This window comes from Gossypium arboreum, chromosome 1 (assembly GCF_025698485.1).
Source record: "Gossypium arboreum isolate Shixiya-1 chromosome 1, ASM2569848v2, whole genome shotgun sequence".
NCBI classification, from domain to species: Eukaryota; Viridiplantae; Streptophyta; class Magnoliopsida; order Malvales; family Malvaceae; genus Gossypium; species Gossypium arboreum.
The window spans coordinates 118,674,963-118,747,051 of record NC_069070.1 but is presented as its reverse complement, the minus strand read 5'-3'; the positions used below and the strand labels follow the sequence as shown (position 1 = coordinate 118,747,051).

At 32.4% G+C, this 72,089-nt stretch overlaps 4 protein-coding genes and 1 long non-coding RNA gene across 31 annotated transcripts; 2 read left to right on the top strand and 3 right to left on the bottom strand.

The window, feature by feature from the left end:
* Nucleotides 1–25,128: 25,128 nt before the first annotated feature.
* LOC128289379 (uncharacterized) lies at nucleotides 25,129–28,015 on the bottom strand. Its single transcript, XR_008279015.1, has 3 exons — nucleotides 27,910–28,015; nucleotides 27,353–27,438; nucleotides 25,129–25,500 (listed from the first exon to the last, which is right to left on the bottom strand). It is a non-coding gene; the product is annotated as an uncharacterized LOC128289379 (long non-coding RNA).
* A 4,306-nt stretch (nucleotides 28,016–32,321) lies between these two features.
* LOC108481182 (trifunctional UDP-glucose 4,6-dehydratase/UDP-4-keto-6-deoxy-D-glucose 3,5-epimerase/UDP-4-keto-L-rhamnose-reductase RHM1-like) lies at nucleotides 32,322–33,443 on the top strand. Its single transcript, XM_017784343.2, has one exon. It carries the CDS (start codon nucleotides 32,328–32,330, stop codon nucleotides 33,441–33,443), a length of 1,116 nt encoding a protein of 371 aa, XP_017639832.1. The 5' UTR covers nucleotides 32,322–32,327.
* Nucleotides 33,444–37,395: 3,952 nt separating this feature from the next.
* Nucleotides 37,396–40,949, top strand: LOC108483117 (trifunctional UDP-glucose 4,6-dehydratase/UDP-4-keto-6-deoxy-D-glucose 3,5-epimerase/UDP-4-keto-L-rhamnose-reductase RHM1). Its single transcript, XM_017786338.2, has 3 exons — nucleotides 37,396–37,579; nucleotides 38,376–39,948; nucleotides 40,041–40,949. Exons 2-3 carry the CDS (start codon nucleotides 38,389–38,391, stop codon nucleotides 40,482–40,484), a joined length of 2,004 nt encoding a protein of 667 aa, XP_017641827.1. The 5' UTR covers nucleotides 37,396–37,579; nucleotides 38,376–38,388; the 3' UTR covers nucleotides 40,485–40,949.
* An 816-nt stretch (nucleotides 40,950–41,765) lies between these two features.
* On the bottom strand, nucleotides 41,766–44,192 carry LOC108480570 (uncharacterized). 4 transcript variants are annotated; one of them, XM_053031185.1, is made up of 4 exons: nucleotides 44,061–44,192; nucleotides 43,255–43,416; nucleotides 42,423–42,611; nucleotides 41,766–42,180 (listed from the first exon to the last, which is right to left on the bottom strand). In XM_053031185.1, the coding sequence occupies exons 1-4, from the start codon at nucleotides 44,175–44,177 to the stop codon at nucleotides 42,103–42,105; spliced, it is 546 nt and encodes a 181-aa protein (XP_052887145.1). In that variant the 5' UTR covers nucleotides 44,178–44,192; the 3' UTR covers nucleotides 41,766–42,102. The 4 variants fall into 4 exon arrangements, with proteins under 4 accessions (XP_052887145.1, XP_052887147.1, XP_052887144.1 ...); XM_053031187.1 differs by having other exon boundaries at nucleotides 43,255–43,508; nucleotides 44,061–44,184; XM_053031184.1 differs by having other exon boundaries at nucleotides 43,255–43,525; nucleotides 44,061–44,178.
* A 503-nt stretch (nucleotides 44,193–44,695) lies between these two features.
* LOC108482892 (alpha,alpha-trehalose-phosphate synthase [UDP-forming] 1-like) lies at nucleotides 44,696–63,171 on the bottom strand. 24 transcript variants are annotated; one of them, XM_053031171.1, is made up of 19 exons: nucleotides 59,934–60,386; nucleotides 59,766–59,829; nucleotides 54,312–54,711; nucleotides 54,126–54,223; nucleotides 53,647–54,035; nucleotides 52,676–52,790; nucleotides 52,385–52,486; nucleotides 51,560–51,710; nucleotides 50,609–50,697; nucleotides 49,646–49,694; nucleotides 48,777–48,877; nucleotides 48,392–48,579; nucleotides 47,228–47,345; nucleotides 46,749–46,925; nucleotides 46,550–46,672; nucleotides 46,381–46,468; nucleotides 46,151–46,281; nucleotides 45,938–46,036; nucleotides 44,696–45,614 (listed from the first exon to the last, which is right to left on the bottom strand). In XM_053031171.1, the coding sequence occupies exons 3-19, from the start codon at nucleotides 54,700–54,702 to the stop codon at nucleotides 45,216–45,218; spliced, it is 2,808 nt and encodes a 935-aa protein (XP_052887131.1). In that variant the 5' UTR covers nucleotides 54,703–54,711; nucleotides 59,766–59,829; nucleotides 59,934–60,386; the 3' UTR covers nucleotides 44,696–45,215. The 24 variants fall into 24 exon arrangements, with proteins under 24 accessions (XP_052887131.1, XP_052887120.1, XP_017641468.1 ...); XM_053031160.1 differs by having other exon boundaries at nucleotides 54,312–54,765; nucleotides 59,934–60,385; XM_017785979.2 differs by lacking the exons at nucleotides 59,766–59,829; nucleotides 59,934–60,386 and adding an exon at nucleotides 62,842–63,171 and having other exon boundaries at nucleotides 54,312–54,765.
* Between the last annotated feature and the right edge of the window lie 8,918 nt (nucleotides 63,172–72,089).

Here is a 72,089-nt window from a genome sequence, read left to right as displayed (position 1 = left end):
ATTATCCACCTCCAAATTTCTATTATCCCCCTCAAAACCCTTACTACCAAGCACCACCTCCTTCCTATCCCGTTTACTCCACGAACAACCAAAGACCCATCACCTCATTCTCACAAAACACGATACCTGCTCAAAGCCAACCCAGAAATGAACCAAGACCAGCAAGGCCTAATCCCGAGAGACCTCAGTTTACTCCCATCCCTGTGTCGTATGGGGAATTGTACCCAAAACTTTTGGAGAAACAGTTAATATCCCCTCATTACATGGCCCCCTTTAAACCTCCATACCCGAAATGGTACGATCCAAACGCTAGTTGTGCATACCATGCGGGGAACCAGGGGCATTCTACTGAGAACTGTCATGCTTTCAAAAGGAGAGTTCAAGGGCTCATCGATGCGGGCATTTTGCAATTTGATGGTACTGACAGTACGACCGGGAATCCATTCCCATACCACACCGAAGGGAATGTGAGCGCAGTAGAAGAGGAGGATAAACGACAAAGTAGAAGATGGGTTTCTGAAGTAAGAACACTCTGCAGAGAATCTGGGAGGTACTAAGTGAGAAAGGGTTGCTCTGTCATGTTAACGGAGTATCCGAAGGAAAAGATGCAAAAGGTCACAGTTTTTGTGAGTTCCATGGCATTGAAGGGCACGACATTCAGTCCTGCGAGGAATTCAGAAATTTACTGCAAAATATGATGGATAACAGGGAGATTGGGATTTTTTGTAAAGCCAAAGAGGCCGACAGTGGAGAAATATGTGCCTCTGACAATCAATCATCAGGTTTCCTGTATAGCGCCGACCGACCGTTAATAATTTATTATGACACGAAGAAGGAGCCGGTGAAACCAAAAATGATAATCGAAGTACCATCTCCTTTCCCTTATAAGGACAATAAAGCAGTACCGTAGAAGTACAATGTCAATATCATCGCACCTGAAGGGGAAAAGCCCGAAGCCACAACTAAAGACATTGGGGAAGTAGGTTATTTTACCCGCAGTGGGCGTTGTTATTCGAAAGAAGTCGAACCAGTAAAAAAGAATAGCGATTGGAAGCAAAAAGGGAAAGTAGTGATGCACGAAGTCGAAGTCGAGTAAGAAATTTCACCTGTGTAAGAAACCAAAAAGCCTGTGAATGAGGAAGAAGCTCAGGAATTCTTGAAATTTATCAAGCACAGTGAGTATAGTATGGTGGAACAATTGAGTAAGCAGCCAGCACGAATCTCAGTTTTATCTCTACTGTTAAATTCAGAGCCACACCGGAATACTTTACTGAAGGTGTTAAATCAAGCTTATGTGGTCAACAACATATCCGTTGAGAAGCTTGATAGGTGGGTAAATAATCTAAATGCGGACAATTTCATCTCTTTTAGTGATGATGAGATACCGCCAAATAGTAGGGGCTCGATGAAAGCGCTACATATCACGACTCGCTGCAAGGGTTACATAATACCGAACGTACTCATCGATAATGAGTCAGCGTTAAATGTTATGCCATTGGCCACGCTTTCCAGAATACCGATGGATTTGTCCTACTTAAGGCCCTGTCATTCCACGGTAAGGGCATTCAACGGAACGAGGCGCGAAGTCATGGGAAAGATCGAAATCCCTATGGAAGTGGGCCCTTACATTTATGATGTCGAGTTCCAAGTCATGGACATTACACCCTCTTATAACTGCCTTTTGGGAAGACCTTGGATCCATTCTGCTGGAGCAATCCCATCATCCCTCCATCAAAAGTTGAAATTTATCATGGATGGCTGTTTGGTCACAGTCGAGGGCGAAGAAGACATTGTCGCATCTATCTCTGTTGATCGCCATACACGGAAGTAAGCAAGGACGCGATGGAATGTTCCTTCGATCCCTTGAATTCATCAATGCCACTTTCGTCACTGAGGGAAACAGAATTCCGATGCCAAAACTATCGAGAAATACCAGAATGGGTGTCAAGTTGACCGTAGGAAGGGGAGCTCGTGCGAGAAGAGGTTTAGGGAGACATCTGCAAGGAATAGTTAGGGCTTTAAAGCCAGTGCACCACAGGGCCCGATACGGTTTGGGGTTCCACCTTGACATGCATCAAAGAAGAAGACAGTGAAAGAAGGATCAAGAGAGAAGAATTGCAAGAACTTTGGGCCGAGAACCAGAATGGGAACCAATAGAGTACTCTCCTTTGTCAAAAACATTTACATCTGCGGGAATGATGTACCTTGAACAAGATGGTCCACGAAACACGCTATGGTTAATTGAAAAGGGTTTTCAGAATATCAGTATAAATGTCATTGATAAAGGAGCTGACGCGAGTAAAGACGTCTCAAAGATACGCTCTTGTCCCCCAAGTTTCATGTTGAACAATTGGACTGCCGAGGATCTTCTTGTAGTTTATAAGTCTTCAGAGTAATGCTCAAACGTTAACATTCTGTTATGTCCTTAGATATAATAGAATTCTTTTGTAAGAGTTTGCATTCGCTCTTTATCATTTAAATGAATATCAATAAAGATGCATTTTGTCATGATTTTTTTCGCATTATCGCTAATGTCATAATCATTTTCTCATTTCATAGCCTATACTCACATTTGCCTCATTGCCATGACATGACATTTCTTTGTTGATTCCAATACTTGGATGCCCCTCTATAGCTTCCTTTTCCATTCAACTTTCGGTGCTCGGATATTGACGACATGAATAAGCCGATTCTGAATCTTGAAATTGATTTTGAGAAGGTTGTTTGCTTAGGAGAATTTGAAGTCAAGAAAATCTTTGAAGATTATGTCTCGTCTCCTGAATTGTTAAGAATGGTGGAACAAGAGGATAAACAGATTTTGCCTCATGAAGAATGTGTGGAAACAATAAATTTGGGCACTGAAGAGAGAAACAAGAAGTGAAGATTGGGACTTATTTCGAGGAGAGTGTAACGACCTAATTTTTCGATGGTGTCGGAAATGGTGATTTGAGATCACTAAATTCGACAAATAAGATTGAACAAGATAGTAATTTAATATTTATGAGTCAAGTAAGAATTTAGAAGAATTTGTGAAATGGTGAAATTAGTGAATTAAAAGAATTTATTAGGTCAAACGGGTCAAAAATGAGGTATCGAGACCTCAAAGTTGAAAATAGAGCTATAAATATTTTTATAAATATTTATGGAGTGTCATTGAGTTAGTATTAAAGTTTCGTTAGAAAATTTTAACGTTTGGATGGCTAATTAATTAAAAAGGACTAAATTGAAAATAGCACAAAATTTGTTAAATTGTGAGTAAATAGCTTAAGTATTCAAAAAGATGGATTTAAAGAGCAATTAGACCCAAAGGTTAATGGCTGGACGGTTTGGGTATGAAATAAGCAAGAAAACAATGTGAACAAGGGGCAAAATTGGAAATAGATAAAAGTTAATAGTTAAATAATGATGTAATTGAAAAATCTAGACATTTCTTCATATTTTCTCAGCCAAAACGCCATAGAAGGTCTGGAGAAAGCTGGATTTTCATATTTTTACATCATGTGAGTTTAATTCTTGCTTTTTCTTGATAATTTTTATGTTTTTATGACTTTTACAATTAGGTCCACTTGTAGAATTCATTAGTTTTTGATTTTATGGGTGAAATTGGAAGTTACCATGGATGGATAAGGGAATTTTATGATGAATTATTATGAAATTTAAGTTCTAATTCCATATTAAGGTGGTTTTATTAAGTGATTTTGATAGGAAATGATATTTAGGACCTAATTGTGAAAAAGTTGTGAATTGAAGGTTGCTGTTGAAATTCAGAATATAAAAGGTTTTGAAATAGTTTATAATGATAAAATAAAGTGTTAATTGAGAAAAATTAGTTCAATTGATGGGTGAATTGAGCAGGACTAAATTGTGAAAGCTGTAAATTTTGGGGTAAAAGTGCAATTTCGAAATTTGAACAGCATAAATTGTGAAGTGAAATAGAAATCAAATAAATGCTAATGAGTAGAAATATTTTATATTATAGATCAAGAATCCAAAGAAGAACGAGGAAAAGAAAAAGTTGCGGAATAGTCCCTAAATTTCAATATCTTCTACAAATTAGCCGGGTAAGTTCATATGGTTGTATTTAGATGTTTATTTGTGAATGATTGAAGTTTATAATATGTTATTATATACGAATTTGTTGTGGGATTGTGTAGATTTTGTTAATGAAAGAATAAATGTGGAAATGCAAATTAGGAAAACGCAGGATTGAGTGCGTTAAGTATCGTGACGTGTGATGAATTGACGGATAAGACCATGGTTGTTCCATGGCAAAGTGTGAAATGTAGGTATGGTATCATCCATCTTGAGTTGTGAAATGTAGGTATGGTATTATCCATCTTGAGTTGTGAAATGTAGGTATGGTATTATCAAATCCATCTTGAGTTAAGAAATGTAGGTATGGCATTTCCCATACCGAGTTGAAAAATGTAGGTATGGTATTTCAATGAGGAAAACCATACTGAGTTGTGAATCGTGGCATTGAGCAACGACGTACTCAATTTCGTAAGCCGTTTCCTAATTTGATTATGAGAAATAAAGAGAAGTGATCCAAATGAAAGAGATTGAGTAGTTATTCTTGTTGAGCTCAACTATGTGAATTATTATAACAATGGTTGTGAATCGCAGAAACTTTAGTAAAATGTTTTGGTATTGTTTGGAAATATTATGTTTGGTAAGCATTACTTTTAACCTATGAACTTACTAAGCTTTAATAAGCTTACTAGTGTGTGTTTAATATTTTTATGTAGATTGACTTGAAGTGAAGTGGGTAGATCGGATCAACACAACAAAGCACACTATCCAGATCAATTCGGTAGCTTTTGTTTTATGTTTGAAGATTTATATGGCATGTATAGAGTTTGAATGAATTGAAGTAAAGATGTTATAAACTAGTTAACAATATTTGTACTAAAACAGTTTTTGGTAAGTAGCAGTAGTTTGACTTTGAAAAATCACTAAAAATAGTAGAAATGAAATTAAATAATGAATAAATTATGGAATCGAATCTTGATGAGTCTATTTTCATATGGAAGAAGCAAAACAGGTATATGAGCTATATTTTATGAGATGTTTAAATTTTTGTGAAACAGGGCCAGAGCGATTTCTGGATCCCCTGTTCTGACTTTGGAAATTCACCATAAATTTTACAAAGATAATTAGAAGTCATACTTTATATGTACAGATTCCTTATTGAGTCTAGTTTTATTAGAGACAAACGGCATAGTCATTGAAACTCTGTACAGAGAGATATCTGATTCGTAATACACAAAGGTCAGAGCAGCCGAACCCTGAAACAGGGGAGACTTCAACTAATAAACTGTACTAATTGGCCCAACCAAAAATTCTAGAAAAAAATTAGTAAATAGATATATGAGTCTAGTTTAAGGAAAAATTTACGGAATTAGATTTCGAGTTTCAAAACTCGAGATATGAATTTTTAAGCAACTATGACGCAGTTGGACAGCTTGTCCGAATTTGTTTAAGTGCTCAAATAAGTTTAGTAATGCCTCGTGCTCGACTCCGGCGACGGTCTCGGGTAAAGGGGGCGTTACATTTATTGGTATCAGAGCTTCGGTTTAGCCGATTCTCGGAATATGTATGATGTGAAAAGTATCTAGAATTACATGCCATATAAATCTGTGATAGTGTGCTGTGTATGATCCGATCTAATCCTTGTTTTTATTATAGATTATCTTCGATTTGAAAAGATGTCAGATAGACCAGAACAAACTGAGCAAGAAGAAGTTAATAGCAGTACAAATCTCGAACAAGGAACAAGTAGTGAAGCTCGATTTCATTGATGCGAGAACAAGAACTCAAAAATATGATTTATGGATTCATGAATCGGTGGTATAATGAGAATGTGCGAGAAAGAAATCAGACTCATAACCTCCTCCCCTATCTCAACATCTGTAGTACCCCGGTTGCTCCTCCACCTCCTCCAAACAACTGAATCGCAACGTTCTCCATTTGAAAAACTCAGAAAACATGGGGCTGAAGAATTTCGAGGGAGATCGGACGATGATCCGGTTAAAGCAGAGTATTGGTTAAAGAGTTTGGAGAGAGTTTTAAGCAGATGATGTGTTCTCCGGAGGACTATTTGGGATGTCGATTTAGCTATTAAAAGAAGAAGCGTATAATTGGTGGGAAACCATTGAGGCAGTGGTACCTGCAGATAAACTTACTTGGGAATTCTTCCAAAATGAATTTAAGAAGAAGTATGTGGGAAAGAGATATTTAGATAAGAAGAAGAGAGAATTTCTTGATCTTCGACAAGGGAATAAAACAGTGGCGAATATGAAAGAGAATTTGTGTACCTCGGTAGATATGCTCGGGATGTTTGTGCAAGCAGAGGAAGAAATGTGCATTAGATTTGAAGAAGGGCTTAATGATGAAATCGAATGATGATTGGAGGTACAGAGATTCGGGAATTTGTGATTTTGTCTGATCGAGCTCAAAAGATGGAAGAAGTGTATAAGAGAAAGATGCAAAGAGAAAGAAGAGGTAAAGAGGTATACAAAAGAAGTTTCTCTAGACCAACTTCGACTTTTCCGCCAAAAAGTTCGAGATGATTACAGTCGACTGTTATAATCCGAACGATCGAATAAAAGTAAAACGACTCAACAAGATGTCGGAGTAACCAAGAAACCAGCAGCTAGTGCTAGTAGTGTGCAAAATATTCGAGACTTAGATGTAAAAATTGTGGTAGATTTCATATTGGTGAGTGTTGGGGAAGAGCGGAGCTTGCTATAAATGTGGTGGAACTGATCATTTTATTCGGGATTGTCCTCAATTATTAAAGAAGATAGAGAACAAGGGAGAAGCAAGCAAATACTCCTCGGAAAGGTAAGCGTTCGGGTCAAAGTAGTGTTCTTTGGGACTGTTCATTCGGGAACGAGAGATCTGCACTCGATCGAGACAAGAGTACCTGCGTACATATGCTATCCGGGCAAGGGAAGAAGCTTCGCTCCGGATGTGATAGTGGTAATTTCTATCTTTTGATGATTACTGTATGCTTTAATTGATCCACGGATCTACACATTCATATATTTACCTTTGCATTAGTGTCGAAAAGAAAATGATTGTTGAGTCCATCGACCTTGAATTGCAAGTCACTAATCCACTAGGACAAAGTGTGTTGGTTAATTTAATATGTCGGAATTGTCCTTTGAAAATACAAGGTGTGAATTCTCTGCTGATTTAATGTTGTTACCTTTCCGAGAATTTGATATTATTCTTGGAATGGATTGGTTGATTGAACACGATGCCATAGTGAATTGTAGAGAAAAGCGGATTGATTTAAAATGTCGAGACGGAAATAGTTTGGTGAGTTTGGGGATAAAAGAATGATGTCGAATTATTTCACCTTTACATTTCGAAAATTGATTCGGAAGGTAATGAAGCATTTTTAGCTTATATTCTTGATACTCGGGGTTCTGAATTGAAGGTGGAACAATTGTCAGTTGTTAATGAGTTTACGGATGTGTTTCCTGAGGAATTACCTGGTTTACCCCCAGATCGTGAGGTTGAATTCACAATTGATGTAATTAGAATACAGCTCAATATCAATAACACCGTATAGAATGGCACCAGTGAGTTAAAAGAGTTGAAGACGCAGATTGCAAGAGTTATTGGATAAAGGGTTCATCAGACCGAGTACATCACCTTGGGGCGCACCTGTCTTATTTGTGAAAAAGAAAGATGGTTCGTTACGATTGTGTATTGATTATAGGCGGTTGAATAAGGTAACAATTAAAATAAATATCCATTACCTCGTATCGATGATTTGTTTGATCAAGCTGAAAGGTCTTTGCGGTGTTCTCAAAATAGACCTTAGATCCGGGTATTATCATTTGAAGGTTAAAGAGTGTGATGTGCCAAAGGCGCTTTTGAACTCGGTATGGTCACTACGAATTTTTGGTAATGCCTTTTGGTTTAACAAATGCCCTGCTGCATTTATGGATTTAATGAATCGAATTTTTCAGTCTTATTTGGATAGATTTGTGGTGGTATTTATTGATGACATATTGGTCTATTCAAAGACAGAATCCGAACATGCACAAGACTTGAGAATTGTACTACGAGACTTTGAGAGAAAAACAGTTATATCACGAAATTTAGTAAATGTGAGTTTTGGCTTCATGAGGTTGGATTTACGGGTCATATTATATCGGTGAAGGAATTCGTGTGGATCCAAGTAAAGTTTGGCGGTGGTGAATTGGAAAACACCGAAGAATGTAAGCTGAAGTCGCGAAGTTTTCGAGATTAGCGAGGATACTATCGCCGTTTTGTAAAGAATTTTTCCATGATTGCTTCACCAATGACTCGTTTATTACAGAAGAATGTTGAGTTTATGTGGTCGATGAATGTCGTGAGCTTTGATCGATTAAAGAAAATGTTAATGAAGCTCCGGTCTTGACTCAACCGAATCGGTATACCGTATGTTGTGTCTGATGATGCATCTTTAAGTGGTTTGGGTTGTGTGTTAATGCGATCGGGAAAAGTGGTGGCTTATGCTTCACGGCAATTAAAACCACATGAAAAGAATTACCCTACACATGATCTTGAGTTAGCTGCAATTGTTTTTGCCTTAAAATTTGGAGACACTATTTATATGGTGAGAAGTGTTATATGTATACGGATCACAAAAGTTTGAAATACTTAATGACTCGAAGGAACCGAACTTAAGGCAGAGGCGGTGGTTAGAGTTCTTTGAAAGACTATGATTTGGTTATTGACTATCATCCGAGGAAAGCTAATGTAGTTCTTGATGCCTTGAGTCGAAAGTCATCCTTGTTTGCACTTCGACAATGAATGCTCATTTGGCTCTTAATGAAGAAGGTGTTGTATTAGTAGAATTGAAGGTAAAACCAATGTTTCTTCAACAAATTCGAAGCTGCAAAATGAAGATCCAAAATTGGTCTTGAAAGCGGCAAATGGTTCGGGATAATTTAGATTGAGTTCAATATTGATGATGAAGGTATATTGCACTATCATAATAGGATTTGTGTTCCAAATAATTCGATTTAAAGAATGATATTCTTTCGAAGCACATAATAGTATGTATTCTATTCATCCGGTAGTACAAAAATGTATGGTGATTTGAAAAAGACATATTGGTGGCTGGTATGAAAAGAGAAATTTCAAATTTATTGCAAAATGTTTGATTTGCCGACAAGTTAAAGCGAGCATCAAGTGCCAACGGGTTTATTACAACCCATTATGATTCTGAATGGAAGTGGGAGCATATTTCAATGGATTTTGTGTCGGGATTGCTGTGACTCCAAGAAAGAAAGATTCGATATGGGTGATTGTTGATAGATTGACAAAGTCGACACTTTATTCGGTCGAGCAGATTTTTCACTTAATAAGTTAGCGAATTGTATGTGTCGAGATTGTGAGACTACATGGAGTTCCAATATCTATCATTTCGAGGCCGGGATCCGAGGTTTACTTCAAGATTTTGGAATAAATTGCAAGAAGCCTTAGGCACCGGACTAAATTTTAGTCTGACATTTCATCCTCAAAGCAGATGGACAATCGAGAAGCGAGTGATTCAAATTTTAGAAGATATGTTAAGATGTTGTATACTCGGTTTGGTGACAGTTGGGAAAGGTATTTACCGTTGGTGAGTTTGCTTACAACAATAGCTATCAGTCTAGTATAAAAATGACACCATTTGAGGCTCTTTATGGTAGAAAATGCAAGACTCCATTGTGTTGGTGCGAATTGAGTGAATCAAAAATAGTTGGGGTTGATTTGATTCGAGAAACCGAAGAGAAAGTCCGGATTATTCGAGATAGTCTAAAAGTCGCTTGGATCGTCGAAGTCATATGCGGATTTAAAGCGAAGAGACATAGAATATGCGATGGGTGATCGAGTATTTTTAAAAGTTTCACCATGGAAAAGGGTGTTACGATTTGGTAAAAGGAAAATTAAGTCCGAGATTCATAGGGCCATATGAAATTGTGGAAAGGGTTGGTCCTGTGGCTTATCGTTTGGCTTTACCTCCGGAACTTGAGAAGATTCATAATGTGTTTCATGTGTCTATGCTAAGGCGGTATAGGTCGAGATCCTTCACACGTAATTCCCATCTGAAATTGAGCTTCAACCAGATATGACTTATTCGGAAGAACCAGTGAAAATTTTGGCTCGTGAAGTTAAGGAATTGCAGAATAAAAGAGTACCATTGGTTAAAGTATTATGGCATCGACATGGTATGGAGGAGGCAACCTGGGAAACAGAGGAGTCAATGAGATCACAGTATCCAAATCTATTTTGGGTAACAAATTTCGAGGACGAAATTTTTAAAGGGGAGAGTTATAACGGCCTAATTTTTCGGTGGTGTCGGAAATGGTGATTTGAGATCACTAAATTCGACAAATAAGATTGAACAAGATAGTAATTTAATATTTATGAGTCAAGTAAGAATTTAGAAGAATTTGTGAAATGGTGAAATTAGTGAATTAAAAGAATTTATTAGGTCAAGCGGGTCAAAAATGAGGTATCGAGACCTCAAAGTTGAAAATAGAGCTATAAATATTTTTATAAATATTTATGGAGTGTCATTGAGTTAGTATTAAAGTTTAGTTAGAAAATTTTAACGTTTGGATGGCTAATTAATTAAAAGGACTAAATTGAAAATAGCACAAAATTTGTTAAATTGTGAGTAAATAGCTTAAGTATTCAAAAGATGGATTTAAAGAGCAATTAGACCCAAAGGTTAATGGCTGGACGGTTTGGGTATGAAATAAGCAAGAAAACAATGTGAACAAGGGCAAAATTGGAAATAGATAAAAGTTAATAGTTAAATAATGATGTAATTGAAAAATCTAGACATTTCTTCATATTTTCTCAGCCAAAATGCCATAGAAGGTCTGGAGAAAGCTGGATTTTCATATTTTTACATCATGTGAGTTTAATTCTTGCTTTTTCTTGATAATTTTATGTTTTATGACTTTTACAATTAGGTCCACTTGTAGAATTCATTAGTTTTTGATTTTATGGGTGAAATTGGAAGTTACCATGGATGGATAAGGAATTTTATGATGAATTATTATGAAATTTAAGTTCTAATTCCATATTAAGGTGGTTTTATTAAGTGATTTTGATAGGAAATGATATTTAGGACCTAATTGTGAAAAAGTTGTGAATTGAAGGTTGCTGTTGAAATTCAGAATATAAAAGGTTTTGAAATAGTTTATAATGATAAAATAAAGTGTTAATTGAGAAAAATTAGTTCAATTGATGGGTGAATTGAGCGGGGACTAAATTGTGAAAGCTGTAAATTTTGGGGTAAAAGTGCAATTTCGAAATTTGAACAGCATAAATTGTGAAGTGAAATAGAAATCAAATAAATGCTAATGAGTAGAAATATTTTATATTATAGATCAAGAATCCAAGAAGAACGAGGAAAAGAAAAAGTTGCGGAATAGTCCCTAAATTTCAATATCTTCTACAAATTAGCGGGTAAGTTCATATGGTTGTATTTAGATGTTTATTTGTGAATGATTGAAGTTTATAATATGTTATTATATCTGAATTTGTTGTGGGATTGTGTAGATTTTGTTAATGAAAGAATAAATGTGGAAATGCAAATTAGGAAAACGCGAGGATTGAGTACGTTAAGTATCGTGACGTGTGATGAATTGATTGGATAAGACCATGGTTGTTCCATGGCAAAGTGTGAAATGTAGGTATGGTATCATCCATCTTGAGTTGTGAAATGTAGGTATGGTATTATCCATCTTGAGTTGTGAAATGTAGGTATGGTATTATCAAATCCATCTTGAGTTAAGAAATGTAGGTATGGCATTTCCCATACCGAGTTGAAAAATGTAGGTATGGTATTTCAATGAGGAAAACCATACTGAGTTGTGAATCGTGGCATTGAGCAACGACGTACTCAATTTCGTAAGCCGTTTCCTAATTTGATTATGAGAAATAAAAGAGAAGTGATCCAAATGAAAGAGATTGAGTAGTTGTTACTGTTGAGCTCAACTATGTGAATTATTATAACAATGGTTGTGAATCGCAGGAAACTTTAGTAAAATGTTTTGGTATTGTTTGGAAATATTATGTTTGGTAAGCATTACTTTTAACCTATGAACTTACTAAGCTTCAATAAGCTTACTAGTGTGTGTTTAATATTTTTATGTAGATTGACTTGAAGTGAAGTGGGTAGATCGGATCAACACAACAAAGCACACTATCCAGATCAATTCCGGTAGCTTTTGTTTTATGTTTGAAGATTTATATGGCATGTATAGAGTTTGAATGAATTGAAGTAAAGATGTTATAAACTAGTTAACAATATTTGTACTAAAACAGTTTTTGGTAAGTAGCAGTAGTTTGACTTTGAAAAATCACTAAAAATAGTAGAAATGAAATTAAATAATGAATAAATTATGGAATCGAATCTTGATGAGTCTATTTTCATATGGAAGAAGCAAAACAGGTATATGAGCTATATTTTATGAGATGTTTAAATTTTTGTGAAACAGGGCCAGAGCGATTTCTGGATCCCCTGTTCTGACTTTGGAAATTCACCATAAATTTTACAAAGATAATTAGAAGTCATACTTTATATGTACAGATTCCTTATTGAGTCTAGTTTTATTAGAGACAAACGGCATAGTCATTGAAACTCTGTACAGAGAGATATCTGATTCGTAATACACAAAGGTCAGAGCAGCCGAACCCTGAAACAGGGGAGACTTCAACTAATAAACTGTACTAATTGGCCCAACCAAAAATTCTAGAAAAAAATTAGTAAATAGATATATGAGTCTAGTTTAAGGAAAAATTTACGGAATTAGATTTTGAGTTTCAGAACTCGAGATATGAATTTTTAAGCAACTATGACGCAGTTGGACAGCTTGTCCGAATTTGTTTAAGTGCTCAAATAAGTTTAGTAATGCCTCGTGCTCGACTCCGGCGACGGTCTCGGGTAAAGGGGGCGTTACAGAGAGTACCAGACATAGTTTGATCATTTTACTCCGCGAATACAAAGATGTTTTCGCATGGTCATACCAGGACATGCCAGGGCTAGATGAAGATTTAGTGGTCCATAAGCTCCCATTAAAGCCAGAATGCAAGCCCATCTAGCAAAAATTAAGACGGATGAGACCCGAAATGCTGTTGAAAATAAAAGAGGAAGTCAAGAAGCAATTTGATGCTGGCTTCCTACAAGCCTCCAAATATCCAGAATGGGTGGCTAACATAGTCCCGGTACCAAAGAAAGATGGCAAAGTACGAATGTGCGTGGATTACCGTGACCTGAATCGAGCAAGCCCAAAAGATAATTTTCCCTTGCCACATATTGACACATTGGTGGACAACACAGCAAAACATTCATTGTTTTCTTTCATGGATGGATTCTCGGGGTATAATCAGATCAAGATGGCCCCTGAGGATATGGAGAAAACTACATTCATAACAATGTGGAGAACGTTCTGCTACAAGGTGATGCCATTCGGGTTAAAAAATGCTGGGGCAACATATCAGAGGGCTATGGTAACGTTATTCCATGACATGATGCATAAAGAAATAGAGGTCTCGTCGACGACATGATTGCTAAATCAGGGAAGAAGAGCATGTAGTGAACCTCAAGAAGTTGTTCGAAAGGCTGAGAAAGTTTCAGCTAAAGCTTAATCCAGCCAAATGTACATTTGGGGCTACCTCGGGAAAGTTGCTAGGCTTTATTGTCAGTGAAAGAGGTATCAAAGTTGATCCAGATAAAATAAAAGCCATCCAAGAATTACCACCTCCGCGCACACAAAAGGAAGTTAGAGGATTTTTAGGGAGACTAAACTACATCGCCCGATTTATCGCTCAAATTACCAACCAATGCGACCCAATCTTTCGGCTTCTTCGAAAACATAACCCGGGAGAATGGAACGAGGAATGCCAGGTGGCCTTTGATAAGATAAAACAATATTTGTCCAGTCCTCCAGTGCTAGTACCGCCAACTCCTGAAAGACCATTGATATTGTATTTGACTGTGTTCGAAAGTTCAATGGGTTGCGTACTGGGGCAACACGACGAGTCAGGAAAGAAAGAAAAAGCGATCAACTACCTCAGTAAAAAGTTCTCTGAATATGAGGCAAAATATTCATCCATTTAGAAATATTGTTGCGCTCTGGTTTGGGTAGCTCGGAGACTCAGACAATATATGTTGTATCACATGACATGGCTAATTTTAAAGCTGGACCCAATAAAATACATGATGGAATCGCCGACACTATTAGGAAGAATGGCACGATGGCAGATCCTCCTTTCAGAATATGACATTGCCTGTGTAAGTCAGAAGTCGATAAAAGGGAGCGCAATAGCTGACTTCTTAGCAACTCGAACGACAGAGGAATATGAGCCTTTAAGATTCGATTTCCCAGACGAAGACTTAATGTGCATCACAGAAATAGAATCCGAGTCATCAAAAGAGAAGTCATGGAAGATGTGCTTTGATGGTGCGTCAAATGCTTTAGGGCATGGAATTGGAGCAATCCTGGTATCACCAGACGGGAATCATTATCCGTTCACCGCAAGACTGAACTTCTTCTGTACCAATAATATCGCAGAATATGAGGCCTGTATCATGGGGCTTCGTGCAGCTATCGAACGAAACATCAAGATCTTGGAGGTGTACGGGGACTCAGCCCTAGTGATTTACTAAATCCGTGGAGAGTGGGAAGTGAGGAACTCAAAATTGATTAAGTACAGCGATTCAGTGGCTGGATTGATCAAGGAATTCAAAGAAATAACTTTTCATTACTTCCCACGAGAAGAGAACCAACTGGCTGATGCCTTGGCCACTTTGGCTTCAATGTTCAAAGCAAGTAGAGAAGCAGAAATAATGCCCCCCAAAATGAGCATATACGAGGTCCCTGCACACTGTTGTAGCATTGAGAAAGAAGTAGACGGACGGCCTTGGTTCCATGATATCTTAGAATATATCAAGAATCAAAGGTATCCCGAACAAGCGAATGAGAACGATAAAAGAACAATTAGAAGAATGGAAGCGGGATTTGTTCTTGATGGGGATATCCTGTATAAAAGAGGAAAGGATCAGATGCTTTTGAGATGTGTGGATGATGTTGAAGCCAGAAAAATACTTGAAGAGGTCCATGAGGAATTTGCGGAACGCATGCCAATGGTTTCAATATGGCGGAAAGATCATGAGACTTCGGTTATTATTGGTGACAATGGAAAATGACGCATCAATTTTGCGGAAAATGCCACAAATGTCAAATCTATGGCGATAAAATTCATGTAGCCCTTCACCCCTTCATGTCATGACTTCTCCGTGGCCTTTTTCTATGTGGGGCATGGATGTCATAGGGCCAATTTCTCCAAAAGCATCAAATAGACATCGATTCGTTTTGTGGTCATCGATTACTTCACAAAATGGATAAGCCGCCGTTTGCCAATGTGACGAGGACTACGGTTTGCGGGTTTTGAAAAAGGAAATCATTTGCGGTATGGTTTGCTGAAAGAATCATTTGAGATAATGCCACGAATCGAACAATAAGATGATGAAAGAAGTGTGCGGCGTTCCAAATAAAGCATCATAACTCCTCGCCCTATCGCCCAAAGATGAGCAGGGCATTGAAGCGACCAATAAAAATATTAAGAGGATCATTGGGAAAATGGTGAGACATATAAAGATTGGCACGAGAAGCTTCCATTTTCTTTGTTTGCATATCGCACATCATGCGAACATCTACTGAGCAACTCCTTTCTCTCGGCTTACGGAATGGAAGCATGCTACCTATTGAGGTTGAGATCCCCTCCTGCGAGTCTTAATGGAATTAAAGTTAGAAGAAGCGAGAATGGGTTCGAGCTCGATATAATCGATTGAACCTCATCGAAGAAAAACGTCTAAGAGCAATTTGTCACGGCGGATGTACCGAAGAGAATGATCGCGCCCATGACAAGAAAGTATGGCCAAGAGAATTCCACGAAGGAGAACTCGTCTTGAGGAAGATTTTCCCAATACAAAAGGACCTGCGAGGAAAATGGGCACCAAATTGGGAAGGACCATACGTCGTAAAGAAGGCATTTTCGGGAGGAGCTTTGATCCTTACCGAGATGGATGGCAAGGAGCTACTGAATCCAGTGAACTCAGATGCTGTGAAGAAATATTATGCTTGAGATGAAAACTCGAAAAGGGCATCCAAAAAAAAAAAAAGAGGGATCAAGGCGAAAACCCCCAAAGGGCGTCTTGATTAGCACAAAAGATTAGGATGAAAACCAGAGAGGGCGTCCTAATGAGGTAAACCTGGCTTAAAGAGTGTGGCGTTTTAACAGCGGGTCAAACAGTGAGACTACAGTATTTGAAGCATTTCTGAAAGCTCGAAATCTTCTACGCAAAGAGCCAGACTCGAAAAGATTTTTGATTGAGGAACGTAGAAGAGTTCATGTGTCGAATATCTAAAGTATTTGTATCCGTTGAATACGATCCTTTCTTTCTTTTTGACAGTTTTTACTCTTATTGGTTAACTTGCTTTATTTGCCACATTTGAAATAGATGAATATGAAATATCATTTTTTCCCTACCTGACCTTTTTCATGCATCTCATTATGTGTTTATTTACATGATAAATGGAGAAATGACATACTCTAAACAAAAGAAATGTTAAGCATTACCTGGATGAAAATTTGATAAGCACAAGAGTCTCAAAGTAAAAACAAAGTTCAATCGGGGGCAGAAGAGTGATATCTGAGGAACGTCGATTACTCGTGAAGCTTGAAGGCAAGTATAAGGCCTGAAGAGAAAGTCGAGAATCAAAGCAATGAACACAGATCCTCAACAATCATGGCTAAATGGACATACGACAAACATGCTTAAGGAGCACTGCATAATCATGTAGGCATAAAAGCATTTAAGAAAAACATGTGCATATCATGATAACATCATACATAGCATATACAGGTACTCCAGCAGAGCAAGAAATCTTGAATGAGAGTCGCACTAAATCAAAGGAAAAGACACCCGAGTTCTACCAAAGGACAGGTTTTGGGTATTTTGATGTTTTTAATTCATGCTTTTCAAGGAAAATCAACTCATATTGCGAGAGATGAGTTGAGCCTCAAGACACGTTGAGATACTTTTAATTTTTGTTTTTCAAAATCAACTCATATTGCTAGAGGTGAGTTGAGCCTTAGGACACGCTGAGGTAACTTCAATTTCTGTTTGTCAAAAATTAACTCATATTGCGAGAGGTGAGTTGAGCCTCAAGACACGCTGAGGTAATTTCAATTTATATTTGTAAAAAAATCAACTCATATTGCGAGAGGTGAGTTGAGCCTCGGCTCACATGCTGAGGTCTTTTCAATTTCTGTTCGTAAAAAAAAAAATCAACTCATATTGCGAGAGGTGAGTTGAGCCTCGTGACACTGTTGAGGTATTTTTAAATTCTGTTTTCAAAAATCAACTCATATTGCGAGAGGTGAGTTGAGCCTTGGGACACGCTGAGGTAATTTCAATTTCTGTTTGTCAAAAATTAACTCATATTGCGAGAGGTGAGTTGAGCCTCGGCTCACATGCTGAGGTCTTTTCAATTTCTGTTCGTAAAAAAAAAAATCAACTCATATTGCGAGAGGTGAGTTGAGCCTCAGGACACGCTGAGGTATTTTTAAATTTCTGTTTTTCAAAAATCAACTCATATTGCGAAAGGTGAGTTGAGCCTCGGGACACCCTGAGGTAATTTCAATTTCTGTTTGTCAAAAATTAACTCATATTGCGAGAGTTTTACAGAGTCAATTCATATTGCGAGAAATGAGTTGAGCTCAGGATCACATGCCGAGTAAAGAATCAATATTAGAGCTGATTGAAGACACCAGATTTTGTCTCCTGAAGTTGCAGTGGAGTTGATCGAGGATATCGATCTTGCCTTTCTAAAGTGGCGTAAAGAAGACCCAAAACCTTATCTCACCTTTGAAGCGATAGAAGAGCATCTTGAATTACATTGGAAGATTGAAGCTACAAGGCATATCTCCGAATTTGCGATGGATTGAACCAAAGCTACAAGATGCGATGGACTGGCAAGAGACTACCTGGATGAGAAGAGCACCAAAGAAGTCCATACTTAGCAAGACCGGGCAAAATTGGCCTTTCTTTATATCTTTGCTCTATTCTCGTTACACGATAATAAGCAAAGAGGGGCAGCTATTGTAGGCCAATTTTAGCCCATTTACATCAAAACCCAATTTAGCCTTACCTAACCCACCAAAATTAAACCCAAACCCTAAGCCCAAATCAAAATAAAAAAACCTAGCCCACAACTTAAACTTTTCTCAACTAGCCACACCTTTTCCACCACCAACTCCACTAGCCACACCTTTTCCACCACCAACTCCACTAGCCACTCCTTTTCTACCACCAACTCCACTAGCCACACCTTCTCCACCACCAAATCCACTAGCCACACCTGCTCCATTACCTACTCCACTAACCACACTTGCTCCACCACCACTTGTACCTACAAATGAAGACATAAACAATAAAAAAATATTTTGCAAATGGCTATATAAGCCTTCTCATATTTTGTATATGGGAGGGGGATTTTTTTTGGGAGAGTTTTTGGGAGAGAAAGTTATTGTAAAGGATTTTTGGAGAGGTTTCTTTTTAAAGTAATTAAGGAGAAAAGTTATTGTGAAGGCTAGTTTTTGGAGAAGCTAGTTTTTTTTTTTGAAGATTAATCAAAGATCAAAGCAAAAGAGATTTCTTTGTCTATTCTCATTTTAAGTTCTTTGTTTACTTATTGTTTTCCTTTCAATCTTATTTTGTTTCTTTTATACGAAAGTAAAAAAAAAAAAAAAGGAGGAAGCTTACCCATTTTTATCGATAAAGTTTTTTGAGGTCCCATTTGTAAGTGTCTTGATGGTATTTGGCATGATCCGTGATGACGACGATGGCCGACCTTGTGGCGAAAATCATCCACCCTCTCCTCTCTCTCCTTTTTTTGTTATTATTATATTTCTTAATATTATATTATATATATTCTTTTAATATATTAGGTACATTTTAAATTCTATATTACGTGTATATATATTTTATACTATTTTATGTATATATCTTTAATATTATATTATTTATATATATATTTTTACATGTTATCTTATGTATATATCTTAACTATATTATGTATGTATTTTTAACACTATATTATGTACATATTTTTAATATTATCACGTATTTATTTTTTATATATGTACATATTGATGTAGTATTATTAATAGTATTGATTTTTAAACATCATTATTATTTCTAATATATATTTATATATTATGTATATTTTTTATTTCTATTTTATTTTTATTTGTCAATATTAATTATTATTATTCTAATATTTTGATATTTTAATATTTTATATTTTATATATTTTATTATTCACATCATTATTCGTATTTTTTGACAATAATATTCTTGGATTTTTTTAACTATCATTTTAAAACTTTTTACATTTTAATTTTAAGAATAAGGCAATGTACCGATTTTAACATTAAGTCATCGATTTCATCGCTATGTTGGGTGAAATTAATCGGCTCGTGTTAAAAACGGACGTCCTTCTAAAAACAAAAAACTTGCAACTTCTCATTTCCTTCAATCGGATCACACTTAAATGTCAAATTAAATTCGTATTTTGAAAATCAAGACAATATGTGTTTAATAAGATACCAATTTTGGGCGTCGCGAGGTGCTAATACCTTCCTCGCTGCAGAACCGACTCGAACCCTAAATTTTCTCTGGATTTTAACGTAGACCTAAACTTAGCCTTTTATTTGTTTTAATAAGAGATCTAATAGGTGTCCGATCACACCTAGGAAAAAGGATCGGTGGCGATTCCCTGTTTATTTCAGAAATCAAACGTCAAATTTCAAACTTTTTTTCAATAAATCGCCACAATTAGCGACCAAGCTAAGCTAAAATTTTTACTTCGCTACAAGGTTTATTAGCTTAATTAGTAATTCATGACTCATTCAACCATCATTTCAATCCATTTTCATTGTTATAATAAAAAGGAAGTAAGTCAGTTTGGTATTTTTATTTGTTAATTTAGATATATCTCAAATCTTATTTTATTTGAACTTGTACTAATAATTTTCGACTCAATTAGATTAGTAATTGTTTAACTTGTAATTAACTTGATAACATATTTACCAATTTGACTAATACTTTGGGTTCGATCCTTAAAATATTCGAATGTTCCATTATAACACTACAAATATTACAAATGACATGTCATATTTGCAATAAAACAACTTTTAAATTATTAAATCGAGTGTTGATTTTCAGCCTCGATTACACGCTTTTACAGGGCGCGATCAATAAATTAATTTAATTTTTTTCAAATAAAATTTAAAACTAATTTAAAATAAAAATAATTTTTTTCTTAACAATGAAATGTACATGTCATACTTTAAAATTATAATTATTATATTTACTTTAATAACTTATTTATTAGTATATTAATTGTGGCTATAATTATAAATATGGTTAATGATGCAATTACTTTATGAATTATTATAATTATGATTTATAAATTTATTTTAACATTATAACTTTACTTATTAACATGTAAATTGTAATAATTCATCATAATTTTATGAAAATTGAGATTAAAAATATTAAAGGAATTAGACTTGTTAAAATAAATTCTATAACAAGGATAGCTTAGTAAATGTGGTTTTAAGTAATGTTATATTCCATCAACTAAACATATGAATCTTACGGTAATATAACATACCGTTGGTAATATCATATTCTCGTAAGCTTATTACGAAACGTAATCTTACCTTCCTTGAATTAAACAACTCTTAAAGATAATATGTGCTTAAGTACATTTAAACCCACATTTTTTTAATTCTTGTAACAATAACAATATTAACTAAAATAAAACTTATATATTATTTTTATTTTGTGTTATAAAATTTTCATGCATTGTTATTAATTAACATTCTTTTCTTAAAAGAAAATTATATCAATGTTAAAAGAAGGTATTGCTAAAATACTTGTACACACCAGTTTACTGTTTTATCTTGTGGCAAAATTGTTGGGGTCTAGGTATTTAATTATATAAAATACATGTTGAAAGTAGGTTGGGTCCATAACCATGTATTTTAAATTCAAAATATTATTGATGATAAAATTTAGGAAAAACAAATTAAGTTAAATACTGAATTTGTATTAGATATTATAATTATTAAAGTTTATTTTTTATCTAATTGATATTTAGATGTTGCTATTTATACTTAGATATTGTAATTATAAAATTCTATTTTATTAAATTAATATTTAGATACTACTTTGTATTAGTTTACTAAATTAAACTAAAAATGTTACTAAATTTATTATTTAAAAATTATAAAACTTCAAAACATTTTGAGGCCCAAATACAAATTTGTCATTTTTAACACTAATTATAAAAAAACTAAGTGCTTTAGGTTACCAAGGCTTCAACTAAATGTGTTTCTCCGCATGTTCCATAAATCGAGTCAATTCAAATGAATCGAATGAGCCCTATTTCAGTAATTAACCTCTATGGGACATTCTATACTCATTCATCACGGGCTTTGATCCCGACCCATGATACTAGTGTCACAAGTTACAAATCAAAACCATTGTGCACAGAACGTTCCATAGAACTCAGTCGATGAAAGTAGATTATTGCGTAATACTCACAAAAAAAAACACATCATTTTAGTTAATAGATTTAATAGTTACAGCTTCTCATAACAGAAATTTCAAAATTCAAAAACTAAAATGACTAGAAAGAATAAAAATGAACAAAATAGATTAAAATTAAATCCACAACTTATATATAATAAAAATTAATAGCAAAATTTAATCTAATAAATTTAACTGTTATAACTTAAGTCCATCTATCTGTGACCTTAGAAAATATTGGTATTGAGTTGCTAATCACTTATATGGTTGAATTGAATTGCAACTAAAGATATAATTTAAACCAGAAAATAAAGATAATAAAAATAAAAATTATGTACACAATTAAAATTTTCTTCCTATGATTTTGAGATTTTTTAGAGAGTAACCCATTATAAATTAATAATATAAAATGTAATTTAAGCTCAAATTACTTACCATATTATAACCTCACTCTTATACATTTATTTAGATTTACTCTTACTTTCTCCGAAGTTCCTTTGATGGATAAATAAGTGTTCTTTCTATTAGTACATAAATCAATAAGCAAATTTTCCGCTAGTATAATGAAATAATGCCATTGAAATTTTGCCCCAGTTAAATTATTGTACTTGTAACAAATATTATAAAAAATAAATTTAAAATGACTTAATTATAGGTTAACAAATTATATCTTAATTGAATTGATTTATTTTATTTTTGATTAATATAAAGTGAACTTTATTTTTAATATCATTTAATTTAAATTTAAATAAAATAATAAATATATAAAAAACTCGAAATTAACAAAAAGGAACAAACAATTTTTTATTAAAATAATCGAATTGGGCCATTAGTTATAAAATATAAAACATATTATTATATTGTTTTAAAATAGTGAAATTTAAATAAAAGGTTTAAGATATTTTCAAATTTGCGTTGGATTCGATTCAATACTATGAACAAATATAATTTTTTTAAATATCAAAAGAAAACAATTAAAAATAATAAAATTGAACATCCCAACCAATCAATAAAAGAATATCATCTTAAAATTTTTTTGGAAAATTCATCATTTTCTCAATTTTTTGAAAAATATTTTTCAATAACAAGGCTAGAAGAAAAATAAGTTAAAATATACTCTTAATTTATGTAATCACTAATTTAGTTTTATTTTTAAAAATTTTAAAAATCATATTTAATTGTTAATATCATTAAAATTTTTTACTAAATTGCTGATGTGATATTTTAAAATTAAAAAATATAATAACTATGTAAACGAATAATATTATAATAAATTTAAATTTAATATACAAATTTTAATAATATCAACAATTGAATAAATTTTTTTTTAAAAGTGAAGGTCACAAAACCTTACGATAGGAATCTAATGCTTTCAACAAAGAATAAGAATAATAAAAGTTTTAAATATTTATTTTATCTCCTTTGGACAGTAACTATGCATTGGGAAATTAATTAATGTAAATTTTTTATTTTACAATTTATTCATTCTTTCTATAAGTAGATAGAATATATTGTCTGCATCACAAGGAGTTAGTGCCAAATACCAAATCAATTGACCTAGAAAAATGTTAATTGCTAATGTTAGGTAAGTTTTATTAATGATAAGAGTGTTTATCGTTTTAAGTATGATCTGAATTTGAGTTGTGTTAGTAGTAAGGTTTTATCCTATTTTTATAATTTATAAAATAAAATATATTAAAATGTATTTTAGTATCACACTCAACTTTAACAATGCTTAAAGATATAAAAAGTTGGCTCAACTATACAATGCTTAATAATATACAAAAGTTGTCTCGATTAATAATATTCTTACTTCTGTTATAATCCATAAACATTCCTTTTATGACACTTGTGAAAAAAGATTTTCTTTTATTTCTTTAGATAATATAAAAATGGTGAAATTCTGGGTTTGGTCTATATATTAGTTTAATTTTTATATTTTAATTTTGACATAATTTAGTATGTTTATAATCTTACAATTACTTTAAATGCTTTATTTTCATTGAAATATTGATGTACATGTGTCTAAATATAATAACTTTTACTTCTTTTTAAATTATACAACAATGGTCAAATTTTAGTTTTGGTCCCTATATTATGTTCATATTTGAAATTTTGATCACTGTACTTTAGTTTTTGACATAATTTGATACTTAAACTTTTTAATGTCTTTAGTTAGTAAATACTTTATTTGGATTAAATATTGACGTGAATTTTAAGAATTGTCACCATTGTTAAAATTCCTTTTAGATTCATGTCACTTACAATGTCTTTTTTTAATTTCAATAAGTCACACCGTGGATTTAACATAAAAATTTTAATAGTATTAATAATTAGACCTGAATTTTAAATCCAAAAAAGTAAATGGATTAAATTTTTGAAAATTAAAGTATTGAAATTAAATCTCAAATGTACAAAAGTATAGGAAGTTAAAGCATATTTTAACTTTCAAATTTTTGTTCTACAATTTGGTAAAAACTTAATTGACCCAACACGAAGCATGGTAAAAAACCATGCTAGTAAAACTAATAGGAAAGAAAAAAACATAAAATAATAATTTGAAAAAAAATGTTACACTCGATTATAGCATACTCACAATGTGGATGAAAAAAATCACATAATAAATATGTTTATAAAAAAATTGATAAAAGAACAATCGAGGCTTTGGTTGAAATGGTAAAATAATGGTGTTTTAGTCGTTACTCAATTGAGTTGGTGCTCGATTGACTTATGGCATAAACTCGGTCAATGGCTTAATATATACTAGATTATGACACACTTAAGACGTGGGTTAACAAATATATCTATTACAAGTTCATATGAAACCGAATGCTGTAACACCCCTTACCCGAATTCGCGGCCGGGACAGGGTACGAGGCATTATTGGACTTAAACGTACACAACTATGTAAAACCAGACCATAAAATTTCGTTCAAATTAAAAACATTCATTCATATTCATAATGTCCCTTATTTGGGCTTACGAGACCCAAAACATACATCAGGGTGGTTTGGGACTAAACCGAGAACTTACGAACTTTTTACAACACTTAGAAAATTTTCATATTTTAGAGAGTGACACAATCGTATGGGCAGCCCGTGTGATCACACGCGCCCTTGTGGCTCAAGACACGCCGGTGTCCTCCACCCGTATAACTCTCTGTTTATGACGTCAGCAATGATATAGGGTCACACGGCCAAGTTACACACTCGTATGCTACACCGTGTCCTCCACACGGATGAGACACACGGCCGTGTCTCTGCCCGTGTGGCCCAGAATATGACTATTTACCAAGCCACTTGGCACCCTCGTTAGCACTTACTTAAACATGACTTCAATTGCACTTTTCGAGGCAATTTCATATCGATTTATTCATGCATAAGGCACCATACTTTACCTAGTTTAAACTTATCAACTTTATGCCATAATTATCATTAACACATTCTTACACTTCATGCTTATGCTAAGGTCTATCCATAGACCAATTTAGTCACTTTTAAATCATCAAGTAATCTAGGGCACATTCACAATTCATCCATACCAAACACACATGACCACACCCTATGAAACCTTTTAGTACATGCATACATATATGGATAGGTTTACAACCCAATAACCAATATGAGCCACATCACATGGCCATATACAAAAAGAATCATATTCTCATTATGAGCCAATACATTTGGCCAAATCAAATGACACATATCGAATTGACTAAGTTCCTATACATGCCATAGATTTAAAGTGCTTGAAATCATTTATACCCTTCAATAGCTGGATAGTGTGATAGAATCTCTGACGATCTCTAACCCGAGCTAGCATCTGTGACACTATGAGAGAAAGGAAAGGAAAGGGGTAAGCTATATAGCTTAGTAAGTCCATATGAAAATAATAAGCAATTTATTAACATGTTTTTAACAATTCTCACAACATGTTTTTAACAATCATAATTGCACAAAATTCTACTATTTACTCCTTTTCATCTCAAGTTGTCTACTCAAGTCACAGTCACTAAATTATTTATATCTTGAGCTACGGAACTCCAAATTAAGATCCGTTAATTTTCCCTGAAACTAGACTCACATATCTTCTTACCATAAAATTTTTAGAAATTTTGGTCTAGCCAATAAGTGCAGTTTATTCTTTAAATTCTCCCTTGTTCTGCTGTTTGACAATTTCAACCCTTTTTCACTAAAAATTAATTATCTCACAGTACGAAATCCGGATAATGTTCTGTTTCTCTTGAAAATAGGCTCATTAAGTATTTAGTCATATGAATTCTAACCCATAATTATTTTCATAAAATTATTAATGATTTTCCAAAGTTAAGACAAAGGAACCCGGAATCACTCTAGCCTTGTCTTACAGAAATCCAAATATCTCATAACATGAAATTCTTTTGCTTACACCGTTTCTTCTACGTGAAACTAGACTCGATAAGGTTTAATTTCATATTTTATTCAACCTCTAACTAAATTTCCACAATTTTTGGTGGATTTTCAAAGTTGGACTACTGCTCTGTCCAAAACTATTTTAGTGTAGAATAACGATAACTAAGTTTATAGCACCTTTACAAATCATTTTAACCTTCACGGTAAAAATACATATTTATACATCATAAGCATAGACCCATAATCACAAGGTCATCACAAAATCATTCTCATGGGCATGACTTACTTATTTGCATCCTTACCAAAGGTGCATCATAAACCGAGATCATTTCTCATGAGTTTTGCACACATACCCGTACCACTTGCAACATCATCATAACTTTTCTCAATCATGACACAATCTTTAAATCACCCGTTGAACCAATTGGAACACTAAAGAATACCCGATAAGCCTTATACAAAAGGGTAAAATACCGATGCCATGTCCCAGACATGGTCTTACACTGACACATATAACAATACCGATGCCATGTTCCAAGCATGATCTTACACTGGCCGCATATTGAGGCCGATGCCATATCCCAAACATGGTCTTACATTGGCTCTCATAATGTGGCAGATGCCATGTCCCAGACATGGTCTTACACTAGCACACATATCAAAGTCGATGCCATGTCCCAGACATGGTCTTACACTAGCTCTCATAATGTGGTCGATGCCATGTCCTAGACATGGTCTTACACTAGCACACATATCAACACCGATGCCATGTCCCAAACATGGTCTTACACTGGCTCTCATAATATGGCCGATGCCATGTCCCAAATATGGTCTTATGTTAGCACACATATCAACCGAATGTCTTGGCATGGATATCCAATCTATTCCTAAGGTTCAACCAGAAGTTTTACCACAACAAATCTCGTCATACATATTCCATGTAATATCACTCTTTTAACACCAAGTTACCATTCAGTACAATGTCATCAAACATCATAAACATATGTTTTAGGTCATTGCATATACATAGCTTACAATATAATTTCGTGAAGCATAACACCATCACGTACATAGTACCACAAACATATAATTCAACGCATCCGCATTTTCATATCAATTCATATTGCAATCACAAATCACAATAACATTATTGTCTTACCAATTTTATCATACGACTCGTTTGTCGATTCCTCGTCGAGTATGTCCGTAACAAATCATACAAATTATATAATAAAAATTAGGCATTTCAATTCAAATAAGACATTGCATTATTATTATCACACGAACTTACCTCGAATGCAAAAACGGATAATTATTCTCTTTTTGTCCTTAACCACGTACTTTCTCGATTTAAGCTCGAATCTTGATTTTCTTGATCTAACATTTCAAATATAGCTTATTTATTACTCACAATATTCAAATTAACCCAAAAATCATACTTTTAAAATTTTACAATTTTACCCCTAAATTTTTACTTATTTGCAAATTAGCCCCTAAGCTCGAAAAATAAAATTTATTCAATTTTATCCCAACCCAAGCCTAGCCGAATATTTATCTTACTAACAGCAACTCACATATTTCATTATTTCACATATTTACCATCTATTTTACCACTTTTACAAAATGGTCCATTTTAGGTGTTTTCATAAAAATCACTTAACAAAAGTTGTTTATTTAACAACTAATATTCGTTTTCTTCCATAAAAATGCAGGAAAAACATGAATATTATCGTGGAAAAACCCTATACTTTCAACCATTTTGTAAAATAGTCCCCTCATTAGCTAAATTAAGCTACAAGGGTTCCAAAAATACAAAAATTATAAAAAATGACCATCAAAATCACTTACTTGTGAGGGTTAGAAGTTGCAGAAATTGTCAAGCTTCCATGGCTATTTCCTTGGGTAAAAATCGGTGAAGAAGAAAGAGAAATAAAAAAAAGATGATAGCCTTTTGTATTTTTGTCTTATTATATTTTTTAACTTAATTACCCATTTACCCTTTTAATTTCTAACTAATTTCAATAGTACCAAACAAATATCTTCCACTAACTTATTAATTCCACATAAGGGCTTCCACTAAAAATTCTATAGCTATTTAATACCTTTAGATATTAGAATGTAACTTTCGTAATTTATGCGATTTAGTCCTTAAAGCCAAATTAAACACTTCTCACATATAATTTCTTCATTAAAATTTTACACAATCATATAAACATATCATAAACCTTATAATAATTATAAAATAATTATTTCTAATTCGGATTTATGGTCTCAAAACCACTGTTCTGATTAGGCCCTAGTTCGGGATGTTACAAATACTACTTTAGTTTAAGTGATAAAGTCGAATATTTAAAACTATTACATCATGAATTAACTCATAACACTAACTCAATTATACGCTTAATCTAAGCAGGCTCAGCCTTGAGCATTGTTTAAGAGTGCAACTACCTAAGGCCCAGGGTTGGAAGGGGGGCCAAAAAAATATTCTCTTAGCTTTTAATATGGAAAAAAATTCAGACTAAAATAAATTAATTAAATATCTAAGTCTTTCAATTTTCCACCATAAATGTTTCATCTCTTAGGGCCCAAATTTTTTTCAGCTTTTATTATATTACATTTTATATATTTTTTAAAATGGAGCCCAATTTATTATTTCGTTTAAGGTCTAAAAATATTACCGAATATAAATATAAATTTTAATTTTTAATTAGACTAAAACTTCATATTTAAATCATGATGAGATTCACTGGGAAAAATCATAGTCTTCGGAATCTAGACTCCAAACATTAGACTTAATGATTCGTATATTCTAATCATATTTGTATATTTTATTATATCATAATTATATTTCAAATATTATATAGTTATAAAAATTTTAATACATTAATAATTTATATGTATAAGTTTTGAAATATTCATATATATCCTATTTTATTTCGTATTTTTAATTATCGTTACATAGTAAAGCTAAAAAAAATAGGTAACATATTCCTTTAATTTTGTTTTAAATATTTTTACTAAAAAAATTGTGTTAAAATATTTTAAAGCGAGGGTGTGAAGGAATAAAGATGTCGAGAATAAAGGAGGTGCAGAAAAAAAGAGTAAACAGAGTTAAGTACACGTTGGTCAATGAACGAAGTTGATGCAATTATTGCTGTACTTTATGTGAAGCTTAAATCATTACGGTTTATTTATATTATTATTATTATCATCATCATGTGTTTGATTGAATTATATTTGTGTCATTTATTAAACAAATCATCACTCAATTATAAAATTGCGAAATTCTTTTTATAAGTTTTATATTTTAATAAATTTTAAAAAATCAAAAGCTTTTAACTCTAAACATTATATTTTCTTAATTTATTTCGATTTGATTATATAATTTCTATTAACGTAAAAATACATAAACGTTTATGATTTATGAGACATTTGATTTAAGTCATTATATATTTTCAGGAATAATCTTAAATTTTGACTTAATATTTTCTTTATATTATCTTAAATTGATAATTTTACATTCTCAATGGTAATAAGATTTTAGATTATAGAGATAATCACACTGAAAACTCTTCCTTGTTAATATAAGATTTTGGGTCATTTCATGATATTTTAAACTTTACTTTAATTTCTACAGCGTTGGTAAATTTTATCTTTTCATTTTACGATTTATTAAGTAAATAAATTATATATATTTTAAAATTTATTAAAATATAATATTTTAACTTAATACAATAATAAAAATAAATAAAATTATCAGTTATCATATTTAATATAAAATATATTAACCAAATTTAGAAATGATTTAAAATGTTTTTTAATAAAAATTATATGTAGTAATAAAGTAAATTGAGATCATGGTACGGAAAAATAATAATTAATTATAATAATACTATGATAAATGTAAAGTTTAGGTTTTTGCGACAAAATGATAATACTAAGGTTTAGAGTCTAATGAAAACCCCATCAACTTTCATAGCAATATCTTCCATTAATGTCCTATTAATGTTGAAAGAAGTAAATTTATTTAAAATTAATATATATTTATATATATAATAAAAGCAGTAAAATATGTTTTAGGTAAATTTGTCTTCCATCTAAATGAGGTTACATTGCTTAGATTGTCAATATTTTGGACATTTTGTAATATCATATTATAAAATAATATTAATATGTCATAATATTATTATCTTAGATTATGAGCATAATCTTAAATTTTAGATCAATTTATACTTTGTTTTCATTATTTTAATTAATTTAGACTTTTCATAAATAAAATTTAATACTAATTAAAAATAAAATATATTTTTTCTTAATAGTAAACCAATAGAAGTCATACATTACAATTATAATTATTATAGTTTATTTAATATTTTTATTAATATATTAATTATGATTATGATTATAATTATAATTATGGTTGGTGTTACAGTCACTTTTATGAAATATTATAATTATGATTTATAAATTTATTTCAACATTATATATTTACTTATTAATATATAAAGTGTAATAATAAGTGAAAATTGTAATAGTTTATCATAATTTCATAAAAATTGTAGACCAAAGAATATTAAAGGAACTAAATTTTTAAAAAAAAAACTCTATAACAAAAATAATTGAGTGAATTGTGCTTTTAGGTATTCTTATATCCCGTGAACTGAAATTTAAATTTTACATTCCAAACAAAATAAACTAAATAAAATAATCTCATATTTCACCTGTAACTTTACATTCATGTAATCTTATTACGGGACATAATCTAATATTCAATTAACTAATCACGTCTAAATTATTTTTTCAAGATAAAAGTTGTTATAAAATAATCTCTTTTATCACTTCATATCTCACATAAAATCGTATTCTAAAATCTCAATATTTGATGTAATTATAAGTAAAGATTATAATCTAAAATAATACACTTTTTTATTGTTTTTAATTTAAAATAATATTTTAAAAAAATATTTAGTTAAATAATAAATACTTTAATTACTCCACCCACATTATCGGTAGGCGTAGGGCTAGGAATAGTAAAGAAAGACTTCCACAATTTCCATCTCCACAAAGCTTCTCTATTCATAAACACCTGTATTACTGTGTGTGTTTCTGTTTTCCTGTCAGCTTTTTTCTCTACATCTTGTAAGTTCAAAAGTTTTCGCATTTTTCACTGTCATTTGTTGGAAGATCGAATGCCATTAATGATTGTGTTTGCTGTTTTTTTTAAAAAAATTTATTTTTGATTAATTGATGCCATTTTATGATCTGGGTATTTCGTTATTCTTATTTTTTGTCTCTTTTAAAAATGAATGAAATTTCATGAATTGGGTTGCCGTTTTAGTTGGATCTTAATATATTTCTATTGTTATACGATGAAATGTGATTTAAATGATTTGTTTAATTCGTGAGTTGTTTTGATGTATTCTGATTTATCAGTTTAATATAATGAATGATTTTGACATAATTTAATTGTAATTTCTCATATACTTATAACAGTGTCGTGACATTTTCTATAATATCTGGAAGTAATGGAGAGTTGTTGTTGATAAAGCAATAAACTTATGCATCTTTTCTTTGTTCGGTAAACATTAATGGCAAACATTTATTTTAGGAATAAAATAAACAATTTAGAATTTATTAGTAAAAGTGCTAATAAAAGTTTTTATATTAAGAATTAGATTGTATTTTTTATTTTTATTAAAAACAAATTAATTTTTCTACAATTCACTTCTACTATTGCAAATTGATTTTTCTATGTTAGCATGAGATACATGTAATATGTTTAGTTAGTTTCTCATCATGCAGCTTTTAATAATAGAAATAGATAAAAATTTTAATGAAAAGAACCAACTTGTTCTTTGATCTAATATTCAGAAATTAATTTACCTATTTTTGAATAGAAAGAGCAAAATGTAATCTAACTTTTTATTATAAAGGTTTCTATAAAGTTTTTAATGAATCTTGTTTTATAGTTCATTGTCCTGTTTTTATTGAAAATGAAAGTACTAGAATAAATGCTATGATAAATTCAAGTTTAAACTTGACAAACCAAAACATAAAAAAAAAAAATCATAATTTTTATTATTGTTTATATCCCTATTATTTTTGGATTTTTTCATGTTTTTTACTTAAAAGGAAAATTCTATGTTTAGGTATTTTCCTATAGTTTTCTGAATTTAGATTGTGTATATATATTTAGAATTGGTTTTGGTATGACAAGTTTTCTGAATTTAGATTGTATATATATTTTTTGTAGAATTGGTTTTGGTATGGCAACTTACAAGCCAAGGAACATCTTAATTACTGGGGCTGCTGGGTTTATTGCATCTCATGTCACAAATAGACTCATTCGTAATTACCCGGATTACAAGATTGTCGCTCTCGATAAGCTCGATTACTGCTCGAACTTAAAAAACCTTAACCCGTCTAAGTCATCTCCGAACTTTAAGTTTGTGGAAGGGGACATTGGTAGTGCTGATCTTGTTAATTACCTCCTTTTTACGGAGTCTATCGACACGATAATGCATTTTGCGGCCCAAACTCATGTCGATAACTCGTTCGGGAATAGCTTCGAGTTCACCAAAAACAATATCTATGGCACTCATGTCTTGCTTGAAGCTTGCAAAGTCACTGGTCAAATCAGGAGGTTCATCCATGTGAGTACTGATGAGGTTTACGGGGAAACAGATGAGGATGCTATTGTGGGAAACCATGAGGCTTCTCAACTTCTCCCGTCGAACCCGTACTCCGCTACAAAAGCTGGTGCTGAAATGCTTGTGATGGCATATGGTAGATCATATGGCTTGCCTGTGATAACGACTCGAGGAAACAATGTTTACGGCCCGAACCAGTTCCCTGAGAAACTAATTCCGAAGTTCATCCTCTTAGCAATGAGGGGGATGGTTCTTCCAATTCACGGGGACGGTTCCAATGTGAGGAGTTATTTGTATTGTGAGGATGTGGCCGAGGCCTTTGAAGTCATACTTCATAGGGGTGAAGTTGGACATGTTTATAACATCGGTACGAAGAAAGAAAGGAGAGTGATCGATGTAGCCAAAGATATATGCAAACTATTTTTGATGGATCCGGAGAAAAGCATTGAGTTTGTTGAGAATCGACCATTCAATGACCAAAGGTATTTTCTTGACGATCAGAAATTAAAGAACTTGGGATGGTCTGAACGAGTCATATGGGAAGAGGGGTTGAAAAAGACAATAGATTGGTACACCAAACATCCTAATTGGTGGGGTGATGTCTCCGGTGCATTGCTCCCTCACCCGAGAATGCTGATGATACCGGGCGGACGACACTTTGATTTCGAAGAACAGAACCGTATGTCACACGTAAATGTTCCTAAATTGCCAAATGGTAAATCCAAACTTTAAATGCAATGGTTCTCCTTCAAAACTGTCACTAAGTCTACCATTGATCTCTATTGATCAAGCCATGAAAGCACATCTTCTAGTTACAGTGGTCGATTTTCACGACTGCGGATGGCTATCACCGGAACAAAAAAATCGAAACCCTTTAACCAAACCGCCAAAAGAAAATGTATGAGCCTTAGCTCAATTATCTGATGAGGATTATTTAAAACAACTATTGCAAGCAATCAATTTGTGAACATGTACACCAACTCAATTATTGAGATATATAATTTATTATATATTAATATATTTATTTTTTAGAAGTCACTTTAATTAATAAAATTTTGTTCACAATCATAATTTAATGTTATACTGTTTAATTAACAAGAATCACGTTACCATACATCACAATTAATTCAATTTAAGGAAGTTGAATTGGTTTTTAAAAAATTAAGAGTTTTTAACTCTGTAAAGAGTTCAAAACTCTCTTTAAAACATCAATTAAAAACATATTACGTTTTTTATATTTAATTTAAGAATTATAAATTATTATCGTTAATGTTTTAAATAATTATAAAACTTTTAAAATATAATAATATCCAATAATGTTGGATAACTTGTATTTTCCAATAAAAGCTGTCGGCAGAAGTGATTTTGTAGGTCTCAATTCGTGATACCCAATTGGAATTTAGATTCTTATAAATGTGACAAAATGACTAAATATGAGTGTTTGGTTGTTGTGCTGAGTCTCCATAGCATGTCTTATTTGAATACACTTTTATTTCCTTTTTAATTAGTACTTTTTAAATCTACAGTGGTAAAGCGAGGGCTCGCACCTAAAAAAAAAATTATTATTTTTATTGTTATAATTTATAAAATTTTAATTTAATCTTTAAAACTTATAAAAATATATAATTTAATTTCGATTAAAAATATTTAAAAAATTCAATAAAACTTTTCTCGACACAGTTGACTAGGAGATCTAAGAATATGTCAAAAATATTTTTAATAAAAATATTTTAATTAATAAAACTATAAATGACTATTAATATATAAAATTGGCATAAATATAGACAACCTTTTTTTTTTTTGGTAAAGAGAAAATGAACAAAATTAACTATATAAAACAGTCGTATTCTTTCTCCCCATGTAGTAACTCAATAACTTCCTCGGGAGCCACATAGACTACTTTTCAAACACTACAAATTTCTTAATCAAAGACAGCTATCATTTAATTCTCAATAATTGCATCCAAAACCGTTAGGTCACTTCGACGATAAATATATTTTAAATTTATGGGTAAATTTTTTAGTTGGTCATTGAATTTTTAGGGTACTTTATTTTAGTTACTCGAAATGAAATCTTTATAATTTGATCACCTAACTTTGTTGGCCTCTTTTATTTTAATTACCCAAACATTAAATCTCTGACGGCAGTTAACTGTAAACGTCACATCATATTTATACTTTCATTTTGGTCACTCAACTTTTAGCCCGTTTTCATTTTGATCACCTAACAAATATTTTTTTAAAGTATTAATTAGGTAAAAATAAGGATTAAAGTAGAAAAGTAATATAAACTAAAATGATACGCATAAATTTTTTCAAACTGTAGTTGTTTATCTCATTGTTGAAATTCTACTTTATTTTAATATTAAAATTTTAAATTTTAAAATATCAAAATAAATTGAATAAATTGTTGAATTTCTTTTTATCCTAGTTAATATCAACTTATTTGTTACTATAATATTAAAATTAATTAATTTAATATCCTTTTAAATCTTAAATTTTATATTTTTAGCTTATACTTAATGATATCAACTCAAATAACTCATATTTAATAATTATTTAGGAAACTTAAATTTCTTTTGATTATATACTCTTAAATATTCCATGCTGAAAAAATAGTTGCAATTAATAAAATTAATTGTTTGTTCTTCGTTGGGTAAAGATGTGATGAAAATTTTATGAGTTTTGTTTGGAATGGAAGATAAAATAAATAAATAAAATTAATTGCAAGGATATTTTTATTTACTTTTAGCTTAGCATGGAAGATTCAATATCATATAATAATAAAAATTTGGGTTTTGTAGACGACTATTAAAGATTTCTATTGATAATTTTTGAAAACAAATTCAAAATATCAAAATAAATAAATAACTTGTTGAAAATTATTTATCCATTAATAATATCAATTGATGCTACTATAATTTTGACACTTGATATTTATAATTTTATATTTCAAAGCCCACATTTAGAATTTTCGACAATGGGATAAATAAGTACAATCTAACAATTTTGTGTATTATTTTAGTTTTTACTAGTTTTTTACTTTAATCTTTTTTACCCCAATCAATAATATAAAAAGATACTTTTGGATGAACAAAATGAAAATAACCTAAAAGTTGGGTAACTAAAATGAAAGTACAAACATAATGTGGCATGTACAGTTAATCACAGTTAAAATTTTAACACTTAAATAACTAAAATGAATGTTGGTGTAGGTAGAATACCTAAATTTATTGATATATTAATTTTAAGAAAAATATACTGATTGTTTTATTTAAAATCAATAAATCAAATTAATAATAAATATCATTAAAAGCATTAAATTAATAAAATTTGTATTTTATCTTATAAATAATTTCAAAATTACCATTACATTCTTAATAAATTATGTAGTGAACTAGACATATCAATATTGTTATGAATGCTATTAAGTGGATGTTCAACCTTTCATCTTCCTTCAACCTTTCACCTTTCATATTATTGTAACTCATTTCTTATTTATATATTAGAAAATGTGGAGTCTAATCTTTCTCTCTCTATAGGAATAGAGGCAAAGCCAGGATAATTTTTTAGGAGGGCCGGATGAAATTTTAATTTTTTATAGTTTATATCTTTATAAATTGTAAAGGATTAAATTAAATTTTTATAATTTTAGGGAGGTCAAAGTACAATTTTATCTTTACTAATTTAAAATTTTTAAAAAATATAAAAGCCTAAATAATAATTTTACATTTTAAGAAGGCTGAAGCTCATGCTAACCCTCTGACTTCGCCCCTATATAGGAATATACTATTTGTAATAATAATAAAAAAGAAGAGAAATGCAATAAAATCTCTCCTATTCTCATCTATTATTATGTTCATTGCATTATTATTATTTTATAACAAATATAACATTTTAGGGTTTTAATTATCACTCCTCATTTATTACAATCACATTCAATGAAAATACAGGAGAATAATAAATGCTACCATAATGTTTTTATATATAATTTAAACTTTTTTAGTAATTTGATTATTAAATTATGTATTAACTTTTATATTCGTCCTTTAATTCCTTTTTTTAGTCTAAAATGGTACATGAATTATCACTTTTGTCTTATTCTACTTTATAAGAATATGACATTAAATAAAAATGTGTTGCATTCTTATCTGTTAATATTATTTTTGAATAAAATGAGACAAAATTGATAGTTTAGATATTATTTTGAAAAAATTAAAAAATTAAAGTATAGTTTAAAAATGAATTTACTAATAGAGATTATAATTTATTTGAAATAAATTAATACTAATTAGTCAACACAAATTGAAAAACTTCTTCATAGTCAAGAATTGCAATTAAAAAATATTTGTTACATGAAATTAACTTACCAAATAAATAATACATCAAGGAAAGCAATCTTCATAAAAAGGAAAAATAACTTTCAAAATGTTAGAAAATAAAAAAAAGTAATTCATTGTCCAAATTCATTTAAATTATATTTAAATTATAAAATAAATAAAATTATAAACTTTTTAAAATCCCAAAAATAATTTATAATTAAGTCAACAATTAAACACCATGAACCCCGCGTTGGCTATCTTAACTTTTCTTCATTCCGCAACTAACCCTTATACTTTACTGTACACACAAGAAACATGACACGAGTTAAATATATTACCCCATAAGGGTAGTTTTGGAATTTTAGATTATTTCATGGCTCGCCTTAACTGTTATTTAGATGTACATATATAGTGATACGTATACGCGGAGTCTCTGCAATTTCCCTCTTCAAAGCCTTTTCTCTTCTCCTCTGAAATCTCGCTCTAAGATTTCGTCGTTTATATTTCTCCATCTGGATTTTGATTGAGCTCTCTCTCCTTTCGTCTTGTAAGTCAAAAAGTCTTCTCATTTTTCTTTTTTTTTTCCAGTGTGATTTGATGGAAGATCAAATGTGATCGATGATTCTGTGTATGTGTGTGTTTTGGGGGGGAAATTTAGTGTTTTTTGATTGATTCAAGCCATTTTATGATCTGGGTGTTGCTTAATTTTCTTAGATCTGTTCTAAAATGTGAGGAAATTTCATGTCTTGGTTTTGCTCTTTTAGCCGTTACTTTGGCTACAGTTTTTTGCTTATTAATTGGATCCGGATCTCTCTTTCTCCTAATATATGAATGAAATGGGATTTAAAAGATCTGAATTTTTTTTACCTTTGATCTAGTAAATAAGGTGGATCTTGTTGCTAAAGTTATAAATTTATGGATCATTTCCTTTTTTGGCTTGTTTAGCTACTATTGCAAGCACTGACTTGGTAGTTTATTCTTCCAGTTTAGTTTGATGAACCAAAACTATAAAAATAATAGAAAAAAAATAATAGCGTGATTTTGATTGCATTTGGATGGTCTGATCCACTGATTTCGCCGTCAGATCTGTTTTTAAGGTTGCCTGTTTCTTCTTCGCTTATTTATTTGTATAGAATGATATCTGGTGGAATATTCTGTAAAGATGGAATTTTGCTGAACTCAACTTGTCTTTATTTTCTTTTGGATTTTTACATGATTATATAAGGTTTGGTACTTGATTCTATGTTTACATTTTTATATATTTGTTTATGCAAGTTGATTTTGATTTTCATAACTTTTGCCAGGGTTCTGATATTAGGTTGTGGTGTTTCTTATTTTTGCAGAATTGGTTTCACTATGTCTTCTTATACCCCTAAGAACATCCTCATAACTGGGGCAGCTGGTTTTATTGCGTCACATGTTGCTAACCGGCTCATAAGGAACTACCCAGACTACAAGATTGTTGTGCTTGACAAGCTTGATTACTGCTCGAACCTGAAAAACCTCCTTCCTTCCAAGTCATCTCCGAACTTTAAGTTTGTGAAAGGTGACATTGGTAGTGCTGACCTTGTTAACTACCTCCTTATTACCGAGTCTATCGACACAATAATGCACTTTGCAGCCCAGACTCATGTTGATAACTCGTTTGGAAACAGCTTTGAGTTTACCAAGAACAATATCTATGGCACTCATGTCTTGCTTGAAGCTTGCAAAGTCACTGGTCAAATCAGGAGGTTCATCCATGTCAGCACTGATGAGGTTTATGGTGAGACGGATGAGGATGCTGTTGTAGGAAACCATGAGGCTTCCCAACTTCTCCCAACAAACCCGTACTCTGCTACAAAAGCTGGTGCTGAAATGCTTGTTATGGCATATGGTAGGTCATATGGGCTACCTGTGATAACAACCCGTGGAAACAACGTTTATGGTCCCAACCAGTTCCCTGAAAAGTTGATTCCAAAGTTTATTCTCCTAGCAATGAGGGGAAAGACTCTTCCAATTCACGGTGATGGTTCTAATGTGAGAAGTTATTTATACTGTGAGGATGTGGCCGAGGCATTTGAAGTCATTCTTCACAAGGGTGAAGTTGGCCATGTTTATAATATTGGAACAAAGAAGGAGAGGAGAGTGATTGATGTGGCCAAAGATATCTGTAAGCTTTTCTCGATGGATCCAGAGACCAGCATCAAGTTTGTTGAAAACAGACCATTCAATGACCAGAGGTATTTTCTTGATGATCAGAAGCTGAAGAACTTGGGATGGTCCGAGCGAACTGTATGGGAAGAGGGGCTGAAGAAGACCATTGAATGGTACACTCAGAATCCTGAATGGTGGGGCGATGTTTCTGGTGCATTGCTTCCACACCCTAGAATGCTGATGATGCCTGGCGGGAGACACTTCGATTCTGAAGAGGGAAAAGGTACATCATTTGAAAGTGGACCTAATCAGACCCGAATGGTGGTTCCAACCTTCAAAACTAGTAGCAGCACCCAAAAACCAGCCTTGAAGTTCTTGATCTATGGTAGGACTGGCTGGATTGGAGGTCTGCTTGGTCAGTTATGTGAGAAACAAGGTATTCCCTTTGAATATGGAAGAGGACGCTTGGAAGATCGTTCATCCCTTATGGCAGATATTCAGAATATAAAGCCAACCCATGTTTTTAATGCTGCTGGTGTGACTGGTAGGCCCAATGTTGATTGGTGTGAATCTCACAAAACAGAAACAATTCGCACCAATGTGGCTGGAACCTTGACCTTAGCAGATGTTTGCAGAGAACATGGGCTTTTGATGATGAATTTTGCTACAGGGTGTATATTCGAGTACGATGCAGGACATCCTGAGGGCTCCGGCATTGGGTATAAAGAGGAAGACAAACCCAATTTCACTGGTTCCTTCTATTCAAAAACCAAGGCTATGGTAACTAATTTCGATATCTTTATTCTGATTCAATTTGTATGGGAGTTTGTTTCTTATGATCTCATAAACATCCTCAATTATTTTTTCTTTAGGTTGAAGAGCTGTTGAAAGAATATGAAAACGTCTGCACTCTCAGAGTTCGAATGCCGATCTCATCTGACCTAAACAACCCTCGTAACTTTATTGCCAAGATTGCACGCTACAACAAGGTGGTCAACATTCCCAACAGCATGACAATCTTGGATGAACTTCTGCCTATTTCTATCGAGATGGCTAAAAGGAACTTGAAGGGTATCTGGAACTTTACAAACCCTGGGGTTGTAAGCCACAATGAGATCCTGGAGATGTATAAGACTTACATTGACCCAAAGTTTCAGTGGGTGAACTTCACATTGGAAGAACAAGCCAAGGTTATAGTTGCCCCTCGAAGCAATAATGAGATGGACGCATCCAAGTTGAAGAACGAGTTCCCCGATCTGCTACCAATCAAGGAATCACTGATTAAGTATGTCTTTGAACCCAGCAAGAGAACCTGAGCCTTTTGAGCAGCAGTTTACAGGAATAGAATTCGGTATTATCCTATGTTTTTTCTTCATTGAGTTATTGCCTGGAATATCTTTGCAGTTTAATTCATTTGTTATAATCTTGTCTTCCACCTCATTAATTTTCACTAGATAACTCTTAAGGTATTACTATTAGATTTAAACCATTCATTGTTACTAGCTGCACCAAGCTGTATCCTAGTTTGTCCGTCCATTCTTGAAGAAACTATCTATAGGTGCTTTACAAATTGTCATCTGCAGGCTGACAGGTGTATTATTTGGCATTACATTAGTTGAATGTTATGACTTTCAACAGTCACCTACTGGTCTATAATGGAGGAAATTGCATCTATCTCTTATTACTCAGATGAGTGAATTATTTATGTATTTGAGTCTCTCAATTGTCTCTTGTGCAACTACATTATATTACTCAGTATACCAGTCCTTTGACTGAAATAAGAGTATATATTTACTTTTCACTTTTTTGCCCCTTTTCTTATTAACTTTTCCAAAGTTGCAATTGCCATCATATTATTGACGTTTATGCAATTCCATAAGAACATGTGTTCTTTTACAATTAAACACGTTTGTACTTGTTACCTTTGTTAAGAACGAATGAAGATTTTTTTTTTTGATATAAGATTTTTTTATGTACATAAGAACGAAAGAAGATTTAGTTCCATTGGTTCATACAAATTTCAGTATACTGTAATTTTTTTTTCAAAGATTGTTGAAATTGGATTGGTCATTTGAATTTAATTGGATCAATTTGTATATCAATACGAACGTTAAATCCGATTAAAAAACTAACTAAATTGACTGTTGAATCGAATTTTATATCTTTGATAATTTACTTAATTTAAACTAATCTAGCCAAGAATCAAGGTCCTGTCGAATGCCAAATCCAAGCATTAGCTGTTTCCAGGCTTTTAGGATCTTGAAAGGGCAATGTTTGAAGTATTTATGGAAACATGCCATTCTTTTGGACATTAATAAATGGAAGAGTAAATTAATGTTTCATTTTCTCTTCATTCTGTGTTTTATTGATTTTCTATTTTATTTCCTCAAAAGTTGCCAAGAAACAACAAGGAAAGTCTCCTGAATAATAACTTCAAGGATGATTTGCAAGGCAATAGGTCAATTATGCATGGAGGAAATCCACGGGAAAAAAGCTTTCAAACTTTGGATAAAAAATTCAAATCCCCTGAATAGTAATAACTTCAACGTTGATTTGCAAAGCTTCATTTGCTCTGAACTGTAGAAGGAACCACAAGATTCACAATACCAAATGATACTTATCTTCTTTGTGGCAAAGCAATAATGATATCAAAGTTGTACAAATATAAACATCCTCTTATTTAGGATAAACCAAGATGCTGTCATAACATGTTATACATAATATGCTTCTATAAATCTGCTAAAGATATCCAAACATTCATTAGCTACAGTTAAATCCCAAGCAAATCCATTTGAACCGTTTCCCAATAGGTAGATATGCAAAATTACTCATGCTAGGTATCAGCATCGTCAATGGTTCTCAATTCCATCAAAGAATTGTATTTGTACTCAAGGGCAAAAAAATATGGCAACGTCTTCACGCATTATATCAGTTTTACTTGTGTTTAGAACAGTTTTCAGCTCGTGTAAGTGCATCTGTAAGAACATCTATTGTCCAATTCTTCATGTCCTCCTACATACAAGAAGAAAACCAACAAGATTCGAAAACCATCAACATCCGGGGTTTTTCTATTACAACTTATTAGCTAATGAAATATTATTGAAAATCATCTAAATGCATTCAATGCAAGCATAAAAAAGCTACACGATGCCATAGTCCAACTGCCATTTAGAAAGGGCACAGCCAATACGAAAAATTAACAGATTCATAGATTTGATCATCAAACAAAATTGAGTATCAGATATGTGGCTTACCATATGCAGCGGTTCTCCAGTTCTTATTTTTGCATGTGGACGAGCAAGCTTGGATTCAAAAGGAGTTCTTGGTCTGACTTCTCTAATTTCTTCCCACTCTTCACGAGTAAGCATCCGAATGGTGCCTTGTCCAGGAGGAGCATTCTTTATCTTTCGCTCAATCATTTCCTGGGACTTTGATTCATCATGCTGCCAATGGACAAAATATCAATAAAACAAATACCTCTGCATTTGATAGTAAGTACTGAACAAGAGTACTTAATGAGACACGTACTGAACAAGAGTACTTAATGAGACCCGTAACTGTTTTAAGACGATTCATGAAGCATAAAAACAGAAACATTAATGCGTAATGATGAGTGAATTTGTAAGGTTCATATCCTATTTCATTTTGTCAAGAAGACTGCGACCCAAGACACAACATACATAATTATAAAAAGAACCTATCACTGACCTTATTCTATAACTACTGTCTAATTTATTGGGGGAATTTTTTTTTTCCTCCTCATACCTTGTATTTAGTCATTGTGCAGAATGAAAGATCCAAAGTCTGGGGGGTAACCAGAGTGACAACATAACCAAAAAGGATTATTTCTTCGAACTGTTTTAACTATGATCTAAGAATAAACTTCCAGAATAGATGCTTTTCAAAATGACTATTTTACTCTATATTGAAGTATCCATAGAAGAAAACATAATATATTAAGCTTTCCCCACTCAAGGCAGCCTAAAAGACCATATAGTTTATTAAACCGATCAGCTAGGAGCAACCATCAAACTACGTAATTGACAGAGAAAATTCCTAGTAAAAACACGGATTGAAAGAACAAACCATCATGAGCAGCTTTGCAAAAAGTGCAATTCCAGCTACAGCAAGATACATTGGCAGTGTCGCAGTATCTAGAAAGGATCTTGATTCGGGAACCTCCACAAACAACTGAGCCTTCTTGGGGTTCCTCCTTTTCCTCGTCCTCTCGATTTCAGGAACCTTTTTCTTCAAGGTTTCAGAAGGACCATCATCGCGGGATAATGTATGCAACAATCTCCGAAACAACGACGAGTTTTGACTAACCCTATTCATGTTACCTAGAAGATGATATGATCTACTTATCCAAGTATGTCAATGAATAAAACCATTTTAAAAAAAAAGCACCCCAAAGCTTAAACCACAAATAAAAACAGAGAATGAAAATCGAAAAATCAAGACTCTCGACTCATTAACCTTCTGCCAGCAAAAGCCACATGCAATTAAAAAAGCAAGAAACTTTTAAAATTAATCCCTTACCAACATAGCAAGAATACAATCACTCATAATCTTTTGCTGAAAGGAACAGTTTTTTTTTTTCATTAATTCCGTCTAACATGTGTAGTACGAACCTGGCAAATCTTATGAACTGATCGTGAAGTTATGAAATCAATTCGCCCTTAACAATTAGGGGCGAAGACAAGGACGTTGAGTCGAGAAAACGATAAAGGAGAAGTGCGAAGTTGAGTAAAGGCAGCTCATTTCCACTCAATTGAAGCAATATAAAAAACCCAAAAATACCCAATTTAACTAATGAATTAAACAGTTCACTAAAGAGTATTGACAAATGAAAATGTGAGAAATCAGGCAAAAGGAAGGAAAAAAAAGGTTACCTGCAGCAACTGGTGATCATCGCAAGCTGAGGCTTGAGCTTTCCTTTGTAGCGGGCTCGTGAGATACGATGAGAGCCGAGACAATTGAGAAAAGGAAACGAGGAGTGGCCCATGCATGAGCCCCAATAAAATTGGGTAGGTTTGGGTTTGGAATTTGAATTCCTCATTCTAGTGTATTTGGATTGGGCGTGAATTAAAAAAAAAGAAAAAAACCTTTTTGGTAAATATTTTATTTTTATTGTTATTACTATTATAATTTTAATTCAATTTTAAAAAAATAAAAGGAAGATCTTTTACATGAGTAATTTCTTTAATTTTTTTCCTTTAAAACTAGTAATTTCTTCAATTAATGTTTAGGAAATGTGATTTAATTTTGTAATCAAATCTGTTGATTGTTGAAGTCAATAAAGACCCCAATCATAAAATTGAAAGGAAAGAGAAAAAAAAAAAAACACACGAGATAAAAATTCATCCAATTAGATAATGCCAAGAATCCACAATTAAATAAGGACGAATATTTATTATATTTCAAGAAATCATTTTAAAAAATTAACATACATACTTGTTAACCCCTAAATATAATAATTATGACAAAACAAAATGGCTAACAATTAAATTTCGGATCATTTATGAAGTTCAAAAATTGCATCAACCAGTAATTTTGTCAATTAGCAGTTTCAAATTCCCTAAAAAGGAATTTCAAAGCTTGTCAGCTGAGTAATCTGTTTGTATCTGTATATAGATGTATCCACCTTTAATACAACAATAGGCATGTTTAAATGAATCTCAAGTCAAAAGAGTTGGAAGTTACAAAGAGAAAAGTGACCATAATTTAAACATTCAAATACTGGTGAAGCCAATGTAGTTGTTGTATAAACTGATGCAACAATGAAGAGAAAATTTTGTCGCCATATATTGTTTTCCTTCATCATATATATATATTGACCCAATGAACTATGCTGTGGTTCGTTCATGTGTCTGAAAACTTTAGCTTTGCACAGTTTGTTCTCAGAAGGATGGGAGAATCGAAGGGAAAAGTGCCGATCAATGGCAGCATATCTGTCTCGACTGTTAAGGAAACACTTCGTTTGATTGTGGTGTCCTCAAATGCTAGAAATTATTAGGCATGTAAAGTCGACAACATAAGGCGCGTTATCAAGTGCCTTTTGCTAGTCTGCTCAGGAACGAGACAACATCATCTGATGAACCAAGTAAATATCGAGCAGATGTACGCTTCCGTCCGACAGCACAGGAGAAGTAGTTATCTCCTTTGAGATCAAGCACGCTCCAGGCCATCTTTTCCTTCTCCTTTACCTTTTCAGGTGATGCACGCCGGGAGCTCCCACTGCTATGGTTATTGACAGTTCTTTTATCAGGAGCCGGGGATGGCTTGGGTGTCTTTGTTTGTGATGATTTTGGCCCACTTTTGGTTGCTGGAAGCTTCGAGGGAGCCTTTTTCTCAGTAGGTAACTTTGGTGCATCGATTGGCTTGCATTTTGCCATATTTGCATCAGAAGGCAGCTCTGGCTCAAAAAATGTATAAACATCTTCATCCTGGTGAAATGATGAAAATTTTCTCATCGTTAAAGGGCGTCAAACGAAGTTCAATATCATGCAATTTTCTGGCATTTCTTTCAAGTAATTAAAGTGTGAACATTATAGTTTCAGCACTTTCCAAAATCCTATTATCAGAACATGATTAATCCAGTTAAAATAACCAATGCACCAAGATCTACTAATGAACCACGCCTCCACACCATGGTGAGGTTGCTCCAATTCGTTTTGCGACCTTAAAGATGCCTCTCATTATTTCCCATAACGCAGCAGTGTTGTTTGTTTATTAGAATGCCTTTATGCAAGATTGAAGAGAATATTACCTTCCCCAGGAAATGTCCAACACAAAGGACACAATCAATTGGTGTTGTCATCGACTTGTTGTGAACTATTTCTCCTAAAATACGATCAATAGCTGCCCCCTGGATTTAAATGAAATTATCAAATAGAGGCAAGGAGGAATCTCCAACGCCACTAAACTAAAAACATATTCAAATAGAATAAACAAAATTTATATGAGGTGAACAGGAAGTTACCTTTGTAACACCAACAGGTCTAACCTCAACCGATCGACTCCCTTGAACAACATCAACAGATGCATTAGAAATTGGGCCGGTCCAGAGATGCTGCAGCATATCTCTAGCCTGAAGTCTTCCAAATTCAACATCTACAGACAAAATAACATGAAAGGAAACACAAGGAAGGTTCAGACAAGCAGGGTTGGTATCAATCAAGAGAAAACTCAAAAATCAAACAGACCAAGTACCTGCATACTTGTAATTCCATACGAGCGATGTAGTGCGGATCTCAAACTCTGATCTTGGTGTTCTTTCAGTGAAATACTCAAAAACATGCTGCCATCATGCCATCAGCATCATTAGGCAAAGCAGGAAAGACAGATTGGATGAAGAGTACATCAATTACAATCTTGTTACCTTCAGACTATCAACCCATTCCATGTTCAAGTGTTCTGGCATGGTTGTCATCCAGTCACCCTTTGTATGGCGTAGAAACATCCCATTTTCTGCGGCCAACCACATATCATACTCCGCAAAGTTCTGTGAGAGCAATCAGGTGGTTTTGATAGAGGACAAAATGAGGATAGAGCAGAAAGAAAGAAGATTCCAAGCGTACCTTATCCAAGACTTCACTTTTGCTCCCACTAAGGACAACTATAGTTGTCTTTTTATCATTACAGAGAGCTGTTAAGTGTTCTTTTAATTCCGGGTGCAAATTAGGATTCTTTTCTCTGATTTGATCACTTCTATTCCCAGAAGTATCCACAGGTTCGGTTAATGTTGAATTAAAACCCTGAGTTTTGGCCATCCCCAAGATGAGGTCAACAAGGGAAGCATTAATGACATTAATAGTATGCCTCCAGGAAAAGATTGCAAGGGAAAAAGAAAATCAAAGAGCTAGCAATCACATTAGCAAACATAGATGGCAATGGTCAAATTATGTAAAAATGTTAACTTGCCTTTAGTTGATACAAAAACAATCATAAGCCCGTTGGGCTTGATGTGTATCTTATACTTGCAGGCCTTGGATAAAGCTTTTACTAGCTGAGGGGCATTTTAAAAAAACATAAGAGATTATAGGTCAAACAATCATACCAGTATCAATAATCTATTGCCAGACCGCAAGTAACGTTCCACTGCATCATTCTGTGGAAGCTCAGGAGGCTCTTTGCTTGTCCTTAGCTGTGCTTCAACAACGGTATCGTTCAGTTCACTGCAAAGTATTTACAGGAAACTCAAATCTCAGTGAATCCTGGCATGACATGGTTAGCATTTAGCAGAACATGGACACGTTAATTTTAATGAGGAAAAGACATTACATTTCTACTTCATTTCTTCTAATCATTGGAAAGAAATGTACTGATCTTAAAGAGTGAACAGAAGGAATTAGTACCAATAATCTCTACCATTTACATACTTGTTAAGGCACCTAAGCTAAAAGCAAATGGCCAAGGAATAGAGATCCAACTTGGCAATACCAAACTTCAAAATCAGATAATTTGGGGGCAACACCACATCTTTGCCCTTGTGAGCAAGTCAAATTGACAGTTAAAAAAAATGGGCTGACATGTGAACGCCTAATACAAGACAACAAGTGACTTTGTCCAACTTAACTGAAGGTTGATTGGAAAGGGAAATGTAATAACATCAGTACTAATGGGAAACTGAGTGCCTTTAAAAGAAAATTATATATATAATGACATACCAAGATAATATCTTGTCTGTCTACGTTTTTGATAGATGAAATAAGCAGACCTGAGAATTTAGTTTCCTATGTGACTGAGGCAAAAATCAATTATGCCTGGCTAACTATATTAGAAAATAGATTACTACTTTTGATAATGTACATCAATGCAACAAAAGCTGAAGGAAGGTTGACCATGGCCAAACCAGATAACTTCTGTATGAAGTTGGGAAAGGCCATAGTGCTAATGAGCTTAACAAATGCAGTAAAATTTCAAAATTTACATGCACTTGAACAATGTAAGAAAATCATAATTGTGTCATCTTTCACATTCACGTAAATCTTTAAAAGAAAAGGCTATGTTTTCAACTGTAAAATTCTCCGTTGCCAGATTAATGAACCTCAGCCTGAATTTAGCAGAATATATTTCAACACTCAAACCATGTTGAAACTGAAATAGAACTAGTTGGCCTATAAGAGGAAAATTTGCCTAGCCTATATGATGAACATGTTCTAGAGAGTTTCAGAACAGCCAGAAGATATATTCAAAATTGCAGACAAATATTGTTGCGTACCTTACAAACATTTCAGCCCATTCTTGAGCAGTATGCTTTGTCACATGATGGAAATTGTGTTGATGTCGCTTCTCCCTTTCTTCAGCCGACATGTTCAAAGCCTGGGCAATAGAAGCAGCCACTTCAGTGATATTCCAAGGATTTACTAGAATTGCTCCAGCACCCAGAGATTGTGCAGCACCAGCAAACTGCAAGATACATCAAGGATATCAAGGTTAGAAAGAACTACTTTCACTAACTTGAGTACAGCACTTCAGTATTTTGAGAGCAAGAATTTTGATTAACCTATTAAGTCTTCAATATAGCATGAAAATCAAGTACAGCAAAACTAGTATCGATCAACCCAAAAACATGCAATGAATACTTTTAAGTAGTAAGTAATTACTTCACTGAGAATGAGGACCCCTTTCTTTGCTTCTTGGCAAGCAACAAACTCATAACTGACAAGGTTCATGCCATCCCTTAAAGATGTGACAAGTGCTACATCTGAAGGAGAAAAGGTCATCATTATTAAATACAGCAATCCACAACTAAAAACAGTATAATCAAAATTTTGGTGCTAAGAACCATATCCTGGAATCAATCATAACCAAAAAGCTATTGTCATATGGGCCTTCCGAGAAGCAGAAAAGCAATATTCTAAAGTGGATTTCACTAATTCCCTGAAGACTGATAAATATTTAAAAGACATTGAGGATACAATTCATCAAGATTGCTAATTCTATGATCACAATCAATTGACTTTCCAGGTTACAACGATAGCAACTTCATAATAAAGTCTCTAGTTGTACAGACTTATTGGACTTCTCCAGATATTATTCTTTAGAGAACAACTGTCAGCCTTTCCTCAGAACTATCCAAATTAGTTTCAAGTTCCAAAAAAGTTGCAGATGTCATATGATTCTTCAATGTGCCAAAACACAATAAAAAAGTTTGATTGTGATGCACAGAAAAAACCAATGAACCAGTTATGCTTTCCCTAGAATATTTACTTGCAAGAAGTGAAACCAGGGCCTTTGTTTGTGTCTCAAGTACTAACTATAATTGCAACTACAACAGACGACCAAATCAATCAACATCTGAATCCATAGAGAACAAATCGAAAAGCAAAAGTAGAAGATAAATACTAATTTAAAATTGTTTAGTGGTAAAACAATTACGAATCAACCAAATAAAGTAATAAACTGAAGAATGAAAATAAACTGAAGAATGAAAATAAATTGAAGATAAAAAGAAAAACAATTCAACAAGTACCGGTAACAGCATATAATGCACATAGTGCGTGAAAGTCAAGTGAACGATCCTGTAAAGTGAAAAAAGTACATAGAAAAATTCCCGTTATTAAAAATCCATGAAAGCAAACAAAAACTTAAAATAATGATCTCTCTTCCTTGCACAGTCCAAAGTCCAAACTTCAAATGCTGGTAAGACAACCAAAGATGAAACCAAGAAACCTATGATTATAAACAGGTTCAATTATAACAAATTAAGGAACATTCAGGATAAGACAAATAATACACAACCTGAAATTCGACCTATTATAATTCATTTTAGACAATATATCACTCTCCCATACATGAATATTTCTCATCCTAGTCTAGCAAGTTCATGAAAGTAAAAGTTTTTAATATCTCAGAGTCTCCACAAAAAGGTGAGTACTTCCTTTTCATTTAAAACTTCAGTCAATTTAGGGTATCTATCTTCCTAAGGCACTACACCTCATGGTAAACTTTTACAACTTTGTCGAGGGAAGAGTAGAGAGAAATAGAGTGAAAAAAACTCAGTGTTTCTGAGTTCTTCAGTAGAGGATTCAGATGTGAAAGCTACCACCCAAAAATCCATTTTAGTAATGGTTTGAATTTGGGGCATACTGTTAATTCTGGGGAAAAACCATTATGATAAATTTTCAACTCTACTCTAATTTCAAAACAAGAAAAGGATAATTGTTTCTTCTACTCTACTCTCTCTTCCATTCAATGTCCAACAGAAATGGCTACTCTTTTAACATTTTTCTGCAAGATGTTCCATATTTATCTCCCACCAGACTAAAAGAATGATGAAAAGATAAAAAGATAAATGCTAGAATGCCAAGATGACAGGCAACAGAAATCCTGCAGGCAAGAGAGTTCAAACCAAAGTTTCATGGAGCTAGCAGATAAAGTACAAGTAAAGAAAAAAGAACACAGGCATGAAATTATTAGGATGCCAAAGACAAACCAGGTGATGTATTGGTACTGCAGTCAGTGATCCAAATCGACCATTAATTCGCCCAACAATTTCATGAACTTGGCTTGTAAGTTTCTGGTCTGTGAACAATAATAAGTAAAATTAAGAATTACATTCAGCCAAACACATTAATCAGGATTTTTTCACATAATTTCATTATTTATAAAAATAACTATACTAAAGGTTAAAAATAATATGACTAAATTAAGCATGCATGATGAACCCAAGGAATCTGTAAGAAAAGTTGACAACATTATCATCCTGCCTTTTGCATTTACTACCAGAGTCGGTAATGAAACATATCAAATTCCTTTTCATTGGACAAAAGAAACTCAAGAAAGGTTTCTGGAGGGCATGGGTAACTGTAAAAAGAAGAATGTTAATTATCTTCAACTTTGGTCAGGAAGCGAAACATGTTTCAGGAGAGCAATTGAGGAATTAGAATAGCATATTTATAAGTCAAACCTCAACTCTTACACCATTTCCTGGTTCAGACTTCAAGTCAGGTTGGTTTGTTATTCAGTAAAACAAAATCCTTTATAAACTAATTGATATTTTTTAACATATTTGGGTATGCAATTGATAATACATATTGAGTATAGCAAGTGAACTAAAATTTCAAGCTCATGTTGTATCCTGCACTTTCCTCTTTAAAGCTTCTAATTGCTAATTGATAGCCTGATCTAACTTGCTCAGTCCACAACATCTAGAGGCTCTTTATGCCCAACGACTGGTAAATACACCATTGCCAATACCAAAACAGATTTAAGGTTAAAAAATCTACACAATTGCTGCCCAAGATGGAATTCAAGTATATTAAAAACTAACAATAACACATCTTTCTTGTACAGGAAAACTAACTCCAGAAATATGCTATACCTGGCAAACATATAAACAGTATTAGAGCACATATCTACAAACAAGAGAAACAAAGAAGCATACATTCAGGAACATCAGTTCTTGTTGGCACTGCAATTTGAAGCAAAACCACTTTATCACGCCAGTTAGGATTTTCCTCAAGGAACTTTTCAAATGCCAGTATCTTTTGGGGAATTCCTTTAATCATATCAAGACGATCAACACCAAGCATTACCTGCCAAGTTAGGACAGTTAATAATAAGCACACAGAGCAACAAATAAAATAATACACCACAGCAACATAAGGCCACAAAAGAATTATATTAGAAAACCAAAAAGAGAAGATATAGAAGAGAGAAATATTCTTTCTACATGGATTTACAAGCATGTATAATAAACTGGCAAACACTTCTACATTATACTGCTTTGAAAGGTGAAATAGAAATAAAAAGGAAAAAAGGAAAAAGAAAATTTCAATCTAAAAGGGTTAAATAGCTGAAATTGAGCTGGCTGTTAAGTGGTGCTATACCCCATCTGTTAAATATTGGGTTTCCTAGTCTTATAAAGTCTCTCCACTTAATGCCAACTGTTTTTACGTTAGATGCTTAACAAGTATACATCCTAGTATTAACATTAAAATATTATATAAACTACGCATACATATCTACATGTCTATATAATCAGTTTGTGTATATATATTCCATAGTAATTCAAACATGGCATGACTAGAAATCAGGGTAGAATTTTATTATTAACAAACACTGAAAATAGTTTTGGTCAAAACAATTGCACAATGTGTTGATCACATACTTACAAAACCAGAAATCACAGATTTCAAATTTAGCAACAAACAAGCAGATAAAGAAATTAAAGATTATAATAATGTCATAAGGTAAATAAAGCATCTACCTTTCGGCCAGAAAACCTTTCTTTCAATTCTTTGATGTGTTCCTGGACCTGAGGAACCAGAAGTGCGTTTTGGAACCGTAGAGAGTCTATCCCAATAGGAAACTGATGTCTCAAGCAATTAAAGAACCATAAAGACGAGTATAAGCATAATTTGCAATTAGTTTGAGGGAAAAAAGTGTTTAAACTAATATTCCTAGTGCAGCATATAAAGCAACAAGCTAAGAAGAATAAAGGCATAGGAGAAGTCAAGTGAAAAAATAAAATAAAATAAAATAAAGGAATCAAACATACCGCAGCAACACGGGTCAGCCTCCCTTGATCCTCAACTCCTTCAGGTGTCCCCTCAATTCCAAGAATTCGAGTACAGGCACTAACAAAATGTCTGGCATAGTCATAGGTATGAAAACTGGAACGCATACAACAAAATGAAAACAATGGTTATCTGCACATTAGGCAAATAGTTCTAGAAGTCTAAGAAACACACTCTCAGAGGTGATCCAACCATAGGGAATGAACCACTTCAAAGTGATAAAACCATGAGACCTATTAGAATCAAATGCAATCAATCTTTAATACAAACATCTATACAAATGAGGATTTTTTGTTTTTATTTTTCCAGCTTTGCTTTAATAATAAGCTTTATAAAAGTTAGAGAAACACACTCTCAGAGCTGATCTAATAATAGGGAATTAACCACTTCAAAGTGATAAAATCATGAGACCTATTAGAATCAAATGCAACACATCTTAAATACAAACACATACAAATAAGGATTTTTTTTGTTTTTATTTTGCCAAATTTTCTTCAATAATAAGCATCACTTCCCTGAAGATTTTCAGAAAGCTTAGCTGCAAGAGGTCATGCAATTCTAAAACCACATAATCCTGCTTGTTTTAAACTAGCACATGTTAGTTACAATAAGTGAAATTAACAAATTTCTGGACTAGCTAAACTTCAATAATCTGCAGAATAAAATAATTAAATTAACAAGGCAGAGAAAATGTCAGTGTGATAATTGCCAATAGAAATGTCCACCATACACAACAAAATTGTGAAACAATGGACCTTGCATAAGTACAAAGAATACCAACAGCAAAAATTAGAGAAGTAAATAGTCTAAGAGGAAAAGTTAACTAGCTATACTATGCATATCCAGTTTTCACCAATTGAGATAAACTGATAACTTATGTTTGAAGAGTAAAATATATCAATCATGTTAAGATAAAGTGCAATAAGTCAGCAAAAATGCAGCAGACACCTACCCAACCAAGTCAGCAGCAAGAACTGAACGCAAAAGCTCAGATCTGGATGGCAGTGTCCTATGAATTTCAGAAGAAGGGAATGGTGTATGTAGAAACCAACCAACTTTCATATTATTGTTATGGTTCTTCAGGCATTCGGGAAGATACATTAGGTGGTAATCATGGCACCAGACAACATCCCCCTCTTCATAGTGCATATTTACGACATCAGCAAACATTTGATTGGCTTTCTTGTATGCAGCAAACTGGGACTGGAAACTTCTTGTAGTAGCAAGGCGGTCTTCTTGTGGAAGTCCAAGGTAGTGAAATAGAGGCCACAATATATTATTGCAATAACCATTGTAGTACTGATGAACAATCTCTTCATCAAGGAATACTGGGATACACCACTGCATGATAAGTGCCTTCAATCTAAATTGCCTATACAACATATAATCAGATTGCATTCCAGAAAGAGTGTTTCAAACGCAACTAAATACCTTTTCAGCTAAAGCTTTAGTAAGTGCCTTCTGTCCAATCTCATCCGGAACATTCACACCAGCCCATCCAATCCACCTTGTTTCAAACTCCTTGACACCTGGAAAGTTCATCTAAAGTTATCCTGTAATGGTAAATGTAGAAATGTTGCCACATATCCCAAGTAAACCAGGGACTCAATAGCTTACCCAAGAGAGCAGTTACAAGACCTCCAGCACTTATTTCCAGTGACCATGAATCTTCACCTCTCCTCACGGCAGAAACAGGAAGCCTATTGGCCACTACCAACAGTCGTTGCCTAAAAGGCCTTCCATCTTGTCTTTCGCATCCCTCAGTCAGTGCCCTTGCAACTGCAGCGTCTTCCAAGTATTTTTCAACAAAATCAGCCTTAGAGTTGTCACCTTCTCTAAAACGTGGTCCATTTTCAGATACTTCAGCCCCCTTACGAATATCAATCACTTCATCTAAATGGGAAGTTCTGTTGCTTTTCCTTTGCTCCCTTAGCTCTCTATCACGCAAAAGGCGTTCCGTGCGAGTTGGTATATGCGGCGAATTACCGTTGTACTTGTTTCCAGGCATACGCTCAATCTAGAAACCAACCACCAATACCAATTTTATAAGCTCTCAGAATAATTTTATGTCCTGCATTTTTGTTTTAGTAAATTAAGCGTATTAATCAGCAGCATAATTCAGAGAAAGCTCTGTATCTTACTAAGATTACGTACTGTAAAAACAAGACGGCGGTCAATGATTTTGTACAAATAGTTACTAAGATTTCCATTGTCTTTAAAAACTTGTTACTGCCTAAATTTCATCCCAAAAAGAATCAAACAAAAGGAAAGAAAAAGATGAAAAGATAACAAATAAAATGGGATCCACTGAATTTGATGAAAAAATGGGGTCTACCATGAATTTTTATAATAATTCAAGCCCAAGATTTCTTTCGGAACAAAATCCACAATGTATAAAAATAGCAAAGGAAAAAAGGAAGAATTAAGAATGACACATTAGCAGAGCCGAACGATAGAGAAAATAAAATCCACACGGCTATGCAGTTCCCTTCATTTTTCAAGATTCCGCAACAACCTATCATCCAGGTTAAAATCCAACCCATTGCACGCAAAAATTAAAAGAATCTTTTTTAGTTGGAAGCTTATTAAACTCGAAGAATCTATCTTAAAATAGTCTTAACCCGTTTAAAATAGCAAAAAGTAGTGAAAAAAAGGAAAAAAAAATAAATTCCCACCTTTGAGACCAAATCCTAAGAACCAAACAACCCAATATTTCCTATAAGAAAAGTTAACCTGCTTACGCTTTGCTACAATACATGAACTTCTGTACTAAAACTGAAGCACCAAAGGATTAGATAAGAAAGGTAAAGAAATGAAACAGAAAGAAAATTCCAGAGTCTAGTTGTGGGTGGTAGAGATTTATCATAGCAGGACAAAAAGTAAGGAAGGAACACAATTCTTGTGAAATCTTTATATGGGCACTTAAAGCCAGCCATGCAGCCGTAGGTGACACAAGAAAGAACATAAGATCGACTAGAAAAGGGAAAGAAAAAGTTTTACCAACAAAAAACCAGAAAATAAGTAGTATAGTAAAATACTAATCCAAAACCTCGAAAGACAAGAAATTGGGACATATCAATCAAGTAATTTAATACAGTGTTTAAATGATCATTACTAAAAAAATCTATGACGAAAGCACTTAGGAAAGATCTGCTTTTTCCTACACGTTCCTCCGTGGGTCCGACTCAGGTAAGGCCACATGAGCATTTTCCAAGTCTTATCGGGTATTTGAACAGATTTCTAAAGAAATCTGAACCGCTTCAATATCAATTTTAATATATTTTGGTTTTCTTTTAGTGGGAAAAAATATTGTGTCTTTTATTCCACAGGGTAATCTTTTGTCTTTTTCAAATAAAATAAAACAATCAAATCTCTTACTTATTATAATTAATAACTAAGCTTGTCCTATTTTCTAAAAACAACAACGAAAACAAAAGTTTAAACCCATTTTTTTTTCCTTTCAGTTAAAGGAAACAAAAGTTTGTATTTAAGTCGTCTGCTGATTTTGTCAAAAGGCTCCAGATATCAATGTACTACCCTTGAAAACTATGGCATTCTCTAGAACGTAAAATAGAGAGAAAACAAGAGCCGTCACCATTTATATATACACACTAATGTGACAAGTACGTAACTGTTTGGAGAAACTGTGAAATGGAAGAAAGTGACTAAACAAATAGTTTAAAAACTAATAAAGCTGATAAGAAAATAGATGAAGTAATAACATGGACACTTAATTTTTCAGAAGTTGCATGCAAAAAACATGAAGTATGCCAAAAGTCCTATCATTACAGCTCGTTTCCAACCCAAAATTTTTGGCTTTTTTGTGATTATTAGTAGAGTATGTATTTGGCATTTTACTACTAGTTTGTAAAATTTATAATTCTAATTGATAATAATAAATCAAGGCTTGTATTTGGTACACTAAGATATAAATTTTTTATTTTACAAGTAACATTAAAAAATTGATATGTCCTTTTTAAAAATTATTTTACCATTTCTATAGATATTTGTTTAGTGTTTAAAACTCCCTAATGTACTAAATATTTTTCCATAAATCAACTAATCTCTATTATTAATTTTCAATGAAACTGATTATAAATAAACAAATGGTTGATATCAAGTTGTCCCTTAATCCATTGTAATTGACCAAAGAAAGAAATAATAATAAACAAAATGCAAAATGCTGTGCAATGCAACAATTAATCAAACATTTAGAGACAAGTCAAATATCTTTTTTTTCTTTACAGCTATGGGAGAAAATCTAAGGGGCGTGGTAACTGCTAAGGTCCAACTTTTGCTCTAAGAAAAGAAACCAGTAAAACAAAATCTTAGTAAAATTAGGTATACTCTAACTAAAATAGGTGTAAAATCTTGTAATAGTGTCAACAATATGAATATGTACCGCGCGGAAAGATTTCAATATATTAATATTTAAAAAGGAAAAAAAGATAAATCAATGTTATAATTAACGAGGACTGTTATTTTTTTAAAAATACCCTAATTTACATAAAAAGGAATACAAAATAAACAATAAAATTAGGATTTAACTTAAATGATCATACAAGTTAGAAAGAAGACATCTTGGAGGAAGGGCTACTTGAGTCCCTTCTTGTAGTTGCAATACGAGAAAGAGAGATTCCAATAGAAGAGGTGACCACTGATAGTGTAGTGTGTGAACCTCACAGTGTGGAATCGGAGGATGAACTACAAACTCTCATGGAAAAGGATTTCATAAAATTATTTATGCTAATAATAAAATATTTGATTGAATTAGTCACATAACTCAGAGAAAAGACTAACAAATTAACTTTTTCAAAATCAACTTATATCTTTGAGTATTTTTATAAATATCTTACATAACAACCCACTCTTATCTCCTACTCCCCTCATTTCCTTTAAAAATTTACTTTCTATTTTAATTTATTTTTCAAATATAACCATTTTAATAAATATTATTACTTTAAAAAACTTCTTTTATTTTATCCACAAAATGACTGATGAATTTTAATATACTTAAAAGGCATATACCACGTCGTTTAAGCCACTAAATAGTGACAAGAAACATTGACCAGTTCAATCCCCATATACTTTCCTTCCCTCGTTAAAACCAAATGAAGAAAGCATGTATCGCTTGAGCAGCATTCTAGGCATGAAAAAGGGGTCATACACGACAATCATGATTTGTTTCAATTTTTGACAAACTTTATTGTCTTCATTATATTCAACACATCAAATCCCTCTTCACCTTAAAAAAAACACATAAAACGTTTCTGCAATATAATTTAATAATGCTTTTCAACATTAGATCTATAAACATTTTAGGCCCCGTACTAGGAATCTCCAACTGTGTTTTAGCTAAAATCTTCCTATTACTTTGAACTATATTAAAAATTCATTTCACCAACTTTTCTAGTCTAATTTCTACCCGTTTTCTTGAATTACTTTTACCTTCTGCAATTCTGCCATTCTCTATGATAATTTACAAAAAGGTTTTGGGAGAATATTATCTTTAGCATTTTATTATAAGATTTCTACTTTTATATTTTAACATATATTATATTTTTAGTGTCCTGTACAAATTTAAGAATTCTACTGATTATATATAAATTTATATTCCTTTGTACCTTTATCATGCAAAGGATTAATGAAGTAAATGCGCATAGAGAGAGCAGCAACTGGACCACGCTAACAATGCGCATTTTATAAACTAGTCCAGATAAAAGGTAGTTTTTAGGGGAATTTTACATTTTACACTTTTTTCTAGTAACATTTCTGTTACTTTTATATTTTTTTTATATATTTCAATTTCGTAACATTTTAAAAATCCTACAAATGATACATAAAAATTATGAGACGAGTTATCACATTCGTTGACAGTAAAATTATCAATTTTTACAAACAGAATTAATAGAATGACGTATATCCTTATATTGTGATAATAAATTAAAGAAATTTGTGACAATCTTTTAATAGGTGAAATTAAATATAAATGCACAGACAGAGCAACTAGACCTGACAACTCAAAAGCGAATTTAATAACATGTTTTCCCCTCTATTTTCCTTTCTATTTCGAACTGAAATACAACAGCATGGAAAATAAGCAACTAGAAGTGCGACAATAATTTTCTTTAGTGTTTTTTACAGTACAATTCCTATTTACTAACTATAATTCCTAAGTCCTTAAACAGAAAAATATTGTGCGTCTAAATGCACTCTAATTTATATCCTCTTATATGTTATGATAATAATAATATCGACTAAATTAGACCTGAATCAATCTCTTCGATTAATTTTTTGGGTAATTTTGAGTAGACCAAAGAATAAAAGCACTAAGCAATGTCGATTGCGATGACATATCAACCCCTGCTCTGTTGAGTGGGGGGGCTACTATTCTTTGAGTGGTGTAGCCAGCAACCTTAACTGCTGGCACAAGAAAAGGCAAATTTTTTGCCTGTGGGAGAACAACCAAATGGGGCAACCATTTCCCTATTTTCCTAGTGGGGAATTCTGAATGAACAGACATTTTCCCACCTTGGGACATTGACGCAACTCAAGAACGGACATGTTTTTTTACGTAAAGCACCGAAGAGACAAACCAAAATGCTTGGTCTACACGTATTCCTAATCCGATTCCTTGAAAGAAAACTTGAATGATAACGGCTTTAGCCATATTAACAGATAGTACATATTAGGAATCTCCTTGGTTACCTAACCTGATGAACGAAAATGATTTGCCACCAACTTGTATAGTATGATTAGAAAGACTCAGATACCTAACCCGGTTACACGCTCTGCATATTGCAATCAAACTTTCTAAAAGTCAAACAATGAAGAGATTCCAAAGCATAAAATTTGTTGGCCAGCTAGATTACAATTCACCAAAAGCAATTCAAGTAATTCTGTTGATTTACCAGAGTTAAGCAATAGCAATCAAAGAAACAAGAAAAAAGATAAACTGAGACAATAAAGACAAGTGCGTCAATGAAATCCGGTAAAAGAGAAAACATAAGCAATCCGGTGCTAGAAAATGTCGGAAATTAATGGTACAGATAGGTAAGTGCCGCTACTTACGGTCTAAGAGGAAATGAGGAAGAACTGCATAGACTTGCTATAGGGGAAGGTTGCAACTTTTGGACTTCAAAAAAGAGAGAATGAGCAAACAGAAATATCTTTTTTAAATATAATTTTGAATTATGACTATTGTCCATATAAAAAAGCGAAGAAAGGAAAGACAGATACCGGAAAAGAACCATAATACATGTGACTAAATCGATGAAAGGGAGGAAAAGGGAAATGAGCGAAGACCAGAAATTGACAGAAAGGACTTGCATGCTGGTTTGTTCTTTTTCTGTGCTAAACGAAGGCAAGTGGGCGGTTGGTATTATTGCTTGTGGTCAGAGATAGAAAGAAAGATATTGGGGATCCTAGAGCGTGAGTGCCCGTGAAAAGATACACTAGTAGCCACTCGCCAGGGAATTTGCTGCATAAATTTGTTACTCGTTCACGAAAGGTTGGTACCCACAATTTGTGGGTCCCGTAAAAATTTAAGTCACAGACTCCTTGCCTGGGCTGGGGTTGGGACCTTGGCTGGCCGAATCACCTGATAGATGATACTAACCATCCAGTCTGGCAAACACTTTCGTGGAGCAAAAATGACCTCATAGGCCATACCCATGTCAAAATACTGTAAAAAAAAATCTGAAATATATGTTGAGCCTAAGAAAATATTTCTAATGTGGCCCCAGGGAACTGCCATCTCGCAAAACGTCTAAAACATGAGCCTTTCAGCCTCAAAGGCTCAAACTAAGGGCCCACTATTGGCAAGTGGCTACTATAACAAGTTGTTCAGAGTTTTTTTTTCTTTTTTTTTTTAATGAGAATAATGGAGAAAAACACTACTCTGCTTCTGAAATTCTTCATGATTTTCCTTTCCTTCTCCTGGGATAAGATCTGTTGATCTAACCAGTAACCACCATACAAAAACATTTCAGCTGACGTAATAAGAAGGTAACGGTTACAAAGGCCTTTTACCATCAATGCTGCAAGTCATTGAGGAAATTTAAAAAAAAAAGGGGGAGGGGGGAATTAACAATCCTTTTTTCTTAGTTAAAATGTTTTAAAGATACTCAAAGCATCGACTACTAAGTTCTTTATATGAAAACGAAGAGAAACACAGAGTGAAACATAGAAGGATCTCAAATTACATGCATCGTACTGAGAGAAATACAGCTTACCTCAATTACGATTGGAAAAGAGAAAGAATGAACTCTGTTTTCAGTCTACAGATGAATCTGTTTTTCAAGTTCTGGTTGTTGTGAAGGATGAGATATATACTATTCTTGTCTAACGACTAGAGAATCTGTGCATACGAAGTGAAGACACGTAAATGCCTTAATTCCAATGGAGTTCTTACTCCCTGTTTTGCAACCAGACCAACTAAAATTAGTGTCATCTTATCCACACTCTCAGAATAGCAAGATGACAGCAATTTGGCCAGTTAGCCAAAGGAGTTGTCATTTTCTTCACTAATGATTTTGGCTCTTTTCCTTCTAGTGTATAATCCTTAAACTCCAATTATTGAGCTTGTTTCCCAAAGTTAAAAATTACACCGTAAAAGCTACAGGGGTAGTTAAGACTTAACGGCACAGTCCCCTGGGTCTCAAAGAAATATCCTCTGGCAATTTATTGTATTTGGAAAATCCAGATTCAATTGGCTGCAAAGCCAGCTATATGATTTAACTGCTCGAAAATGCTAACCCCCCCCCCCCCAAGGCCGCATTGGCTGTAAAAGTTTTTGCTAATCTACTGTGCCTCATTAAATGAATCTGTTTAGTGCTTTTCCGCAGTCTACAATAAAAGAAAGTCTACGCAGTTCTGCTAAGTGCTAGCCACTAAACTCAGATTCCAGGGATATACTCAAGTTACACTCAATACACTATCGTGTGACAAAATTGAGACTAAGGGTGAGTTTGGTACCGGAATATGTGGGTTTAGTTTATTTTTTGTCGCATGTTATAGTATTATTATAGTATTTAATTTTACTATCACTATTATTTTTATATTAAAAGTAGATAAATATATCAGCCATCCAAACTTACCCTAACCAACTTGAATGATGCACCAAGCCAAGATTAAGTAGTAATGGTAGTTAATATACTTTACTCGAGTAATAGTATATAAACTTGAATTTAAAACACTTTAAAAAAAATAAGCTATTTGAATTTTAACTCGATTAGCATCGAGATTATTATCAAAGTTCAAATATTTAAAATAGGATGAGATCATGAATAAATCTAGTATTGTATAAAAAATCAAAAAAATATTTAATTTCAAAAGGAACCATAATAAATTTAAAAAAATACGTTCTTAAAAAATTTAAAAATTTAATGACTTAAATATTTAAATTTATTATATCATAAATTTTTGATAGATTTATCAGTATATTTTAACAAAATAAGTATCACTCAACTTAGAATACCAGACTTTATAATTAATCTACGCTTGTAGAAAAATAAAGCAATATAATTAGAGAATTTTCTTCCCTGAAAACTAAAATGTTTACATAATATAATTTTCAATACCACCATATGAATCTAACAGCTTTCATATAACTATATTTCATCCAAAATATCAAACAAGTAAACGATACTGATAACTGTTTTAAGTTACAACACACAGCAGAAATTTGCTTAGAAAAAGTAAATTAGCCTTTTATGTAAACAAAAAAAAAGGAATTATTTACAGTTCAAAGAATCCAGAAATAGACCGAATCTTTTAGAAAAATAAAAAAATAAAGTAATTAACATTATTGGAAAACAAAGAAAATCTCGATATTGGAAACAAAAGAAACAAAAGTTTTTCTTTCTATATACTCCAAAATTTACTCTCTCGTTTTACAGCAACCAAACAGAGCAGCCTCGAAAGAATGAACTTCATTTCTCAATGAAGATTCTAAAAAATATTTATAAAAAAACAACGACGAAAATCAGACGGACCTCTAATTTTCGAAATACTAAACAAAACAACAACAACAATAAGAAGAAGAACAATCAATGATTTTCGAAATTTAAACTAAAAAAACCAGAACGAATAAGAAAAACAGAGAAAAAATGAACCAAAAAAAGATTTAAAATGGAGAGAAACTAACCTTGACAAAATGTAGAAGTAGATCTGATGTTTGAACAAAGCGCTCAAATGCTAAGGAAATTCAAAAGAACAAAGCTAAAAATTAATTGAGATCAAAGTCGATGCGCAATTAAGAGAACAAAAAAAATAACTTAGTGAGGGAATTTTCTGGAGAGAAAATGAAGGAACGGAAGAGAGGAGGGTATTTATAGGAGAGAATCAAAAAGGCTTTTTCTTTTGGCGGGGGAGAGAGAGAGAGAGAGAGTAATGGCTATGGCCGGAGGAGACTGTTCGCTTCGCTTTGATTGTGCCCAATCATTTGGAGGGAATTTGTTCTTCTTTCTTTCTTTTCAAAAAATACTTTTTTTTTTCTTTTTTAATATTTGTAAATTTCAATAAAATAAAAATTGTCATTTTAATCGCATTAACAAATTTTAAATATATATAAATAAAAGAAATAAAAATTACGAAATAAATAATAAATCTGATTTGTAGGTTACACAATATTTTAACGATAAAAGATAAAATGATTTTACATATTCGATACCAAGGTATTTAAGTTTTACGTTACTATTTGATTTAAAGTTTTGTTCCTTACGAGTTGTTCTTTCCTTTTCTCTATGTTTTAGTTGTTTGTGTTATTTTTTTTTTCTTTTCTTTTGTGAATTCGTGACTTAAAGAATCTCATAAAATTTAAAAGAACTTATGAAATAAAAATTAAACATTTAGACGTTGATTATGAATGTGAGAGATATGTGTTTTAAAATTGAACAAATCAATGCATGACATTATGACCACACCAAGAGTTTTATGGTGATTGAGTCTACTGATTTAAGTGCAGTCTTTAAAATTCAAACTTAAACCCGTCAATTTTATTAAGTGAAAGGGTTGAGATCTTAAGTGGATATATGACTTTTTATATTTATTTATTTATTTCTTTATTGTTATTTTTGTTTTTGATAATATTTTGTTTGAACTAAAAATGATTATTTGTTGTAGAAAAAAATTTAAGAATAAAATTTTAAAATATTTTTAATATCATTTACATTTGTTAGATTTGGTGGTAAAGTATTTGAAGCTTAATATAAAAATAAAATATTGGAGAATCTCACACATAAATTTTTTGGTAATTTTTTCAATTCTTGTCAATTTTAAATTTGAGTAAATTAATCTCTATAAAAATATCAAAGCAATTTATTTCTTATTAATTTTGATAATGAACAATTAAGAACAATTAATCATTGCATTAGTGTCTTTAGTTAATTGTGCATAATTTTGATAGGTATACAATCAAATTTAGCTATAAATGTTTACATATTTTGTTAATTTGGTATTGATTCTAAAAAGTCAACAAATTTAGCCTCAACATTTACACATTTATGACAATATTATAGGTTAAATTTGTTTAATTGTGACCAAATTGATAGAACGTGTAAATAATGAAAATTAAATTTTTTATTATACCAATCAAATTTATGTAAAATTGACAAAAAAAATTATTAATGTCGTCATTAAATTGCTCTAATTTTTTTAGAAGAACCAATCTGGGCACTATCGAAATTGAGAAGAATTGGAGAGACCTTCTTACCTTTTATTATTATTATTATTATTATTATTATTATTATTATTATTATTAAGAAGTCTTCTTTTTATATAATGAATATATCTATCTATAGAACCCAATTTTTGGAGAAAAATATACGCAAATGCACGTCCAATTATAACGATACCATTTAAGTTAAAATTCAATCAACGAGCTCCTAATTTATTTCATTTTATAATGTAAGCTTAGCTTTTATGTAATTTAAGGTGACATGAAGGTAATTCAAGAGTTTCTTTTCTTGAGAATTTTATGTTTTTAAAATAAAAATTATTATATTTTAAAAATATCAATAAGAAGTTAAAAAAGATGAATAAATATTTTCAACAAATAGTGTAAAATAAAAAATATTAAAAGCAATTCTTAGTTACAATTATTTTTAAATATATGTTTATTTTCAAATTCCAACTATTAAAAAATGCATCTTTTAAATTTTTAATCATAACACATATCCTTTAATTAGTGTAATAATCATTGCATTAAAATTAGGCTAATAATCCATATATTTGTATGATGTTTATGTATTTTCACATATTATAATCATATTTAAAATATTATATATATTTATATAAGTTTTAGTAAGTTTATAATTATATAAATTTTAACATATTTAAATTTCATTCACGTCGTGATTATGCAATTTTACGTCACATTTTATAGAATATTATATTTTAATTATTTTCCTTATATTGTCATATTATATCCAAAATTGTCAAAATCAATCAAAACTTATTTGTAATTTTAGCAACTACTTATCCATCTGATCACATATTTTAGGGGTGACAAAATTGTCATAAATAGATATTTGCCAAATTAAATATCATTGATTGTGCATATGCTTTTACATAACTTTTAAGTTGGGGTTTTGTTTATTTCAGGTTATATTTTAGTCATTTATATTTGAAATGTTACATTTTAGTCACTTACGTTATCGCATTATAATATTTTAGTTACTGAGTCTTTAATTGTTATTAACGGTGTAATGGTAAATTGACGTGACACATTAAATCATCATTTTAAACAAAATTTTAGGTTAATTTATACAATTGGTCCTTATATTTTTTTTGAGCAATTTAATTTTTTTCTTTTATGTTCTTTTAACTTTCCTTTTTTTTCTTTATTTTCCATTCTCTTCTGCTTCATCCTCTGTTTTCTTTTCTTATTCATTTATTTTAAGGTAGTTTTACTATGTTTTCCATTTATTAAAACTAGTCTGCAAGCTCGCCTCACTCGAAAAAAATTAATTTGTTCAAAAAAATAAAAGTATAGAGACTAGTTTTAACAAATAGAAAATATAGAAAAACTATATTAAAAGAAATAAAGAAGGGAGGAAAATAGAGGGAGAAGCAGAAAAAAAAGAAAGTTAAAAGAACCTAAAAGAAAAAAAATTAAATTACTCAAAATGAAAAAAATATAGAGACTAGTTGTATAAATTAACCTAAAATTTTATTTTGAAATGATGATTTAACGTGTCACATCAGTTTAACATTATACTGTTAACGGCAATTAACTGCTCAGTGATTAAAATGTTACAATACGATAACGTAAGTGACTAAAACGTAATATTTCAAACATAAGTGACTAAATATAACCTAGGACAAACAAAAATGGCCATTGTGATAGTTTACCCATTGAGATTCTATTTTTTTCTTCTATTTAGGCCATCATATATTGTTTTTCTAAATTCAATTATTTCCCTTCTATTTACCAAACAAATTAATATTAATGGTTTTTATTTATTTATCTCTTTTTATCAATTTTACCTTTATACCTCACACATTTGGAGGTTTATTTTTCAATTAAATAAAATTAATTATTATTAACTTATAATTGATTGGATATGAATTTAATTGACATTAATTACGTAACATCTGCCTTAAATGAATGTAATTAGTTTGAGGTTTGAAAGGTTAAGGGTTAATTAGGAAATATGTATATACAATAAAAGTAAATATTTATAAATGAATTATTATGCATTTTCACTGAAACTCCAATTTTAATTTTATTATTAATAGAATTTGAAATGAAGCATATTATACATAACCCTCTATTATTAAAATTTTAAAACCTTACCAGAGACGAATCCAGGGGTTGACAGGCCCCGACCCCCCTTAAAATAAAAAATTACTATTTAGACCCTTTGAAAATTTAAAAAACTTTAAATTATTAAAGGTAAAATTACACTTTAACCTTTCTAAAAATTATAAAAAAATTGATTTAATCCTTAATATTCGATTTAACCCTGTCCTTTATTTTTCCTTTGATATTGGTGCAAACAAATATAAAAATTTATGTCAGCATTTACATTGGTTTTCATTAACACTCTATAAATTATTTGTTTGCACAATATCAAATCTATACAACTTAAATTACTCAATTTTAAAAATCATAATTAGATTAAATTAACTTTATCTTTTATAAATGACAAAATAAGTGTTGAGATAGAAACAATTCATGAAGGAAAAAGAGAGTGAAATTCAACACACATAAAACATGAAACAAAATAAAATAAATCAAGCAAAAACGAAGTTGATGTCGATGAATACGCAATTGTTGAGAAACCCTTGATTGCATGCCCCTCAAGCTATTCCACCTCCTTTTGGTTTTGGTGATGTTATTTAGTTATGATGATATGATTCATCAGTTTAATAAGAGACTAATATCCATTGAGATCGGGGGATATCTCCAATGTATGCCATTGTTGAGTCCTAGGGGAATTTGATGATCATGTTATCCTTTGACCAAAAGCAATCTGATTATAAATATTATATCATGAGTGCAATTCCAAAACCCCATGTTTTTATTTCCAAGCACTTGATGCAAAGATCCTTACCAAGGAGAATACTCTTTGTAAGAGTTTCGGTTTGCTATTTGTCTAGTTTGATGTTTAGATAGATGTTTGAATAGAAATGTGGACATTACAAAGGCAGTAAACAAATAAGAGACAGAGAAAAATAGGAACACAAACTTTGTTAATTCAATTCAAAAATAATCTTACTTTGCGATTTATCAGTAATCTACTGACTAGCCTAATCTACCCTTACACAAGAAATAATTGCAACCTAATAGATAACCTGACTTGTTAGAATCACTCACCCAAATTACCACACTTACAAAACTATAAACTGAGTGCCAAATACGAACAAAAGCCTAACAACAAATACAAAACAATGTAGTATCAACACCCTCTAAAGGGCTTGTCAAACCAAGCATATGTGTTGCCTATTTATAGGCAATACATGATAGCTTCCCTTGTAATGACCCAAAATTTACGGGCATCGGAAAGTACATTAACAGGCCTCCGTCTTAGTAAATTGAGTTCGAAATAATTACTAGAAATATTTATGAGTTTAGCGATGTGTTTGATTAGGTTTAAATTAGGTGAATTTAGCTTAATTTAGAGTAATTAGTAAAATGACTAAATTGAATAAGGAGTAAAAGTTTAATTATAAATTAGTAGGAAAGAATAAGGACCAAATAGGGAATTAAGCCTATTTGGGAAGATGAGGCGGCAAAGGAGTAAAAAATCTAAGATTTTTACTTAGTTATATAGTATAATTTTGACAAGTGGATGGTAAAAAAATAAAAAATAAATAAATTATTATAATATATTATTAGCAACTAAAACAAATAAAAGAAAGAAAATAAAGTAAAGAACAAAGAAAAGAAACAGAATAGGCAAACGAAAAGCAGGGGAAGGAAAGAAAGAAAGAAGAAAGAAAAGAAAAAGGGAGAATTAGGGTTTGAAGGTTTGAAAGTTTAATAGGTAAGTTAATTTAGCCCTTTTTACTTAATTTTAATGTTTTAAAAGCTTTAGAACAAAGTTTTGATGAAATTAAATTAATATTTTGAAAGTTATTAGAATTCTAAATATTGTTCATGTTGAATAAAAAAAATGAAATAGGGGTTTAATTGAATGAAATTCAAGTTAAAATAGATATAAGGATTGAATTGCAAAGTAAGCTATAAGTTTTGTGTTTTAGGGACTAAATTGAGGAAAATTTCGGAATTAAGAAAATATGTTGAAAATTTAATAGTTAAATTTGAGTTTAAATGAAATTTGAATAGACATAAGGTGTGAATTGGTGTTATATTTTGGTTATTAACATTTTACATCAAAACAGTTTTGGGAAGTAGCAATGGTCTGACTTTGAAAATTCACTAAAAATTGTATAAATTGAACTAGAGGATAAAAAAAATATGTAATTAAAACTTATTGAGTCTAGTTTCTTATAGTATAAATAGTGTAAGCAATGAATTGATGAATCAAGAGATATTTGAAATTTTGTAAGACTGGTTCGGGGTGATTTCGAGATTCCCTGTTTTAATTTTGGAAAATCATTATAAATTGTACAAAAATTATTATGGAGTGTAATTTATATTTGTGAACTCCTGAATCTAGTTTCAAAATAAGTAAACAAGAACCTTATTCGAGTTCTGTAAAATGAGATAATTTATTTTAGTAGAGAGAGGTCGAATCTGTCAAATGAAATAACAGGGAGTATTTAATGAATAAACTGTACTAATTGGCTAGACCAAAAATTCTGAAAATCTTATGGTGAGAAGATATATGAGTCTAGTTTCAGGAAAAATTAGTGGATCTTAATTTGGAGTTTCCTAGCTCAAGATATAAATAATTTAGTAACAATGACTCAAGTAGACAGCTTAATGGTGAAATTATATATATACATTAAAAATGGTTAAATTTGCATGTTTAGGCTCATGGATTAAATTGAATTGTGTTATATTGATGATTATAAATTATTATTATTTTCAGTAGTTAACAAAGAACCCAAGACATCGGCAAGCACAAAGGAAAGGAGAAAGCTATCGAGGATTAAAACGAGAAATTCACGGTTTGTATTACTATAATTCAAATTACTTTTTATTAAATGTTTTATATCAATTCTATATTTAATAAGTGAATTATAAGGTAAGTATTGATATTTGAGTTGAATGAGAATTGAATTGAATGGTGAATTTGTATGTATAATTGAATTGTAAATTGATTTTAATGTGAAAATTTTAATTGAAAAGTAATCTTGGAATGGAAATGAAAGTGAATTGAGAATTGAAATACCCTATTAACTAGTCGGGCTAAGTCGGATATAATTGGCATGCCATAGGATCTGGAAATGTACGGAATTTGCGGCTTTTCTTGATCGTGCACTTTATGTGTCGATTTCGTGCACCTCGTGTGTCATATCGTGCACCTCATGTGTCGCTTTTAGGCACTTTATGTGTCGATATCGATCAGTACTATGTACCGTTTTAGGTACAATGTACCGCATTGGTGTGTTTGGGTTGGAACTGTATCCGTTAAAGTCCGAAATGTTAATAGGGTGAATAATTGAAATGAGAAGTTCAAATGAATTTGATCGACTGTACTAGTGAATATGAAAGAAATTAAAATTATGGACTGAAAATTTAGATTGGAAATGAAATGCATGGATTTAAAATGATTGTGGTGATTAAAACCTGGTAAATGTGATTTGTAACTAAAATTGAATAATAGCTAAAGATTGTTTATTTATTGTTATTTAATGATAATTTAAAAAAATATATATATATTTCCCTGAATACTCGAACAAGTCCCGTTTCATTCCACTTTAATACTTGTGTTGGGCTTCGAAAGTCCATTATAGGGACATAATTCTTCAATTATACTATGAATGTTATAATAATTGTAAAATATCCATAAGTTGTCTGATATATACGATAATGCCTCGTAGCCCTGTTCCGGCGACGGTTTGGGGTTAGGGGGTGTTACATTTGTTGGTATCAGAGCTATCAGGTTTAGCTGATTCTCGGGCTATATTGAGCTCGAAATTGAGTCTAGAAGTACATGCCACTTTTGAGTCGAAATTGAGTCGGGATTTTTGGATGCTGATCTATTTATTTGTTTTGTTTTATAGATTAAAGATGTCGGATGAGAGAATAAATGATACTGATGAAGAAATGCATACTGGAGAAGAAGAATCTTACGGGTTAGATGAAACTGAATCGGTAACACCTAGTATTAACCCGATGAGAAACCAACCTCCTAGAGCAGAAAGAAGAAATGATAGAGATGATTCTGATACAAATAGAAAAATTGCCGATGCACTACAAAGAATAGTGGAAATTGTTCCTGCTATGACTTCAGTTCCAATTCAAAGACAGGCCCCGATAAAGGAATTGAGAAAGTATGGTGCCAATGAATTTATGGGTCTGAAAGGAGTCGATCCATCTGTAGCTGAAAATTGGATGGAGTCGACTAAAAGAATTTTACGACAATTAGATTGTACCCCCCGAGAGTGTTTGATTTGTGCTGTATCGTTGTTACAAGAAGAAGCTTACTTATGGTGGGAATCAGTGGTTCGACACTTACCAGAGAATCAGATAACTTGGGATCTATTTCAGAAGGAGTTTCAAAAGAAATATATTGGAGAAATGTACATCGAAGACAAGAAACAAGAGTTTTTGACGTTACAACAGGGTGACATGTCAGTAATAGACTATGAGAGAGAATTCTCGAGACTCAGTAGATATGCCTCAGAGTTTATTCCAACTGAAGCTGATAGTTGTAAGATATTTTTACGGGGTCTACGAGATGAGATCAAATTACAGTTGGTATCTCAACGTATTACTGAAATGGTAGATTTGATTGAGTGAGCTAAAATGGTAAAACAAGTGTTGGGCTTTAATAAAAAGACTCAAAGTGTTAGACCAACTGGGAAGCATACGGGAACTACCAGTTGGAACCCTCAGCCGAAAAGACCAAAAGAATCTCAGGGTGGTTGGAGATTCAGTTTTAGATCGAGCAGAGGTGGAAGAAGCCGTGGAAAAGCAGACGGCGGTATCTCATCGGTAGTATACGAGGTCCACCTCGAGATGTTGACATTCCAGAATGTGGACATTGTGGAAAGAGACATTTGGGTGAATGTTGGAAAGTGACCGGAGGTTGTTTCCGTTGTGGGTCGACGGAGCATTTTGTTAAAGACTGTCCGAAGAATAAAAATGATACTCCTGTCACATCACAGAAATCAGTATCTACTACTCGAGGCAGAGGTCTAGGTAGAGGTAGTTCGGTTGTTAGAGGAGGAGCTGGTAGAAGGAGCAGTGATATTATTACTCAGCAGTCTGAAGCCAGAATAACAGCTAGAGCTTATGTGGTTAAATCTCGTGAAGAAGGCGATGCCCACGATGTGGTAACAGGTATATTTTTATTGTATTCTGAGCCTGTTTATGCGTTAATTGATCCTGGATCTTCACATTCTTACATTAATTCGAATTTAGTTGAGTTGAGAAAATTAAAATCCGAAATGTCTAGAGTGTCTATTGAGGTGTCGAGTAAGTTGGGGCAAACAATGTTAGTGAATCAGGTCTGTCTAAGATGCCCGTTGATTATACAGAATAAAACTTTTCTGGTTGACTTGTTAATTATGCCATTTGGGGACTTTGATATAATTTTGGGCATGGATTGGTTATCCGAATATGGGGTGATTTTGGATTGTTACAAAAAGAGGTTCAGTATTCAGACAGAGGATGGGGACAGAGTTGAAGTAAGTGGCATCCGTACCAGTGGTCCGACACGCATCATTTCGGTAATAAAAGCTAATAAATTGCTTCAGCAGGGTTGTTCAGCATATTTGGCATATGTTATTAATTCGATTCAGTTGGAAGTCGGT

What these genes read in the sequence shown, in the direction of transcription:
- LOC108480570 (XM_053031184.1), bottom strand. Translation starts at nt 44,173, where the DNA reads ATGGGCCACTCCTCGTTTCCTTTTCTCAATTGTCTCGGCTCTCATCGT. An exon ending in ATGATCACCAGTTGCTGCAG is followed by an intron (nt 43,526 to 44,060) that starts GTAACCTTTTTT and finishes TTGGATAAGTAG; the next exon opens with ATCATATCATCTTCTAGGTA. An exon ending in TTGCAAAGCTGCTCATGATG is followed by an intron (nt 42,612 to 43,254) that starts GTTTGTTCTTTC and finishes GTCCATTGGCAG; the next exon opens with CATGATGAATCAAAGTCCCA.
- LOC108483117 (XM_017786338.2), top strand. Translation starts at nt 38,389, where the DNA reads ATGTCTTCTTATACCCCTAAGAACATCCTCATAACTGGGGCAGCTGGT. An exon ending in ATTCAAAAACCAAGGCTATG is followed by an intron (nt 39,949 to 40,040) that starts GTAACTAATTTC and finishes TTTTTTCTTTAG; the next exon opens with GTTGAAGAGCTGTTGAAAGA.
- LOC108482892 (XM_017785978.2), bottom strand. Translation starts at nt 60,728, where the DNA reads ATGGTAAAAGGCCTTTGTAACCGTTACCTTCTTATTACGTCAGCTGAA. An exon ending in GGCTGACCCGTGTTGCTGCG is followed by an intron (nt 52,487 to 52,675) that starts GTATGTTTGATT and finishes TTGAGACATCAG; the next exon opens with TTTCCTATTGGGATAGACTC. An exon ending in AAAGGTTTTCTGGCCGAAAG is followed by an intron (nt 51,711 to 52,384) that starts GTAGATGCTTTA and finishes CTAACTTGGCAG; the next exon opens with GTAATGCTTGGTGTTGATCG.
- LOC108481182 (XM_017784343.2), top strand. Translation starts at nt 32,328, where the DNA reads ATGGCAACTTACAAGCCAAGGAACATCTTAATTACTGGGGCTGCTGGG.